General features: G+C 46.7%; 1 protein-coding gene across 3 annotated transcripts; it reads left to right on the forward strand.

Annotated features, from left to right (window-relative positions):
- The first annotated feature begins 2,798 nt into the window (after positions 1-2,798).
- CHAF1B (chromatin assembly factor 1 subunit B) lies at positions 2,799-29,556 on the forward strand. Of its 3 annotated transcripts, XM_055569920.1 has the most exons (15): positions 2,799-2,910; positions 3,547-3,761; positions 4,657-4,789; positions 5,487-5,604; positions 6,619-6,722; positions 10,952-11,048; positions 12,857-12,941; positions 14,242-14,335; positions 20,784-20,853; positions 20,956-21,080; positions 24,476-24,623; positions 25,366-25,511; positions 25,613-25,797; positions 26,384-26,478; positions 27,356-29,556. In XM_055569920.1, the coding sequence occupies exons 2-15, from the start codon at positions 3,636-3,638 to the stop codon at positions 27,417-27,419; spliced, it is 1,590 nt and encodes a 529-aa protein (XP_055425895.1). In that variant the 5' UTR covers positions 2,799-2,910; positions 3,547-3,635; the 3' UTR covers positions 27,420-29,556. The 3 variants fall into 3 exon arrangements, with proteins under 3 accessions (XP_055425895.1, XP_055425893.1, XP_055425894.1); XM_055569918.1 differs by having other exon boundaries at positions 25,366-25,797; XM_055569919.1 differs by having other exon boundaries at positions 20,956-21,047; positions 25,366-25,797.
- The last annotated feature ends 41,726 nt before the right edge of the window (positions 29,557-71,282 follow it).

Consider the following 71,282-nt stretch of genomic DNA (forward strand, 5'->3'; position numbering starts at 1 on the left):
TCACAGGTAAAATGTCACATTTGGAAAATTAACCCATTTCAAAAGGCCTTGCTACATCCATTTCTGCCTTCTGATTAACACCTCACTTTAAAATGTTAAATTCTATTTTTAGGAAGTGTTCATAAGCACATCTGTTAATTGAGGTATACTGTAAGCAGTCCAGGTACTGAACAATCACATAGTTTTGAATTCTCCAAAATGATCTAGAGACTATATAAATATATCAAAAATATTAAAAAACCAAAATCCCAATTTTTGTTTGCTAAAGGAGCAAGAGACCTGATTGAATTCAGGGCCAAGACATCCAGAGAGAGAAGAGGGGAGAGGTGGGGAGTGGGAGAGTCACGTGGGGGAGGCTGACAAGCTGTCTTCTGCAAGGTTGCACAGGGTAGGACTTGCTTTACAAAACCCCTTGGCTTTGAAGGCCCAGAAACCTGTCAGTCAGCACAAGGAGATTGTCTATTTATCTAGACCAATGTCATTTCAACCAAGCTCCCAGACTAATGTATGGAATCAGGATTCCAATTAATTTAGAAGGAGAAATGAAACCCCCTGAAGAGGGCATGGCCACCCACTCCAGTATTCTTGCCTGGAGAATCCCATGGACAGAAGAGCCTGGTGGGCTACAGTCCATAGGGTCACAAAGAGTCAGACACAACTGAAGCGACTGAGCACAAATGCTCGCACATGAAACACATGTCCACACAACCTGCTTGTTTATGTCCAGAGACTTCTGGGTCATTGATCCACCCATCCTTTCCCACGGCCAGGTCCCACTGCTTCTTTGTATCTCTGTTGTTGACAGTGAGTTTCTTTACTTTCAATTCTCATTTCCCAGAGCTGCTCATTCCAAAACTCTATCACTTGAAACCCACTTTAAGTGTCTCCTCTTCAAACTTTCTTTGCTCCTTCAAATCTAAAGTAAGCTCACATTCAGGACTGTAAAAGCACATTGTTCCTTTCATGTTCCTTTTCACTGTATTTTGCTGCTTTTGTTCAGTTGCTAAGTCATGTCTGACTCTGCAACCCCATTGACTGCTGCCTGCCAGGCTTCCCTGTCCTGCACTATCTCCCAGAGTTTGCTCAGACTCATGTCCATTGAGTTGTTGATGCCATCCAACCATTTCATCCTCTGTCACCCCCTTCTCCTTTTGCCATCAATCTATTCCAGCATCAGGGTCTTTTCCAATAAGTTGGCTCTGTGCATCAGGTGGTCAAAGTATTGAAACTTCAGTTTCAGCATCAGTCCTTCCAATGACTATTCAGGACTGAATAGTCCTAGGATGGACTGATTGGATCTCCTTGCAGTCTAAGGGACTCTCAAGAGTCGTATCCAACCACAATTCAAAAAATAAATTCTTCGATGCTCAGCCTTCTTTATGGTCCAACTCTCACATCCATAGACGACTAATGGAAAAACCATATCTTTGGCTATATGGACATTTGTTGGCAAAGTGATGTCTCTGCTTTTAAATATGCTGTCTAGGTTGTTCACAGCTTTTCTTCCAAGGAGCAAGCATCTTTTAATCATGCCTGCAGTCACTGTCCACAGTGATCTTGGAGACCAAGAAAATAAAATCTGTCACTGATTCCACTTTTTCCCCATCTATTTGCCATGAAGTGATGGGACCAGATGCCATAATCTTTGTTTTTTGAACGTTGAATTTTAAGCCAGCTTTTCCACTCTCCTCTTTCACGCTCATCAAGAGACTCGTTAGTTCCTCTTCTCTTTCTGCCATTTGAGTGGTATCATCTGCACATCTGAGGTTGCTGATATTTCTCCCAGCAATGTTGATTCCAGCTTGTGATTCCTCCAGCCCAGCATTTCACATGATGTACTCTGCATATAACTTAAATAAGCAGGGTGGCAATACCTGACACCTTGACATACTCCTTTTCGCTTATTTTTTAATTATAATTATTTGGATACATGACAGGAGGCCTGAAGACCATTTCTGTGGTTTATTTATGTTGAAACACTAGTGACCAAAACAGGTTATAGCTGTCAGATAGTCACTGCACTAGTGAATGTCGTGGTAGTCTTGGGTGAGTCTCAGAGTTACAGTGTCCCCACCTGCCCTACAGGAGGGCCCTCATTTTTCTTTTACCAGACTGCAAATTCTCCTGAGGGTGTCTTGCTTTTAAACTGTGGTGTTGGAGAAGACTCTTAAGAGTCCCTTGGACTGCAAGGAGATCCAACAAGTCCATCCTAAAGGAAATCAGTCCTGAATATTCATTGGAAGTACTGATGCTGAAGCTGAAACTCCAATACTTTGGCTACCTGATGCGAAGAACTGACTCATTGGAAAAGACCCTGATGCTGGGAAAGATTGAAGGCCGGAGGAGAGGGGACGACAGAGCATGAGATGTTTGGATGGCATCACCGACTCAATGGACATAAGTTTGAGTAAGCTCCGGGAGTTGGTGATGGACAGGGAGGCCTGGCGGTGCGGCCGGCCAAAGGGTCGCAAAGAGTCGGACACGACTGAGCGACTGAACTGAAGTCTGTGTCAGCTTCGCTCTCCACTGTGTATCCAGGTCCAGCATAGGGTCCAGCATATAGCAGATGCTCAGTAAATGTTTGCTAAGAATGTTTGCTAAATTAACAAGGGAAGAAGTTATTGGACTCCCTCATTCTTCCACCGATGCGTTGGTCCTCAGGGAAATAATAAACCGTAGGGAGCCAGCCCAGTGTCCGAGGGCGCCGGTCACGCCTCCGCGGCGGGGCAGGGCCTCTGTGGAGCCGCGCCCACGAGGAGGTGGACACTCAGTCTTTAGAGCCCCGCCCACGCGGAGGCGGGGAGTCCCGAGGGCCCCGCCCACAAGGAGGCAGGGCCTGCGGCGCGCGGGAAGCGGTGCGCGCGAGGCGGCGGGAGCTGGTGGCCCAGCGGTCTGAGCGCTTCCCTGCAGGTACTGGTTCTCCCGCGCGGACTCTCGCGTCCCCGCGCTTTCCCGGCAGGGCCTAGGTGAGGGGTGAGGGGCCGGGTGAGGGTGGCGAGCGGCCCTCGCTGAGGGCCAGCCGCGAGGACCCGGGAGAGCTTCGGAGAAGCGCGCGTGTGCTCAGCGGGCCCCCGGCCCGGCCCCAGTGCCCCCGGCGGCCTCCTCTCAGCCAGGTCTCAGTCAGGTCCGGTTCCGGCTTCCCCGGCTGCCCCCTCGTACCCGGCCTCGGTCGGCTCGCCGAACAGTCCTTCCCCCGCGGCCCCGGCCCTCCCTCATCCCCGGTAGCTGTCTCCCCGGGGCGCCCACCCCCTGATCCCTGGGCTCGCCCCCCTCTCAGCTAGGCCTGGCCCGGCCCGGGCCTTGCTTTCCCCTCCCTGGGTGTCCGTCCCTCGTTGCTTTCCGGACGTACCCGGAGAATAAACTGAAAACAGCCGCGGACTCCGCGAACCACTTAAGGTGGCGCTGCGAGGGTTGCGTCAGAGGGCCGCACTGACATCCTCTCCCAGAGCAGCGTCTTTAATGATAGGCAGGGCTCCTGGCTCAGGCTTGAGCGTTCAGTGCCTAGTCCCCGGCTCGAAGATTCATCTCATCACCAACCATTTGCAGCTCTCTCTCCTCCGTCTTTGGAGAACCAACGGGGGCACTCCCCACCACCCCCTGAGGAACTGTGTTTCGCTCCTTGAAGACCCCGGAGGATGAAAGTCATCACTTGCGAGATCGCCTGGCACAACAAGGAACCGGTGTACAGCCTGGACTTCCAGTATGGAGCCGCCGGGAGGATCCACCGGCTGGCCTCCGCTGGGGTGGACACGGCTGTCAGGGTAAGTGGGGCATGGGGAATGGGAAGGGCTCAGGAAGCAACGTTGAAGTGGCATTCTCCACTCTTCTGTTTTTATAATGACTGTTAAAGGCAGGGCTTCCCAGGTGGCCGGCTCGGCGGTAAAGAATCTGCCAATGCAGGAGACGCAGGTTCGATCCCTGAGTTTGGAAGATCCCCCTGGAGGAGGGAATGGCAGCCCACTGCAGTATTTTTTTCCCCTGGGAAATCCCATGGACACAGGAGTCAGGGGTTGCAAAGAGTCGGACAGGACTGAGCATGCACACTGCAGGCAATCATCACAAATTATTGTACTAAGTTACCTAGCCCAGGGGCTTCCCAGGTGGCACTAGCGGTAAAGAATCTGCTTGCTAAAGGCAGGAGGTGCCAGTTGGATCCCTGGGTGGGGAAGATCTCCTGGAAGAGGAAATGGCAAATCCACTCCAGTATTCTGGCCTGGAGAATCCCATGGACAGAGGAGCCTGGTGGACTACAGTCCATGGGGGTCTCAAAGAGTCGGACACAACTGAGCGACAAAGTGTATGTATATGTGTATCCAGCCCAGATGGATAAATTGTCAGGACCTTGAGTCAACAATGAGGCAATAGAGAGCAACTTTCTTCCTAGGGTCCTGTTACATAGACTGATGTCGCTGGATGTGGTGATGTTATTATTTCAGAACCCTGAGCCAGTTTCCTCTAGGGGAAGAGTTTGCACAAGGAAGAAGCGGGAGGCAGTGGCGCTGGAGGTTTATGTTTCAGATAGGAGTTACTTCCTCTTACGTTTCAAAACAGAAACTGAATTTTCTTTCTGAAAATCAGTACAGGGTTGTTTTAGTAGGTGCAGTATGAAGCCTGCTCACTACATGTTTCTCTGAATGAGTGTTTTTGTATCAACAGGTCTGGAAGGTAGAAAAAGGACCAGATGGAAAGGCCATCGTTGAATTTTTATCCAATCTTGCTCGCCATACCAAAGCGGTCAATGTCGTACGTTTTTCTCCAAATGGGGAAATTTTAGCATCGGGAGGGGATGGTGAGTATTTTACTTTGAATCTTTAGAAACCAGATATACACATGTCTCATAGTCAATACTGAGATTTGAGCTAGATATACTTTCTCATTTCAGAGGTTGCTTGACCCTCTGAATCTGTCATTTAGATAATTTAGGGGAGTTACGGGGATATGTTATGGGGAGTATTTCATTCTTTTTTTATAGCTAAATAATATCCCATTGGATTTATGTACCACGTCTTCTTTATCCATTCTTCTATTGATGGACATTTAGGTTGCTTCCATGTCCTCGCTATTGTAAACAGTGCTGCAGCGAACAGTTTCTGTACTTTTGTATACATTTGAAAATTCCCATTATAGAGGGAATTCCCTGGCGGTCCAGTGGTTAGGACCCTGTGCTTCCACTGCTGGGGGCCCTGGTTCCATTGCTGGTTAGGAAACTAAGATCCCATAAGCCACCCAGTATGCACCCCCCAAAAAACCCCCAAAATTTCCATTATAGAGCTTAAAATATCTGATACTGAAAAAAACAATGTAAGAACACAGTAAATTAGTAGAAAGTTTTGTTCAGAAGGGAAACTTGCTGTTCCTGCCCGAATTCTTAGAGGTAAATCCTCATGGCCATAGTGTCTGTAGATATTGTTTAATGTCCTAAAAATCCAGAAGTGAAGAGGCCACACAGGAAAGCGTGACTTGCGTTTAATCGACTCACTCTGCAGATGCTGTCATTCTGCTCTGGAAGGTGAATGATAACAAGGAGCCGGAACAGGTTGCTTTTCAGGACGAGGATGAGGCTCAGCTGAACAAGGAGAACTGGACTGTCGTAAAAACCCTGAGGTAACCTTGGGAGGGACCTGCGGAGGGGTTAGCTTTAGGACCTGAATGCATTCAGCTGATAGGCATTTAGACTTTCATATCTCACTTAAAACTTTTACTTGTGCAAGACAGTAATGTAGGCATAGTTTAAAACAGCAGCCCCCCAATATTTTTGGCACCAGGGACAGGTTTTGTGGAAGACAGTTTTTCCACAGACTGGGGGTGAGGGGTGATTTCGGGCTGATTCAAGTACATTATATTTTTTGTGCACTTTATTTCTGTTATTATTATTACATTATAATATATAATGAAATAATTATACAGTTGTCACTTGCTGCTCAGTGATAGAGTTTGCATATGAGTCTGCAGGCAGTTGATTCTTCATGGTCTCCCGCAGTCCTCCTCCCTGAGCAACTCCCCAGAGCTCACATCATGGCCTGAGCTCCACCTCAGATCATCAGGCATTAAATTCTCACAAGGAGCCTGCCACCTGGGTCCCTTTCAAGCACCGTCAGGGCTCGCGGCCCTGTGAGAATCCAGAGCCACCTCTGACCTGAGAGGAGGCGGAGCTCAGGCAGTAATACGATCGCCGGGGAGTGGCTGGAAATACGCACGAAGCTTCACTCAGCTCCTCCTGCCTCCTCCGGCCTCCTCCTAGCCTCCTGCCGGTCAGCTCAGTTCCTAACAGGCCACGGGCTGGTACCAGTCCAGGGGTTGGGGACCCCTGGCTTAAAAAGATAAAAATATGGATTAAAATGGATTTTCCATTAAAAGCCATTAAAATAGGTTTTCCTAGTTTCTCTTATAAAATTTTCTTTAGTAAACTTGAATCAATTTTAAAGATACAAGTATCCTTGAAGGTAGTAGTTTATAGCTACAGCTGATATAGCTATATAGCTAATGTAGCTCTAGTGCGAATTCTGCAATCCCAATGCGTGGGCCCTGAGTTTGCCTTTAAATTTTTGACATTTGTTTTTTTTCCTCTCCTCAAGACAAGAATTGCTTTTTCTTTTCTTTTTCCTCTTTGGATTCTAGGGGCCACTTAGAAGACGTGTATGATATTTGCTGGGCAACTGACGGGAATTTAATGGCTTCTGCCTCTGTGGACAACACGGCCATCATGTGGGACGTTAGTAAAGGTAGCTGATGTGTTTTTGCTATTGTCGGGGGAAAAGTGCAAGTGTTAGTCGTTCAGTCATGTCCGATTCTCTGCGACCCCGTGTACTACAGCCTGCCAGACTCCTCTGCCCATGGAATTTCCCAGGCAAGAGTACTAAAGTGGGTTGCCATTTCCTCCTCCAGGGGATCTTCCCAACCTAGGGTTGGAACCAGGTCTTCTGCATTGCAGGCAGGGTCTTTGCCGTCTGAGCCACTAGGAAAGCCCATTATTAGGGGAGCAATATTCCAAGTGGCTGAAAAGCTGAACCATGAAACGCTTCAGAAGAGTTTCTTTAGCAAACTGAAACAGAAGTTTAGCTGGACAGCTTAGGAATTATCCCCGTATGCCAGGGATGCAGTCGGAATGTATGAGGTTTAGCAGTGGTGTTATGAGTCATGAGTTGCTGATGCCAAAGCAAGGTAGACACCGCACGCCTGGGGGTGCAGACATGACGGGGGAGCAGGTGGGGAGGGACAGGGCTGATCCCGGCCTTCACGGACCTGAGGATCTTGGAAGGTTATCAAGTCATCATCATCAGTGGGGCATTGCCTGCTCAATATAACGGTAGGTGTGATCAGGTTTCCCTTGTAGCTCAGCTGGTAAAGAATTCACCTGCAATGTGGGAGACCTGGGTTCAGTCCCTGGATTGGGAAGACCCCCTGGAGAAGGGAAAGGCTACCCACCCCAGTATTCAGGCCTGGAGAATTCCACAGACCGTATAGTCTTTGGGGTCTCAAAGAGTTGGATACAACTGAGCGACTTTCACTTCACTTCGTGGTCAGGTTTACATTTCAGGACATCAAATAAAGCAAAGGACACCTCGCTGCTTTGAAAGAACCTGTTTTGGAGGGGTGTGGGAGGAGGTGGCAGGTAAACATGTGAGAAGTTAACTACAGTTTGAAAGTAGCCGTGGTGGCCAGTGCCTAACCACTTTTCCCTGCCGCAGTCCTGCAGTCAAGCTTGGTGTTTTCTCCCAAACCTCTTCCTCTCCTCTCCTTTATCTGGTCATTCTCCACCAGCCCAGATACCCAGGTCAGGGGTCAGGCTGTGGCTGTTGGCATCCCCTACAGTCTCAGCCCTGCATCCACCCGGTTTCCGTACATGCTGTAAAAGCCTCTTGTGTTAATAGTTCCATGCTGTCCACTGAAGCAGCTTCTCTTGCCTCCTCTGTGTCACACACACTCTTTCTAATCAGTCCGTGACATTTCTGCCAAGGGGAGGGCCAGCGTGACCAGCATCCTCATTTTCTTTTACCCAAACCTTGATATTTTGGTGTCTGCGGACACTCCATCCAGCACCTCTGAAACCAGCTGTAATGACCTTGAACACTGCCAGCACTCTGGGCACTCTTGCAGGTGCTGGAAAATACCCAAATATGATGGTCGCGTTCTAGCAGATTGTGAATAAGTACGCAAACGTCCATCCAACGTTAGGAAGTGATAGCACCCTGAGGGGGTCAGAGAGTGGTTGGGTGATCAAGAAGGCTTCTCTGAACACGTGGAGTTTGAAAAGAAACTGGAATGAAGTTGGGCAGTGAGCTGTGTGCATTGTTTCGGGGAACGGTGTTCCCGCCTGTGGAAACAGCAGGTGCGGAGGCCCTGTGGCTGGAACGGCTTGTTGTGTCCAGGCAACAGGAAATTGAGGGTGTGCAGGAGAGGAGGGGGAAGGAGGACCTGAGGCTGGAGGGTGGTGTGGGCCTGGCCACCCGGGTCAGGTCTCAGGTTATCCTAGGTGTGATCGTGAGCTGCCGAAGGGCTCTGAGCAATAGAGCAACCTGATTTTACTTATTAGCACGTGGCATGCTGATCCTGGGACAACAGAGAAGGGGGCAGGGGGAGGAACAGTTTTTAAGGAGTGTGGAAAGAGACGTTATTGTAAGCCTTTGTTTTAAATGTGTAACATGGGCAAGGTTATTCAAAGTCAGTAAGTTTTTATATTTGTGGATTTGCACGTGCTGTGATTCCATCTACTGCCCATCACCTTCAGTTCAGTTCAGTCGCTCAGTCCTGTCCTACTCTTTGTGACCCTACAGACTGCAGCAGGCTGGGCCTCCCTGTCCATCACCGACTCCCAGTTTACTCAGACTCATGTCCATTGAGCCAGTGAGGCCATCCAACTATCTCATCCTCTGTCATCCCCTTCTCCTCCCGCCTTCAACCTTTCCCAGCATCAGGGTCTTTTCAAATGAGTCAGTTCTTTGCATCAGGTGCCAAAGTTTTGGGGTTTCAGCTTCAGCATCAGTCCTTCCAATGAATATTCAGGACTGATCTCCTTTAGGATGGACTGGTTGGATCTCCTTGTAGTCCAAGGGACTCTCAAGAGTCTTCTCCAACACCACAACTCAAAAGCATCAATTCTTCGGGGCTTAGCTTTATTTACAGTCCAACTCTCACATCCATACATGACCACTGGAAAAACCATAGCTTTGACTAGATGGACCTTTGTTGGCAAAGTAATGTCTCTGCTTTTTAATATGCTGTCTAGGTTTGTCATAATTTTTCTTCCAAGGAGCAAGTGTCTTTTAATTTCATGGTTGCAGTCACCATCTGCAGTGATTTTGACTCCAGAGCTGAAATCATCTTCAAGATGGCCCTTGAAGAAGAATGCCCACTTGGTCCGCACTTGTCTTGTCTGCTGTCTGCTGTCCCAGAGCTGGGCATCTGTCTCTGAAGGCCTGTCCTCTGACAGCTCTGATAGGGACACCTCAGGCCAGGCGGCCTGCCCCCTACATCAGCACATCTGCGGCTGGTCCCTCAGCACCTCCACTTCTTGCTCGTCTCCTTCCAGGAGCCTCGCGGTCCACTGAGCCCTCTGCTTCCTGGTCTGTTGGCCCCTCCGGCCTCTTGTATTCTCCCTGTCCAACTTGTTTCCCAAGGGGATCATGTACGAACACGGACCGTCTTCGTCCACCTGCCCTACCAAGACAAACCCCAGCCCAGGATCGGCTGTGGTCCTGGTCCCGGGCTGAGCACAGCTGGTCACAGACCCACACGCTGCACCCCGAGCCCCTGCAAATGCGTCTCCAGCAGCCTTCGGGGGCGGGTGGGTGGTCCCAAGGTCCCTGCCCCTTTTGCTTGTGAGGTCCAGTCCCACCCCTGTTCCCCCAATAGCCTCCCCCACAAACCTCCGAAGATCTCCTGAAACTACTTCTTCACCCCCAGCCACCTTAATCTCAGCAGACTCCCAGAGAAGAGCCTCATGAAGGGGAGGGGGACGGACAGTTACTCTGACATCTGTGGTGTGCACACGAAGGTCCCTGGCGACCTCGAGGCCTGCGGTTTTAGGGGGCAGTGGTGGGTGTGGGGAGCGGGTGCCCCTGGCAGAAGATTGAGTAAGTGAGAGGCAAGGAAATCACCAGAATGAGTGGCCAGGTGTAGAGTGCTCCCCCTAAAAGAGGGTTTTGTTTCTCAAAGACCGGCCAAGGCTTCCTCACTCCCTCCTCGGTTCTTCCATGTTGTCTTTGTGTGCGACTGGTTTTATCCTCCACGTTTCTCCCCCAAAGCCCTTTCCCATCCCGGCCCGCCTTGCCCTGGGGCAGGCCCTTGGCTCTCACCCGGTCTCCTGTCCCCTCCCGACTAGTGACACTTCCTGTGTGTGCTGTCTTCAGCCCTCAGCTTCATCCTTGACATGCAGGCCACTTCCCAGCTCAGCGTTGCGCCGAGCCGCACTGTGAGCCCCCAGAACCTTTCTCCCGCACATGAGGGTGTTACACACACCAGCGGTCTCAGCTGCCTGTCATTTCCCCGAACGCCAAGCTGGCTTTCACCCCGTGGGTTTGCTTAGAATGCTGCCTTCTCTCCCCACTGGCCCCCTATGTCCTGCCTTACCTGGAGACCTGAACTCTGAGCTCACGCCTTCACCCTCGCCCCCTGCTTTCTTGGCTGCCCCTCGTCCTCCCCATGGTGTCTGTGTGTGCCCTGTAGTGGTCTGTTCCCCCCTCCCACTGACCCTGCCACTCGTATTCTTTCTCTCCAGCTTGCTCTCCAAGGGTATTGTGTGTGCATAGCTGCCACTGGGAGCTCTGAGCTCCCTGGGAGCGGGGACCATGTGAAGTTATCTTTGACCCCAGAACCTGACGTGGGATTTGGTACAGAGGCTCAATCACCTGGTGCTGAATGATGGAACAGCAAAGGAATAATACTTAAATTGTAGTTTATACCATTTGTGCATTAGCGGGTTTTAGTAATGTGTTGTATGCTTTATCCATAGGCCAGAAGATCTCAATTTTTAATGAACATAAAAGTTACGTACAAGGAGTAACCTGGGATCCTTTGGGTCAATATGTTGCTACCCTGAGCTGCGACAGGTAAGTTAGTATTTGACGAGTTGTCCTCATCTCTGTTAGCTTGAAATTTTCTTCAGAGGTATTTTTATTACAGCTTAACCAATATAAACCACAATCTAGCTTTGATTCTTTTGTTCCTGATTTCATAGAAAGCGTTTTATTTTACCATTATTCTTAAAACAGAGTACGAAATTGGAAGCTGATTAGGACAAAAGCCTTACACAAAGTTAGTACTTAAGTCTTTATTGAATGGGTGAGTGAGTGCAGAAATGGCTCTGAGTTAAATCTGAACTTTTTTAAAGAAAAAGTCTTTTATAAATATGACTTAGGAAAGAAGAGATACCTAGTGGTAAGGTTGGATATTTATTTTATTTTTTTGATTAGTGTTTACTGCTACAGTGATTTTAACAACTCCGTTTAAATTAATTTGAAAAGAAGATATTTTGTCTTGTTTTCCTCCTTGTTTCAAGGAGGTCCTGTTGCTGTATTTACTGGTGTAATTAAATACAGTAATTTAATTGTGTTCTTGGAACAAAGAATTTTTTAAAAAGCCAGGAGGATTTCCCTGGTGGCCCAGTAGTTAAGACTCTGTGCTCCCACTGCAGGGGACCTGGGTTCAATTCCTGATCAGGGAACTAGATCCTACATGCTGCAACAAGACCTGGTGTAGCCAAATTAATAAAAAAAAACAACAGAGGTACCTATCATATTCCTCACCAGTCATAATAGTCCTTTTTCATGTCTCTTCAGCTTTGCTTCTCAGATTTATAATGGTCCTGCTCTAGCCATTTGCAGATTTGTTTTAGATTGAAAATTATCACCAGAAAAAAAGTGCATAATGACATTTTTAATATAGAGCTTATAGAGCCAAATTATACTAAAGTCTTTTGTTAGGTTTATTACTGCCATAATTGAGAAGTGCCTCCCCTGTGACTCCAATGGTTAAGAATCTGCCTGCAGTACAGGAAACCCAGGCTCAATCTCTGCGTCGGGAAGATCCCCTGGGGTAGGAAATGGCAACCCACTCCAATGTTCTTGCCTGGAGAATTCCATGGACAGAGGAGCCTGGTGGGCTACAGTCCATGGGGTCTCAGAATCAGACACAACTGAGTGACTAAGCACATACAGCTACTTTTAAGTATAACAAACTGGATTTCAGATAACCCTGGAATGAAAACACTAAGGAAGAATTAGTGTTTATCTTTTGAAGAATGTCCTGTAACATTTCAGATGTCATTTATTTTCTGGTATATGTGGGGGAATTCTTTGGCTTTGCCCCAGTGACATGTGGGATCTTAGTTCCCCAACTGGGGATTGAACCCATGCCCTCTGCACTGGAAGGGCCGAGTTATAACCACTGGACTGCCAGGGTAATCACCTGGTGTATGTGTTTTATTCAACACTCAGGAGTGAAACAGTCTGATCGGCTTGGGGAATAATATATTACCAACAACCAGTTTACCTGCTAGCGTTTTCCTTACTCTTGCAAATCCCTGAGGCCAAGACCCTTCCACACAAAATCAACTTCACAACAGTCGTGCAGATGGCCATTGGGCCACACGTCCAAGACCCGAAGTTCATCTCCCTTGACAAGTTGAAACATTCCATAAAAAAGTGAAATTACAGCGTATTTCCCCCCTTCATTAGCGGTAGCCTTTCAATTGTTAATATTTGCCCGAGTCATTCAGTTAAGTGTGAAAGTCTTTGGTCAGTGGTTTTGCAGGCCGCAAGCTGTTGAAGCAGTCTTTAGTTCTGGTACTAGATTGTTTCTATGTGAAACGTAATTCACTTACTAGAAGAGATAGGTCAGACTTGTCTTCTTTGTTTAGGATCCTGAGGGTGTACAGCACGCAGAAGAAACGTGTGGCTTTTAACGTCTCAAAGATGCTGTCTGGAGTGGGGGCCGAAGGAGAGGTACAGGATTGACATTCATCCCACCTGTGCTTAAGTTGGGACCCAGGAAGCCGTGAGCGCCTCTGTATCCTGCGGCTAAGCCCCTGGCGGCCAGGCCCCCACACCTGAACTGCAGTGTGACTTCCTCTCAGACTGCCGAGTCTCAGTGTGGGGGTGCTGGGCTGACCTGAGTGGGAGTGGGGACCTCTGGAGGCCAGGGGAAGAGTAGGTGGTGAAGCTCAGTGGTTTCCAGTCCTGCATGAGCTATGGAGTCACCTGGGCAGCATGTAAAAGTACAGGTGCCTGGGCCTCACCCCCAGAGATGTGTTTCACGTGGCTGGAGGCAGCCAGGGCCCCGGGGTCTGAGGTGCAGTGAGGGCCAGGAACCACTGACCAGGAGCATCCCAGCCCTAGGCAACAGGAAGGCAGGTGGGTCCAGCACCTTCCAGGCAGGTAGAGGGGCGATGCAGGCCACTGGGCTGGTACCCAGGAATGGGAAGGGTTCTGATCTTTGGGGAGAAGTGGCAAATAAAGGTAGCACCCTGGTCCTTGAGATGTCAGATGACGGAGTACTAAGGCAGACAAGGAGCTGAAAGGGAGCGAGTTAGTTACTGGAGCAAAGGAGGGATGACTGCAAAGTAGTCCTGGGCAGCAGGTTAAGGCAGAGTGAGCTGCGGGCTGGGCTGGGTCTGGAGGATTAAAAGCTTAGTGTTTGTAAAGTGTTAGGTGCATGGCAGCAAAAACTGTTCCACATAGGTGTTCAAGCAGTGTTGTCTGAGAAGAAGATGGGGTTACTGTTTTCTTTTTAAAAAGGGTTCATTCAGTGGGAGATTCTAAATATATACACACAGATAACAAACAAAAGGGCTCCTAGTTACCTTCCTGCCTTTTCCCAGTCTCATTGCCCAGGCAAAGCACTGCTCACAGTGTGGTGTGTTCTTACAGAGGTATATGCATTTAATAATTGTTGAACCACACAAACACGTAGACCCACTTCAGTATTCTTGCCTGGGGAATCCCAGGGACAGAAGAGCCCGGCAGGTTGCAGAGTCAGACACAACTGAACAACTTTACACTTTCACTTTCAAACACGTAGATACACACACACACACACGGCTTTCCTTATCAACAGTGGGAGATGAGTTCAAGACTGATGGCCTTTGCAGTCCTGTGTGATTATTTGAGTTGTAATGTGTTTCAATTTCATACCTATTATTATGTCAAGTAATAGATGACAATATGTAGTGAAGAGATAGAAATTGGTAAGCCTTTATTGTGAATGCGAAGATTCGGGATAACATGTAAACTTCATGTGCTGCAGGCGAGAAGTTACCGGATGTTCCACGACGACAGCATGAAGTCGTTCTTCCGAAGACTGAGTTTCACTCCTGATGGATCTTTGCTCCTCACACCAGGTGTGTTTCACGAAGCTTTGGGTTTGAGGGCAGGAGGGCAGCAGTGCTGGGGTCTGTGCTCCTCATTCTGGGCTGCTTTTTGCAGCTCAGGGAATTCTGAGGAAAGCAGTGATCCCAGCTTGTCCACACACTGAACTCTGTTATGTCGCTTCAGTTGTGTCTGACTCTTTGCAACCCCATGTAGCCCGCCAGACCCCTCTGTCCACAGGATTCTCCAGGAAAGAATACTGGAGTGGGTTGCCATGCCCTCCAAGGGATCTTCCCGACCCAGGGATTGAACCCACGTCTCTTAGGTCTTCTCCATTGGCAGATGGGTTCTTTACCACTAGCGCCACCTGGGAAGCCCTTCCAAAACCTCCAGGGAGCTTCCGAAAGTCCTGGTACTTGGGTCCCACCCCCCTAGAGATTGTATTTTAACTGGTTTGGAGGGTGTGGTCTGGGTTTTGGAATTTCAAAAAGATCCCCAGTGGTATTAACACACAGACAAGTTTGGGAGCCACTAGACTAGAGTGATAAATGTATTCTCTTAGATAAATTCAATTAAAAAATTTTTTTAACAAATTCCTTTTCCCTAGACATGTATACCGAGGTCATAGTTCTAAAACTAATGAGAAAGTGCCCTTATCGTGTTTATTCTGAGTAATGAAGCATCCTGTTGTGACAGGGTCTAGACACAGACAAGTCAGGTCGGAATAACTTGTGGGAGTGTAGTGATCAAGTCTGACAGGTCAGCAGAATCAGCGAGGACGTATCAGGCTTGTTGTCTGCAGGAGGGCAAGAGGGTGAGCCTAGCAGAATCAGCCAGGACAGTGCTATGGCCAGCGTGGTCTCAGAGACCGACCCCTGCGCTCCACTGCTCAGGTACCATCCTGTGTGTGATTCAGTGACGTGAACCCGGGCTCAGCCAAACGGGAAGGCGCGGGTCAGGTTTGCCACTATGTGTCCCAGCCAGGCTGGGTGGGGGCCCCCAGGAGTTTGTGAATCACACAGACGTGCGGATCAGAGTGTAAAAGGACAGCAGAGAACATGTCGGAATGACATTGGCTTGGGGGTGGTCCCAGGACCAAGAGTAAATAGTTGCTTAAGTATATTAAAAGTTACTTACTAAACTCAGTATCAAATCCTTTTTCTAAATGGCAGCTCTAAACACATTTTCAGTTCAAATCGGATACCAGATGGGTTTCTACTGTCACTGTTAACGATTCTCAGTGGTGTTAATAAATGCAGGAAATGCAATGACAGAGATTGGAAAAGAAGAGAGAAAACGTTGTGATAGGATTATGTTTCTAGAAAATCCAAGAGATTAAAAAAAATACTATCGGAATCAAAAAAAGAATTTGATGAAGTGGCTAAATATTGTAAAAATACATAAATTCTGTATCTGCTACACTAGAATAAGTACTTAGAAATGTGAAAAGGACAGTTGTTCCATTCATAATAATGCAAAGTCCAGAAGACATGGGACTACATAGGAAAAAATTTAATAAGGCACAGAGCCTTGATGAAGAAGACTAGAAAGTCTTATTGATGGTTATAAAACAAGTTCTGAACAAATAGATATTTTGTGTTCTAAAAATTAACATACTCATTGTTTTCCATTTAGGATCCCATTTAAGGTTTTTTTGGTTGTTTCTTTTGGTTTTCTGTTCTTTTAATTGGATGACATCTCAGATTTGTTTAGTTGAGTAAATGCAAAGAATAATGCAACAGCTTCCCATGTGGCTCAGTGGTAAAGAATCTACCTGCAATGCAGGAGATGCAGGTTCAATCCTGGGAGTCCTCTCATCCAGGGAGTCCGGAAGATCCCCTGGAGAAGGAAATGGTAACCCACTCCAGTATTCTTGCCTGGAAAATTCCATGCACAAAGGAGCCTGGCAGGTTACAGTGTATGGGGTCACAAAGAGTCAAACATGACTGAGCAACTGAGAATGTAGCACATATGAAAGAAGAATAACACTTGAGCAGCATCTCCTTGTCTGAATGTCAGAGATTTTATAGTGCAAAAAAAGATGTGCTTTTCATCATAGGGGACTGGAATGCAAAAGTAGGAAGTCAAGAGACACCTGGGGACAGGCAAGTTTGATCTTGGGATACCAAATGAAGCAGGACAAAGGCTAACGGACTTTTGCCAAGAGAATGCACTGGTCATAGCAAACACTCTCTTGCCAGCAACACAAGAAAAGACTATAACCATGTGCATCACCAGATGGTTAATACTAAAATCAGATTGATTATATTCTTTGCAGCCGAAGATGGAGAAGCTCTATACAGTCAGCAAAAACAAGACCAGAAGCTGACTGTCGCTCAGATCATGAACTCCTTATTGCCAAAGTCAGACTTAAAATGAAAAAAGTAGGGAAAATCACTGGGCCATTCAGGTATGACCTAAATCCCAGCCCTTACGATTATACAGTGGAAGTAAGAAATAGATTCAAGGGATTAGATATGATAGAGTGCCTGAAGAACTATGGATGGAGGTTCGTAACATTGTACAAGAGGTGGTGATCAAAACCATCCCCAAGAAAAAGAAATGCAAAAAGGCAAAATGGTTGTCTGAGGAGGACTTACAAGTAGTTGAGAAAAGAAGAGAAGCGAAAGGCAAAGGAGAAAAGGAAAGATATATCCATTTGAATGCTGAAAGATATACGCATCTGAAGAGTTCTAAAGAATAGCAAGGAGAGATAAGAAAGCCTTCCTCCGCGAACAATGCAAAGAATTAGAGAAAACAATAGAATGGGGAAAACTAGAGATCTTTTCAAGAAAATTAGAGATACCAAGGCAGCATTTCACACAAACAAGGGTACAATAGACAGAAATGGTATGGACGTAACAGAAGCAGAAGATATTAAAAAGAAGTGGCAAGAATACACAGAAGAACCATACAAAAAAGATCTTCATGACCCAGATAACCACAGTGATGTGATCACTCACCTAGAGCCAGACATCCTGGAATGTGAAGTCAAGTGGGCCTTAGGAAGCATCCCTACTAACAAAGCTAGTGGAGGTGATGGAATTCCAGTTGAGCTCTTTCAAATCCTAAAAGATGATGCTGTGAAAGTGCTGCACTCAATATGCCAGCAAATTTGGAAAACTCAGCAGTGGCCACAGGACTGGAAAAGGTCAGTTTTCATTCCAATCCCAAAGGAAGACAATACCAAAGAATATTCAAACTGCCATACAGTTGCACTCATCTCACATGCTAGTAAAGTAACGCTCAAAATTATCCAAGCTAGGCTTCAACAATACATGAAACAAGAAATTCCAGATGTTCAAGTTGGATTTAGAAAAGGCAGAGGAACCAGAGATCAAATTGCCAACATCCATTGGATCATAGAAAAGGCAAAAGGATTCCAGAAAAACATCTGCTTCACTGACTACGCCAAAGCCTTTGACTGTATGGATCACAACAAACTGGAATATTCTTAAAGAGATGGGAATACCAGACCACCTTACCTGCCTCCTACCAAACCTGTTATGCAGGTCAAGAAGCAACAGTTAGAACCAGACAGAGAACAATGGACTGGTTTCCAAATTGGGAAAGGAGTACGTCAAGGCTGTATATTGTCACCTTGCTTATTTAACTTATATGCAGAGTACATCATGTGAAATGCTGGGCTGGATGAAGTTCAAGCTGGAATCAAGATTGCGAGGAGAAATATCAATAACCTCAGATACACAGATCACACCACCCTTATGGCAGAAAGCGAAGAGAAACTAAAGAGCCTCTTGATAAAGGTGAAAGAGAAGAATGAGAAAGCTGGCTTAAAACTCAACATTTAAAAAACGAAGATCATGGCATCCGATTCCATCACTTCATGGCAAATAGTTGGGGAAATAATGGAAACAGTGACAGACTTTATTTTTCTGGGCTCCAAAATCACTGTGAATGATCACTGCAGCCAGGAAATTAAAAGACACTTACTCCTTGGAAGAAAAGCTATGACCAACCTAGACAGCACGTTAAAAAGCAGAGAGATTATTTTGCTGGCAAAGGTCTGTCTAGTCAAAGCTATGGTTTTTTCCACTAGTCACATGGATGTGAGAGTTGGACCATAAAGAAAGCTGAGTGCTTAAGAATTGATGCTTTTGAACTGTGGTGTTGGAGAAGACTCTTGAGAGTCCCTTGGACTGCAAGGAGATCAAACCAGTCAATCCTAAAGGAAATCAATCCTGGATATTCATTGGAAGGACTGATGCTGAAGCTGAAGTTCCAATACTTTGGCCACCTGATGCAAAGAGCCGACTCATTGGAAGAGACCCTGATCTTGGGAAAGATTGAAGGCAGGAGGAGAAGGGGACGATAGAGAATGAGATGGTTGGGTGGCATCACCAACTCAATGGACATGAGTTTGAGCAAACTCAGGGAGATATTGAAGAACAACAGGGAATTCTGGTGTGCTGCTGTCCATGGGGTCACAAAGAGTTGGACAGAACTGAGTGACTGAACAACAATAACTGTTATCAAATCAGTATGGTATTGGTATGGGTGCTCAGTCATTTCAGTCACGTCCGACTCTGCCACCCTAGGGACTAGTTCACCAGGCTCCTCTGTACCTGTATTGGTATAGGAATAAGCATATAGATTAGTGGACCAGAGCAGAATCCAGAAATAGATCTTGGGACAAAAGGAAATTTAGTAGGTAACCTGAGGGTATTTCAGTGGGAAGAATGGGTTAGTGAGTGAAGAATGCTGGAATGTCTAGATGTATGGAAGAAAATGAAATTGGATTCCTAGTTTATGTATAAAAATAAATCTCATGTGAACTCCGTACTTAAATATAAAAAGTGAAAATGTAAAACTCTTAGAAGAAAATCTAGAAGGCCTTTCTAGGACTGGGAAAGACCAAGCAAAAGACTGGAGACCCAGAAGCTCTTAAATGACAGACCTACTTGGCTGTGGAATGTAGATGTTGCCTATAGGCAAGAGATGCAGTAGACAATATCAGTAGTCATATGATGGAGCTGGAAAATAATGTTCATGGAACAGGAAAGGAAGTGCTAAATGATATCGTATGTGAGCGCTCTTCCAATTGGCAAGAAGAACAAAAAAACAAAGGGAAAAAAATCTGGAAGAGAGAAATGAGAGCCGGATACAAAAGGCAGTTTGTAGAAAAGCAGATCTTCATGTGATATCAGCACACACAGGAGAATGTTCAGAAACCCAGCAACAGTCAAGGCAGTGCCAGTTACCTTGATATAAGTTAGGTATGGCTCTATTCATGTCACACTGAAAAACAGTGAAAATACCTACGGCTGAAGGGTGTGGGTGTGGCTATTGCTGGAGGGAGTATAGATTATCAGAGCCTTTCTGGAAAGCAGTCTGATAATCGTTCAGTGCATCTGCTTTGCTGAGTCGTCTGAGATTCACTTCGTTAAGAAATGAAAACAGTTCATAGGGTATATGTCCAAGTGTGTTTATTGCAAACATGGTTTGTAGTTGTTAAAAAAAAACCAAAAAGCAGTACTCACTTAGAGAGGATGAATTACGGTATTTTCATACCAGTGCACAGCAGGCAGCTACTAAAGAAAGGATCCATTGGTGCCATGCAGGTAATGAGCACAAGTGTGAATAACATCCCATTTTGTAAAATAGATTTTAAAAAGCCACTGTATAATATACCTGCAGTTGAGTTATAACTGGTTGTGATGATTATGTGAGCATGGAGGAAATTAGCAGTGACCAATGATTTGTTAAGATCGATTATTTAGGGATGGAAGGATGGGTGAGCAGGAGAGGGTAGGGAGACACTGGGTCTGTCTGCTGCCCTCCCCTGGGGGTATGGAATGGTCATGTGGAAGACTGTGTGGTTGTATAGGTGTGTGGAAATGTTAGTATAAAACAGGGAGATGTTCCCAAGAGTAGCTGTGTGTGACTGGCATTCTCCAACAAGGTCTGACCTGGTTTTGAGTATAGCCTGAGGTGAGTTCTCAGATGTGGACTGCTCCCCAGGGCAAAGGCAGCTTCTGCAGGGGCTGGAGATGTCAGCAGAGGGCTGGTCTCCTGGCAGCCTCAGGGTGCCATCAGGCAGATTGAAGAAACCCAAGTCTCAGGCTTTGCGTGGCAGCTGGTGTCAGAATTAAGAGGGACAGCAAGCTGAGGGTCTGATCTCAGCGCTTCACCACAGGGATTGGCTGGATTCCCAGGCAGAGGTCCGCTGAGGCCAGGGTCCCTGCTTTCTGTTCTTCCTGCCCAGGCCTGGTAGGGGCTCCCAGGCGGCTGAGCCCCTTGGGAGGTGACACTTAGTGGGGTGACAGGTGGCTAGAACTGCAGTAAGGGCTGAGCCCAGACAGGGACGAGATGTTTGCATTTATCCTCAGACATCAAACATTGTACAGGAAATAATCTTTCTGGGGAATCTTATATAAACCAGAACTGATGCTCTTGCGTCTCTGCTGGTGAACAGTCTGATAATAACACAGGCCTCACCTTCCTCTCCTGTTTCTTCAGCTGGGTGCGTGGAATCCGGTGAAAATGTAACGAACACGACTTACGTTTTCTCCAGGAAAAATCTTAAAAGGTAGGCAATTAAAGAAATATATGAAACGTTTACCCATTCTTTTTTTTTTTTGCTTTTGTTAAGTGACAGTGCCTTTTTGCAAAACCGCAATTCATCTTCCAGGCCCATCGCCCACCTTCCGTGTCCTGCGAAGGCGACGCTCGCTGTCCGCTGCTGCCCCGTCTACTTTGAGCTCAGGCCTGCGGCAGAAGCAGGTGTGTTAAGTGACCAGGGCGGGGAGGGAAGAGGTGAGTATGGGGTTTAGTTCCATTTGACCAATCTTAGGAGCAAAGATGGAGAAGGCAATGGCACCCCACTCCAGCACTCTTGCCTGGAAAATCCCATGGACGGAGGAGCCTCGTAGGCTGCAGTCCGTGAGGTCGCTAAGAGTCAGACACGACTGAGCGACTTCACTTTGACTTTTCACTTTCATGCATTGGAGAAGGAAATGGCAACCCACTCCAGTGTTCTTGCCTGGAGAATCCCAGGAACAGGGGAGCCTGGTGGGCTGCCATCTATGGGGTCACAGAGTCAGACACGACTGAAGGGACTTAGCAGCAGCAGCAGGAGCAAAGATTGACGTTATCAAAATACATGTCAGCCTATGCATTGTCTAGAATACACTCTTTTTCTTTTGCTACAAGCAACTGTAAAGGAATGAAAGTAGGAGCTTTGTCTCTCTGCTGCTTGGCTGACTGTCATTCATCATCAGTTCCCTGTGCAGTAAAACTGATACATGAACTGGATTTCTGTGTAACTGTTTTCCCTCCACTGGCTGCTTTTAAGATTTTTCTGTTTGTTGGTGGCTGTAAGTAGTCCTATCCCAGTGTGCCTGCCGCAGTTTTCTTTGTGTTTCCTGTGCTTGGGGTTCATTGACTGGCTTAGATCTACAAGTTTATAGTTTCCATCAAATTAGAGGAGCTTCTAAAAAGAATATATTTATTTATTTGGTTGTACCCGATCAGCGGCTTCCCTGGTGACTCAGATGGTAAAGCATCTGCCTGCAGTGCAGGAGACCTGGGTTTGATCCCTGGGTCGGGAAGATCCCCTGGGGAAGGAAATGGCAACCCACTCCAGTGTTCTTGCCTGGAGAATCCCATGGACGGAGGAGCCTGGTAGGCTACCATCCATGGGGTCGCAAAGAGTCAGACACGACTGAGCAACTTCACCCAGTCTTAGCTGTGGGCACGGGATCTTTAGTTGCGGCATGAGGGAACTAGTTCCCTGACCAGGGATTGAACCCCAGGCCCCCGGTGTTGGGAACACAGAATCTTAGGCACTAGACCTCCAGGAAAGTCCCGGATGTGGGGAACTTCGCCAGTTACTTCTTCAGAGACTTTCTGCTGTCATCCTCTCTCCCCTCTTCTTCAGGGACTCCAGCCACACGTGTATCCGGCTGCTTGAAGCACCCACGGCTCACTGATGCTCTGTTACTGGACTCCCCCACCTCCGCCCCCCGCCTGCCAGCGTTTTATTTTGGATAGTTTCTACAGCCGTGTTTTGAGTTCACGCACCTTTTCTTCTCTGTCACCTGCCCTTGGTGCCATCCAGTGTATTCCTGTGACAGTGTGGTTTTCATCTCCAGAGTTCAAGTTGGTTCTTCCTTACGCATATCTGCTTTCTTTTTGCTTCTAGAACACGTGGACTACAGTTTTTAAAAACAACTCTTTTAATGGCTTTGTGTACAAAGGGTTGGTTTCGATTGACTTTTTTCTCCTCATTATGGATGTTTTTCTGCTTCTTGGCGTGCCTGGTAATTTTTTATTAGACATTGTGGGGATTTTACCTTAGTGGATACAGATGTATTTTCATTCTTTTTTTTTTTTTTCTTTCTAAATTTTGGCTGTGCTCCCTGGCTTCAGCATTTGTTGTCTGTAGACTTTTTAACAATTGCCACTCTGACCAGTGTGAGGTGGTAGTTTAGATTTGCATTTCTCTATTAATTAGTGATGTTGAGCAGCTTTTCATCTGGGCCATCTGGATGTCTTCTTTGCAGAAATGCCTATTCAGGTCTCCTGGCCGTTTCTGATAGGGTTGTTTTGTTGTTGTTGTTGAGTTGCATGAGCTGTTTGTGTATTTGGGAAATCAAGCCCTTGTCCGTAGCATCAGTTGCAGATACTTCCTCCCATCCTGTGGATTGTTTGTCTGTCTGATTGCTGGCCTCCTTAGGGATGACTCTTTCTTTCCCATAGTTTTCTCACATGCGTTTACTGCCAGCGTCGGCTGAAGACTTGGGAGGCCCCCGCAGCTCTCTCTCTGCCTCGCCACCGCATGCTCCACCAGGCCTCTTGGCTCCCAGCTTGGGGCGTCTGCTGGGCGCCGCCTGGGTCTTCTCCACCTTTGCGGGGCCTGGAACCTCCAGGCAGAAAGCGGGGGCGGTGGCGGGGCTTGGGTCTCTTGCTTCCCATCTCTGTGAGATCGCTGTCCTTCATGGGCTCGTGGACAGAGTCCCTTGGCCCCTGGTTTCAGTGTTCTGCCAGGTATTTTAATTCTTTCAGGGGAAGTGTCAGTTGGTCCCTGTTCCTCCAAGGCTAGATGCAGAAGCTGTTTTCAGCTTTCTAAACCTTTACGTGAATGGCTTTCCTGCTAGTTCAGCGGGTAAAAGAATCCGCTTGCAACGCAGGATATCTTGGTTTGATTCCTGGGTGGGAAAGATCCTCTGGAGAAGGGATAGGCCACCCACTCCTGTACTCCTGGGCTTCCCTGGTGGCTCAGCTGGTAAAGAATCCGCCTGCAATGCAGGAGACCTGAGTTCAATCCCTGGGTTGGGAAGATAGCCTGGAATAGGAAATGGGAACCCACTCCAGTATTCTTGCCTGGAGAATCCCCACGGACAGAGCAGTCTGGTGGGCTACAGTCCATGGGGTCGCAAAAAGTCGGCCATGACTGAGCAACTTAGCACAGTGCAGACAGCATGAAAACATCCCTTGATAAGGTGTTTCTATGTGACCCTGATTTTTCCTCGTCAGGCACTGACCCTGGGGTGACTTGCCTCATCCACACACCTTCCTTCCCTTCTTTTCGGATCTCAGGTACCCGTGAGTCTCAGATCAGAACGTGGTGTCCTCATTGGTTCATGCGTGGTTCTCCTTGATTCTTAGGTGTGTGTTAGTCGCTCAGTCACACCCAACTCTTTGTGACCCCATGGACTGTAGCCCACCGGGCTCCACTGTCCATGGGATTCTCCAGGCAAGAGTGCTGGAGTGGGGTGCCACTGTCCTCTCCAGATGTTGTTATCGTAGTCTGCTGCTGCTAAGTCGCTTCAGTCGTGTCCGACTCTGTGACCCCATAGATGGCAGCCCACCAGGCTCCCCTGTCCCTGGGATTCTCCAGGCAAGAATACTGGAGTAGGTTGCCACTTCCTTCTCCAGGGGATCTTCCCAACCAGAGATCAAATCCTGGTCTCCCACACTGCAGGCAGATTCTTTACTATCTGAGCCATCTCGGAAGCCCTGGATTCTGATATTCATATATAAAGTAAGACAAAAGTGAATTCTGTAAGGCATACAGCAAACTAGTCTTTTATGAAATTATGTCACTTATGTCCCCAGGGGCGGGGCTTTGTAGGGGTGGGGTGGAGTGTGTTTGCTCTGAGAGCTTGGCTTGTTTGACCTTCTCTGCCCCTGTGTTCGCCCGTCATCAGAACCGGGCATGGAGCTGGTAAGCCTGCCGTACCGCCTGGTGTTCGCCGTGGCTTCCGAGGACTCGGTGCTTCTGTACGACACCCAGCAGCTGTTCCCGTTCGGCTACGTGTCCAACATCCATTACCACACCCTGAGTGATATTTCCTGGTGAGTGGACAGTGAGGACACGTACCCTCCCCTGGGGGAGCCCTGCAGTTGGCTTGGTTGGCTCTTATTTACCAGCTTTTTTTTTTTTTTGAAAAAAAGTATTAACAAGGAAAGTTGTGTCTCACTTGCTACAGTACTGCTTCTGGTGGTCATCTCGGTGGTGCTGATGCCACACGGATCACCCTGTGGATTCTTCTCATTCTCATAAACCGAGGGGAAGACGCCTGGGCTCCCTGGTCGCCCAGAGGCCCCCGGGAGGAAGGAATCCCAGACACAGAGGGGGCCCCGGAAGCGGGCCCGTCCTGGGGGGTCGCCGCCCTGGCCTTCCTGCTTGGGGTTCTCAGCACCCCGGGCGCCTTCCTCCGTCTCTCGCCCGCTGGGGCCCAGCCTGGGCCTGGGCACCCCACCACCTGGTTCTTGCTCTTTGTAACTCTTGATCTTTTAGTCCTCTTTTGATCTTGGTAGGCGAGAGGAAGCCGTCTCACCTAGATTCCCCGGTGAAGTTCATGATGAGGCAGAGATGCTGGGGCCCTGAGAAGCTCGAGGCGGGTGGAGCGGGGGGCGGGGAAGGGGTCACACGAGCCCTTTCTCAGCCGGGCCCCCTCCCCACAAGGACTCTTGTCTTTAAACAAAGCTGGGGACGGTGCTCGCACTTCCATTTTCTGCCTGGTGATGAGCGTGCCCAGAGTGGCCAACAGCGTTCGGTAAACTTCCTCACTTCTGCTTCTTTTTGGGAATGAAGGTCCAGCGATGGGGCCTTCCTGGCCATCTCTTCCACGGACGGTTATTGCTCCTTCGTGACGTTCGAGAAAGATGAGCTTGGAATCCCCCTGAAAGAGAAGCCGGTTCTGAGCATGCGAACTCCTGATACAGCGAAGAAAACCAAGGGTCAGACCCCCTCTGGGTCTTCGCCAGGACCCAGGCCGGGGGAGGGGACCCCCACCGGCAGAGTGCAGGACCCCAGCAGCCCCTCCGCCACCCCCCCACAGGCAAAACAGTCTCAGGCCCCCCCGGCAGCCAAGGACACCCCCGCGGCCGCTCTTGGTGCCAGAGGCTCCCCAGCAGGGCCTCCCAAGGAGAAGCCCCTGCAGCCCAGCGGTCAGAACGCCAAGGCCCAGCCGTCCCGGAGGGTCACCCTGAACACCCTGCAGGCCTGGAGCAAGCCCACACCCCGGTAAGCACTTAGATGCAGGAAGAACGCGTCCTTGCGGTTGGAAAAACAGCACGAGCTGAAAGCCCCCCGCCTTGTACTGTGTAAGCTCCCACACGGCGGCCAGAGAAACGTTTCCTGACGTCTGAGGGGCCCTGTCCTTGCTCAGACCTCCATCCACCTCGCTTCTGGTGGTGGAGGGGAGTGGGACGGTGTTTGAAGTCTTTTTGATATTAAAGTCCCCCCCTTAATTTCCTGTGAGCTTCTTGCAGTTAGAATTTTAAAAAAGTAACTGTTGAGAATTGAGACTGTGGGTTTTTTTAAAAGAACCATCCGTGTCTTAGAGCTTTCATGCTGGAAGCCACGTCCGATAGGCTTTATATGAAGCACCTAGCAGGGTGGTTAGTGTGTCATTGGAAATTAACAAAGCATGGATTTTGAAGCTTTTAGATGACTGGTTGACTATTATTTATGTGACGATTTAACTGAGTACATGATCCTTAGTTACTAAGTAAGGAGGCCTTGGTTTCCTTGTTTCCTCGGAACCTTGGAACCATATACGGTCAACCTCTGTGACGCTCACGACCTTTTACTTCTCTTTTTAATCCAGGAGAATAAACTTAATACCCTTAAAGACAGATTCTCCACTGAACTCCATATCAACCCCTATAACTTCCCGCCCTTCCACAGAGGAAATTCAATCAGGTGAGTGATGCTGTGGGCTTCCCTGGTGGCTCAGCTGGTAAAGAATCTGCCTGCAATGTGGGAGACCCAGGTTTGATCCCTGGGTAGGGAAGATCCCCTGGAGAAGGGAATGGCCACCCACTCCAGTATTGTTGCCTGGAAAATCCCGTGGACAGAGGAGCCTGGTGGGCTGCAGTCCATGGGGTCACAAAGAGTCAGACATGACTGAGTGACTTAACACTTTCACTTTCAAGTGACACTGTTACTGGTCTAATATAATTAATGAGAATATTGTCTCTTTTGGAAATGAACACTGCGTGACTTTAAGTCACTTCTGAGAAAGCAAGGATGCATCTTGGGATTTCCCTGGTGGTCCAGTGGCTAAGACTCCACTCTCCCAGTGCACGGGGTCTGGGTTCAATCCCTGGTTGGGGAACTAGATCCTGTGTGTCTCCACTGAGACCCCACACAGCCATATAAATAAAAATAAATAAAACCTGGCTTTAAAAAAGGATGCATCTTACCAGGCTTGTCGTTTAAACCTGAGGCGGGGAGATGGCATAGAGCTGGTTCTCAGTTCAGCCCTGTTGGCGCTATGGGCGTCAGTCCTCGCTGTGGGGCTGTCCTGTGGATGCAGGTGGCGTAGCAGCACCCCTGGGCACTCTCATCCTCCCCCTCCTCGTGACATTCTGCAGTGTCACCAGACTCTGCCCACTGTCCCTCAAGGGGCACAGCCACCCCTGGCTGCAAATCGCTGGGTCAGATCTCCCCCTCAGATCCACGAAGGACCAGGCCAGGCAGTCCAGTTCCTTTGTCTGGACACGAAATTTATCTCGTAAACTTCAGCTCTTAACTTAGAGACATCTTCACTCACCTGCCAACCTTGTGTGTGTTTAAGCCTCAGAGACGCCTGCAGACCCTCAGGTCAGCCCCCCGGAGCTGAAGCGGCCCCGACTCAGTGAGCATGGAGAAGGACCTCGAGTCATGGACCCTCAATGAGACCTGTCCTGTGCCTGAAGGCGGCTAGCTCTGGGGCCCCCGGGTGCCAGGGAGAGACGGGCCTGAAGGCAGCTGAGAGCAGCGCCGTCCGTCGGAAATGGATTTCTGTAACGGAAGATACACATGGACTGGTCTTCTCCAGAGATATGTTGCCTCTTGTATTTAGGATACGTTTTTCCCTCGGAGATGTGAACATCTTACTAGATTATATTCTCTTTTTCTTGAGTTTCTGAGATGGGAGCCCTGTATCATCCTTAGGGTCGCAAAGACTTGGATACGACGGACCGCCTTTCACTTTCAGTGTTAGCTGATGTGAAAACGAGCGACTCCTGCCTTGGAATATTTGTATGAAAACGCAGACACTTGACGGTGGCCTCTCCTACAGCCGGAATTAGCGGAGACAGTACTTTGAGGTTTATTCCACTGGGTTTTAGTGTGTTGGATTATTTGATCAACTTAGCTTCTAAATAGTTGATTAACTTTTGGAAGTTTGTTATGTTTGCTTTCAGATTTTAAAGGTAATAATGCTCTTTTTAGAAAGATAGTAAACTAGAGTGAATTAGGGGGAAAAAACAGGGTTGGAGGTGGAAATCATCCATCTCACCACCAGAAGGAAACCCTTGCTACTGTTTCAGCATATTTCCTTTTTAAAATCTTTTTTTTTCTGTTATTTTTGGGAAGAGGAAGGGTTGCGATTTTACTTTATATGCAGTTTGGTTAACACATAGGTTACCTTCTTGATTTTTCAAAGCAAAAGAAGTACCTATCCTCGGTGGCCTGTGCTTCTGCTCACTCAGCACCTGGGCTGCTGGTGTGGTCCTTTTCCTCCTGGGGGTAAGTGGGCCTTGCGGGCTGAGATGTGTGATGTGCCGTCCCTGCAGCGGGCATCACACATTTGGAGGCTCCTCTTAGCACAAGAGATGCTGGCTACGTAACTGAGAGGTGGCGACGGGCACGGCCCCAGGCGCCAGTGCGGCTGCCTCATGCTGAGCGGAGCTAACAGCTGCTTCCACGACGCCTGATGCCGGCACCCCGGCATAATGAAGCCCCCGGGTGAGGCTGCACCAGCGCCCCCTGCCCTGTCTGAGCCAGACCAGAGGGCGAGTTCAGGACCCGTACATCCCGCCTCTGGCAGGGAGCCCCTGAGGGTGGGAGAACGACCCTCCTCAGCTCAGGCCAGCAGCAAGCAAGAGAGTTGGAAAGAATTTAGTTCTTTGTTGCCTCATCCACAGCCTGTGCACGTGTGTGCACTCAGTTGTGCCCGACTCTCTGCAACCCCATGGACTGTAGCCCCCGACAGCCTCCTCAGGCCATGGGATGCTCCAGGCAAGAATACTGGAGCGGGTTGCGTGTCCTGCTCCAGGGGATCTTCCCGAACCCGCCTCTCCTGCATCGTCAGGCAGATTCTTCACCGCTGAGTCACCTGGGAACCTCCGTCCACAACCCAGTTATCAGGAAAAAGAGCCCGCCTCCCTCTCCACGGGAAAGAGGCAAAGGGGGTGATTTACAACGTGGAGAGCTTGCAGGTGAATCGACGCAGAGTTATAGTAACACAGGTGTGGGTTTCGTCCAATACGAAGACGTTTTTAGAGGTCGAAGAGCAGCTGTTTTGACCAGGGTTCCACCTTGAGGTCCCCCAAAGAGCTGTCAGACGTCGATGGCCGGGTCCTGCGGCCTAAGTCTGGCCTTCTTGGTCTGGGGTGCTAGCTGAACCTCAGGATTCTTGAAGGCTCCTCTGGCGATCTGAGGCGCAGCCAGGATTGAGAAGTCAAGAGAGGGAAGCTTCCCCTGGAGGCAGTCTCTGCCGGTTAAATGCATCTGCACAGAAAGCTTTCTCTTGTTTCTCTGGTCCATCACTGAGGGACAGCAGTGCGTCTGTCCAAACCGAAAGGATAACAATGTGTGGGAGATGCCATCAGCTCTTCAGAGGAAAAATGACCTTAAATTTCCTGCAGCTCAGGACTTCTTGGCGGTCCGATGGCTAAGACTCCGGTGTGCTTCCAATGCAGGGGCAGGGCACAGGTTCGACCTCTATTCAGGGAACTAAGATCACATGTGATAGGCAGCTCAGCCAAAAAATAAAAATATCCTGCAGCTGGAGCGACGTATCTTTTGTAGGGGTTGGTCCCATGCAAACAGGAGTCACTGTGGGTCCTGCGTGCCTCCGTGAGCAGGTCTGCTTCTCTGACCACCCCCAGCAGAGGGGCGACAACAGGAATGGGGAGGCAGGGTGCGTGTTTATAGGCACAGTTATTACCCGTTTGCCACCCTGACTAAATGACACACTCGGCAATAAGAGCCCCAGCAGCAGCACCCCCACGTCCTGATCCAAAGCCTCCTGCTTCCACCCAGGTGGTGGGGGGGAGCTGCTGCGGTATCCCTGCTGCGTGCAGCGACCTGCTCGCCATTCTGATCTGTAGGCAGGTGGGGTTTGTGTCTGAATCCCGGCTGCCTGCTGGGTGGAGAGAGGCCTGGGAGAACTTGATAACAAGTTTCCTGGAGTCTGGGGAGGAGTGGCCTGTAGGCCCTCGGGGCAGCCGGCAGCAGAGATGATGGCTTCATCACACCAGGCCTGGGTGACCAGGCCTGTCAGGGCGCCCACCAGGGCCAGGGCCCCCCGTGGGGAAGAGGCAGGAAGGGAGCAGGAGGGGGAGTCAATGTCTAGTCCTCTGACTCATTTCTGCCTCCTGCCAGCCACTGTCGTCCTTGCTGAAAGCACCTGTGTCTGCATCATCATGATGCTATGGGCCTTTCTTACCAAAATGATTTGTCAGTGTCCATTTAAGTAACGAAGGTCTTGAGTCCTGGGGGTGAGTGAGGGGTGCAGGATGAACAGGTCTGGCCCCCCGTCCCAGCTAGACTCTCCCAGCACTCCTGCATCTCCCCTTTTGGGTTATTTTTGCTGTATTGCAGTCTCAGCTCCCTCTCCCCTGATGTGTGTGTGTCTGTCTTTCGGTCTGTGTGGGAGAGGCAGGACCTCGGACAAGCCGCTTCATCTGAGGGAGTTTCTTCACAGCTCTAAAGACTATGCGTCCTTTGGTAGGGGAGAAGTGTAAGAGAAAAGGCAGGAGGGCAGAAAGGAGAAACAGAATTAAAGGGCTGAAGGTAAACCAGATCCAGTCTTCTTTTTTATGGGGGTCATAGGCACAAGTGCAGAAGGCAATGGCACCCCACTCCAGTACTCTTGCCTGGAAAATCCCATGGACAGAGGGGCCTGGTAGGCTGCAGTCCATGGGGTCGCTAAGAGTCGGACATGAATGAGCGACTTCACTTTCACTTTTCACTTTCATGCATTGGAGAAGGAAATGGTAACCCACTCCAGTGTTCTTGCCTGGAGAATCCCAGGGACGGGGGAGCCTGGTGGGCTGCTGTCTATGGGGTCGCACAGAGTCGGACATGACTGAAGCGACTTAGCAGCAGCAGCAGCATAGGCACAAGGGCTTCCCTGGTGGCTCAGCTGGTAAAGAATCCGCCTGCAATGCGGGAGACCTGGGTTCAGTCCCTGGATTGGGAAGATCCCCTGGAGAAGGGAAAGGCTGCCCACTCCAGTGTTCTGGCCTGGAGAATCCCATGGACAGTCCATGGGGTTGCAAAGAGTCTGCACGACTGAGTGACTTTCAATAATAGACACCTGGTCTCACCTAAGTATGAACTCTCATGCGCACTAGAGGGTGCTGTCCACCCTGACCCGGCCTGGTACTCGAGTCTGGGCTGGTACTGGAGTCTGGTACTGCCTGGCTCGGAGTCTCTGCTGCCCACTTAGTTCCACCTCTCCCGGAGGGGTCCACGTCCCTGTCAGGCTTGACATGAGTGTCCTTGGATGCCAACTTCAGCCCCTGCTGGCCAGACAGAGCAACAGATGGAGGAGGGAGAGGATTATGGAAGTAATCCATGTGTCCTCATCTGCTCACTTGGTTCATCTATTCATTGGACACCTAGATACCCTGATAGCTCAGCTGGTGAAGAATCCGCCTGCCATGTGGGAGATGTGGGTTCGAGCCCCGGGTTGGGAAGATCCCCTGGAGAAGGGCATGGCAACCCACTCCAGTATTCTTGCCTGGAGAATCCCTGTGGACAGAGGAGCCTGGTAGGCTACAGTCTATGGGGTCACAAAGAGTTGGACACAACTGAGCAACTAAGCACAGCACAGCACGCAGACACCAGTGGATACACGGGCACAAAACAGACAAAGCTCTGCCCTCCCTCCCGCAGCTTACGTTCTGCCTGGGGGAGACCAACCATAAAACTAGCGCATATAAGAAGATGACTTATGGAAAAAAGAGAAAGGTGAGGGGCGTTATGGGAGCTGAGTAGAGGGTGGGTTGCAGCTTTCAGTGGGGAAGGCCTCTCGGGAAGGTGGGAAAAACAACAAAGGAGGGGGCGAGGAAGGAAGGAGGCAGATCAGGCTTTCTAGGCATTCCCAAGAGCAAGACACCCTTCTCAGCTCATCTCTGATGCATCCAGTGGGCATCCCCCAGGCTCAGGCTGCTCCTGAGTGATGGGAGTGAGGACAGATGCAGTCCCCTGCCGGTGAGGAGCCCACCACCAGCTCCTCGGCCTCCCTTGGCGCCTCAAGCTCACTTGGCATCGAGAATGGGATCAGTTCAGTTCAGTTCAGTCGCTCAGTCGTGTCTGACTCTTTTTGACCCCATGGACTGCAGCACACCAGGCCTCCCTGTCCATCACCAACTCCCGGAGTTTACTCAAACTCATGTGCATTGAGTTGGTGATGCCATCCAGCCATCTCATCCTTTGTTGTCCCCTTCTCCCACCTTCAGTCTTTCCCAGCATCAGGGTCTTCAAATGAGTCAGCTCTTCGCATCAGGTGGCCAAAGTATTGGAGTTTCAGCTTCAACATCAGTCCTTTCAGTGAACACTCAGGACTGATCTCCTTTAGGATGGACTGGTTGGATCTCCCTGTGGTCCAAGGGAATGGGTAGGAGTTGTGAAATTCGGATGATATGCCAGTGATTGGCGTTAAAATTCTTTGGACTCACTGATTTCATAAAGAACCTCCATATTAAACTACTCAAGAAGAAGCCGAATCTTGAAGAAAACTTTGCTCTTCCCCCGCGCCCCAGTGTCACTCTGCTTCTAACCCGGAAGTTCCAGGAATGAGTTAATGCTCTGCTGTTGGAGCCGCCCCCCAAAGCGAGAACCAACTCTCGGTTACGCGTGGGACGAGTGCTCCAACAAGCCGCTAGGGGGCGATATTGCCAGGCTTTAGCTCCACTGTCAAATTTATTAACTCATTTCAAATATTCACTGAAAGGGTTTCTAATCCCGTTGTTATGGAAGTAGTATATTATCTATTAGTTTTCACGTTTATTACTTTCTAGATAATTAAATGCTATTTTGTCTTCTCAAAGAGCTCTATAAATCCAAGTCACATGCTGACTCAGAGCACACCAGGAGAACTTCACATACATGTAAGTTAGGTTGAAAAGGCACTTATAGTCAGCGTACCAAAAGTATAATGAGCTTGAAGACACTAACTTCAGAAGGGTTTTAAAATTTTTAAACCAAAAAATACAGCCTTAATAATGGCATTTCTCTACATTAGCAGCAAAGGTAATAGCCACTACACCTTCCAACTGTACAAAGACATGCACAAAGATTCGTCGCAATGTTTGGAAATGGAAAACAAGACTGGAAATCACCAAAGTGTCTGCCAAAAGATCAAGTCACAGTGTAGCTATATGTGATGCATATATGTGATGCAGCTGTTAGCTGGACCTTGTCGCTGCTGTGGAAAAATGTTAATACTGACCATAGTAATGTGCTTTTTGTTACCCATACGTTACTGACCAGAGATGCTTCGGTATTCACCTACATAATAAATCATTGGCCACAGTCTTTAGTTTCTGCAAAAATCCCCTGTTCAATAATATGGCAAGTGCAGAAACAAAGATGAGATTCAATTTATCACGTTCCCTGCAAGCTGACAGGGGACTGACCTGAAAGGCTCAGGGGTAAGCAGGCACCATGCTGGGATCGGAGGAGCGTTTGGCTCTCAACCTTTTCCTCAGGAGCCGAGTGAGAGGGTAGCTTCTGCTTAGGACACTCGAGACCCTTCCAGTTTTATTTTTTAAATTTTTCCAGGCTCCTCTGTCCACGGGATTCTCCAGGCAAGAATACTGGAGTGGGTTGCCATCTTCTTCTCCAGGAGATCTTCCCAATCCAGGGATCAAACCCGGGTCTCCTGCATTGCAGGCACGTTCTTTATCTTCTGAGTCACCAGGGAAGCCCCTTTTTAATTTAAATTTATTTATTTTTAATTGAGGGATAATTGCTTTACATTACCGTGTTGGTTTCTGCCGTACATCAACATGAACCCTTCCGGCTTTAGACTTCAAGCCAGCACCTAACAATCTTAGCCCTCGTTCCACTTGCTGGCGAGGGCGTGGCCCTAGATGGTGGCGGGAGAGCTTAGGCCAGCAAGCCAAGTGACTGTGGGGTTCTCACCACAAATGGGGCTGCCAGAGTGTATGAGGCGGTGTGAAGACGGTCCAGGGGAGCATAACCAGGCATGGACTTTGGGTCTAGAAAGGGTGGGGTTTCCATTCTGGCTCAACTGCTAAACTGCTGTATGACTTGGCACGTTTTACGTCATCTCCCTAGGCCTCAGTTTTCCCATCTGTAAAACAGGAATCCAGCCTTTGCCTCATATGGTGGTCGAAAGGATTGAGTGGGACATGTACTTTCCTCTTAAACTGAGACTTCCATTTTCTCAGGGGAGAAATTTTGTGATCCCTGGGGACATATTTAATCACTATACTAGGGTTCTCCAGACAAGTACGCGATAGGATACGTGTGTATATATAAATATGCACATATCTATATATATGTACATATAAATACACACACACTTCCCACGTGGCACTAGTGCTAGAGGATCCACCTACCAATGCAGGAGACTCAGTAGATGCAGGTTCGATTCCTGGGTCGGGAAGATCTCCCGGAGAAGGAAATGGCAACCCACTCTAGTATTCTTGCCTGAAAAATGCTATGGACAGAGGATCCTGGTGGGCTACGCGTAGTCCATGGGGTCGCAAAGAGTTGGAAATGACTTAGTTGACTGAGCATGCATTCACGTAAATATACACACATATTTATATATATGTATACAAGTATACACACATGTATGTATATAACTATACACACGTATGTGTATATAAATATACAAATATGTGAATTTATACATACGTATAAATACACAAGTGAGAGGGAGAGAGATTCACTATAAGAATTGGCTCACACGATTATGGAGGCTGGCAAGTACCGAATCTGCAGTGTGGGCCAGCCGCCTAGAGACCCAGGAAAGCTGATGCTGAAGTTCCAGTCCAAAAGCTGGCAAGTGGAAACCCGGGAGAGCTCCCTCTTGCTTAGTGAGGTTGGACTTTTTGTTCTACTCAGCTCTTCAACTGATTGGACGAGCCCCACCCCCAGGTTAGGGAGAACAATCCACTTACTCAGAGTTCACAAATTTAAATGTTACTCTCACCCCAAAAGACTCTCTAAATGCACACTTAAAATTAGCCATCATGTAAATGACAAGGGCCTACTGTATAGCTCAGGGAACTATATTTGATATCTATATATTAGGGATCAAACCTGGGTCTCCTGCACTGCAGGCAGATTCTTATCTGAGCCACAGGGGAAGCTCCATATAATGAAAAGAATCTGGAAAAAAAAAAAAAAATGACAACGGAATCAACTCTCTGTAGACCTGAGGCCAACACAACATTACAAGTCAACTCCACTTCCCTAAAAAATTCGCATAAAAAATATTCACCACCACAACCACCAGTTTTGGCTAACCTTGGAAATTGAGAATGCTCATGGTCTGGCGAGCAGACCAGCAGACTGGACTCTGGAGAGTAGGAGATCTGGGTCCCTAATTCATGGTTAGTTCAATATCTCTTAGATATTTAGGTAGAATGCCCTCTCTCCACCCAAATAACTCTAATCTATGAGACTACACGATATTCTGACAGCTCCTCAGAGAGCAATTCAGGAACTATTAAAATAGCATGGAACTGGTTTCCTATGAGAAGGTACAAGCGGAAGCACCTGTGAGTTAACCTGTGGCAGCTGGACCTAGCAGAACCCAGGTTCTCAGCAATCGCAGGGTTTGAAGGTCATGGGCTCTGGGGCCAGCCAGCCTGTCTGGGCTTGAACCCTGACTCTGCCACTTGCTGTGTGGCCAAGGGTTTGTTGCTCAGCCTTGCTGAGCCTTGCCTGTCTTGCTCACCTGTAACATGAGATGACAGAGTGCCCCTTCCTCACGGACTTGCAATGCCGATTCAGTGAGAAGCATGGAGTAGGTGCCCCCCACCCGCCGAGCCTCAAACACATCAGCCTTTCCTGCTCCAGTAACACCTCCATCGCCTCCACCACTGAGCGTGACGCCTCCTCGTGGGTGCACGCTACAGGGCTTTAGGATGGGGTAGGGCAAGGACTCGGAGAAGGCAATGGCACCCCACTCCAATACTCTTGCCTGGAAAATCTCATGGACGGAGGAGCCTGGTAGGCTGCAGTCCATGGGGTTGCTGGGAGTCAGACACGACTGAGCGACTTCGCTTTCACTTTTCACTTTCATGCATTGGAGAAGGCAATGGCAACCCACTCCAGTGTTCTTGCCTGGAGAATCCCAGGGACGGGGGAGCCTGGTGGGCTGCCGTCTATGGGGTCGCACAGAGTCGGACACGACTGAAGCGACTTAGCAGCATCAGCAGCAGGGCAAGGACTGACTTGAAGATATTTAAGCCGAGGCTTGAAATATGAGGAGGTACGGGTAGAAGAAACAGCCAGAAAGGTCCCAAGGTGGGAAGGCCTGACCTTTCAGGAATGGACAGATAGACTGATCTTCATGTGGATGGAGCTTTGTGAACCAGCCAGTAGATGGTGTGTGATGAGTTCAGAGATGGGGGCAGGTTAAGCATGGAGAGGAGCCTGAATATATTCAAAGTACAAAGGGGAAGCCCTCGTAGGCACCCACTCCCCGCTGTGTTTTAGAGCCCTCTGCATGCACACTGAGAATGGTACAGAGAACCCCTCAGGAGGCGACTGCAATGGTCCGCGCAGTGGTGATGGGCCTGGGCCAGAATGTTGGCCTGCTGTGGGAATGGTGGGTGCCCACAATTGAGGAGCATTCTGGAAACAAGATGGCAGTCCCTGTAGTTACTCTGACTCTGATGACTGTGGTCATTCACTCGTCACATGAAATTCCAAGACTGCACACCAGGAGGGCCTTCGAGATTGGAGTTACAGAGCTGGAAGCCATCAGCGTGGTGGGATTCCCACACGTTTGGCCAATTGCCCTTCTTACAGGAAGAGGAGGGTCCGAGGCCCAGGAGGGGTAGGTGCCCACACTGGGCTGTATGAGGGGCAGAGGCCGAACTGGCTTCCAGGAAAACAGAGCTCCAGGGCCAGGCCCTTGACCACCACCAGCAGTCCTGCTCAGGTAAATCCCCCCCTGCTCCCAAGTGCGGTTGCTGTGTGTTGAGGCTTCATCTCACCCAGCCTCAACCTGGACCCTCCCAGTGACGGGGAGCTCACCACCCTGTGCTCCATCCCTGCTCAGCCTAGGTGGACGCATCTCCCACCTATGGAATCAAACCCGGGTCTGCTTACGTCCACACAGAGCAGCGCACACCCTTGTTCCAATGTGTCATGGAATTCCACCGCCTCATTCAGGGGGCTCTCTTTTCCAGGCTAAACACGCTCCAGGAAGAACAGGGTCTCTGAACATACAGCTGCCAAACTGCTGGCCCGCCCCGGTGGTGGAAACCACGCCAGCGGCAGCAGCGGCAGAAATGACAGCGTCGCGGAGCAGCCTGGCCCGAAAACAAACCCGGGTCTGTTCGGTCCCCGCTTGGCTGTGAGTCACTGGCCATTTTTACTTCGAAGGCCAGACCTTCAGCTTCATCGGGGTCTCCTGTCTCCTGGCTGACGCAGCAGATGGAGACACCATCTGGCCATCCAGATGCTATGGCTGCTAAGTCACTTCAGTCGTGTCCAACTCTGTGCGACCCCATAGATGGTAGCCCACCAGGCTGCCCCGTCCCTGGGATTCTCCAGGCAAGAACACTGGAGTGGGTTGCCATTTCCTTCTCCAATGCATGAAAGTGAAAAGTGAAAGTGAAGTCGCTCAGTCGTGTCTGACCCTCAGCGACACCATGGACTGCAGCCCACCAGGCTCCTCTGTCCATGGGATTTTCCAGGCAAGAGTACTGGAGTGGGGTGCCATTGCCTTCTCCAGAGGCCTCCGCAAAAGGTGTGAGACCCACAGGGTGTTTGGGGGGTTGCGGCCGGCGAGGTGGGTGGACACCAGGTCCGTTCCCCCGACGGCCTGGCCTTCACCTGCAGCTTCGGGTTGGCTTCTTGCGCTTATCTGCTCAGCAGTGCAGCCAATTGTGCAACCAGAGCTCTCTTCTGTGTGACATGGGGGTGCCATGCTGTGCTTCACTAAACGAGAGAGTTGAAAGAAGGGCCTTAGGACTTCGTGGGGTGGTCCAGTGGCAAAGACTCTGCACTCCCAATGCGGTGGAGCGGGGGGTCCAGGTTTGATTCCTGGTCAGGGAACTAGATGGCATGTGCCACAAACACAATGAAGATCCTGTGTGCGACAGCTAAGACCCAGGGCAGCCAAGTAAACAAATATTAATATTTAAAAAGAAAGCAAGAAAGAGGGCCTCGGTGGGGACACATACCTACCAGCCACCTTGGGGAGGGAAGTTGGTTTCTCTGGGCACGAGCCATACAAGGCTCAGTTGAGATGCTGGAGGAATCAGGGCTGGTCCGTGTCCTGGGGTCTTTTTTTTCTGTCCCTACATGTGCCCGCTCGAGCCCTGAGTGCTGGCGGAATATGCAGTGGAGGGCCTGGGGCTGCCAACACACTCAGGGGGACCCCAAAGGGGACACCAAGCTTGTGGCTGCCTGCCTGGCCCGGCCCAGGACCCCTTCCTGGCAGCTAGGATGGATCTGCTGGGCTCTCCTTGGCAGAAAGGGGGCGGCCCTGGGCCCAGAGAACTGGCCTGGAGGCCCGTCCCCACCGATTAATGCCTGTGGCCGTCGGCAAGTCACGTGGCCTCGCTGCACCTCGGGTTCCCTGAGGAAGGCCAGGATGCCGACCGCTCTTATCTCCTTGGTTCTGTGAGAAGGAAATGAGATGGTGAAGGGCCTTCTGCATAGTAGACGCTCACTGAGCATCGGGGATGGTGAAATAAAATTCATATTTTTGGCAAGACAAGAAAGTTTAGACGTAACGTTTTCTTGGCTCCTTTGGGCCTCCTCCCTCCCCTTCCGTGTGTCTTATGCTGCATTAACCAGACTTCCTTAACAGATAACCTTCCTGCTTAATTTCATAAAGGGTCACAACTCCTTAGGAGATAACCTTCCTTTTTAATTGTTAAGGGACCACAGCGAGCCATAAGCCACTACTTGCTTTGTACATGTAGCTCTAGATTGTATAAACTGTCAGTGTGTATAATGACATATAATGCTTTGTCTTAAAAATGTACATAACTGTGCTTTAACAGGCAGAACGGTCCTCAGAGATTTCTGAAAGATTGTCTCCCAGGTTGTAACCCTCAGGTTGGTGCAAATAAAGTTTTACATGCCTATCTTGCTGCTGCTGCTGCTGCTAAGTTGCTTCAGTCGTGTCCGGCTCTGTGTGAACCCATAGACGGCAGCCAGCCAGGCTCCCCCGTCCCTGGGATTCTCCAGGCAAGAACACTGGAGTGGGTACCTATCTTGCTAAGTTGCTTCAATTCTCTCCAACTCTTTGCGACCCCGTCGACTGTAGCCCGCCAGGGTCCTCTGTCCATGGGATTCTCCTGGCAAGAATAGTGGAGTGGGTTGCCATGCCCTCCTCCAGGGGGGATCTTCCTAACCCAGAGATCAAATTAGAGTCTTTTAAGTCTCCTGTGTCGGCAGGCAGGCTCTTTACCACTAGTGCCGCCTGGGAAGCCCATTTCTTTCTTTCTTGTTAGCAGCTCAGTCGTGTCTGACTCTTTGTGACCCCCGTGGATGGTAGCCAGCCAGGCTCTTCTATCCATGGGATTTCCCAGGCAAGGATATTGGAGTGGGTTGCCATTCCCTTCTCCAGGGGGTCTTCCTGACCTGAATCCAGCTCTCCTGCATTACAGGCAGATTCTTTATCTTCTGAGCTACCAGGGAAGCCCGTTTCTTTCTTAAATTGATTGATGTTTTTCCTTTAACAGTGTTTTGCTTTTAGATTTGAAAACCATTGACAAGAAGTCACCTTGGTCTCTCTTGGACTAGCCCTTGCACGGCCTGGGGTTCCCACCCATCACCACCACCAGAACCTCCAGAGTGCCTGGGAGCCACTCCTTCTGGCCCTTGTCCAGGGTGATGCTGCCCCCAAGTCTGCTCCCAAGGGGGATTTCTGGAGCAGAACCAGCTCTCTCTCCAGCTCCATCTCTATGCCACTCCCACCCCACCACCCATCTGAGAGCCCATAGAAAGCAGGGACTGGATCTTCTCTTTTAAAGTTATGAAAGAAAGTGAAAGTGAAAGTTGCTCAGTTGTGTCTGACTCTGCGACCCCATGGACTATGCAGTCCATGGAATTCTCCAGGCCAGAATACTGGAGTGGGTAGCCTTTCCCTTCTCCAGGGGATCTTCCCAACCCAGGAATCGAACCCAGGTCTTCTGCATTGCAAGCGGATTCTTTACCAGCTGAGCCAGAAGGGAAGCCCAAGAAAACTGGAGTGGGTAGCTTATCCCTTCTCCAGGGGATCTTCCCAACCCAGGAGTCAAAGCGGGGTTTCCTGCATTGCAGGCAGATTCTTTACCAACTGAGCTATCAGGGAAGCCCAAAGTTATCATAACATATATAAAATATAAGATTTGTCGTTTTAGCCATTTTAACATATTATTGTCAAAGATGTACCAGCGTTTTTTGTTACCAGAACTTTATTCACCAGAGATGCTTCAATAGTCACTTACGTAACAAATCACCACAGACATTAATTTCTGCAAAAATCCCCCTGATCAACAATGTGTTAAAGTATACAACTCAGTGGCATTAATTACATTCATTATATTGTTACCACCACCGCCATCTCCAGATCTTTTCCATCACCCCAAACAGAAGCTCTGTACTCATTCAAGAGCAACTCCCCATTCCTCTCACCCCACAGCCTGTGGCAACCTCTGTTCTACTTTGTCTGTATGAATTTGCCTATTCTGTATGTTTTGTATAACTGGAATCATACACTATCTGTCCTTCTGTGACTGGCTGACCTTGCTTGGCATAATATTTTTGAGGTTCATCCATGTTGCAGCATGTACTAGAACTTAACTTCTTATGACCAAATAATATTCCAGTGTCTAGGTATAACACACTGTGTTTATTCATTCATTTGCTTATGAACACTTGGACTGTCTCCACTTTGGGGCTAGTATGAATGATGTTGCTATGAACCCTAGTATACAAGTATCCATCTAAGTCTGTCATCAGTTCAATTTTCTTGGGCTCCAATATCACTGTGGATGGTGACTGCAGCCACAAAATTAAAAGATGGTTGCTCCTTGGAAGAAAAGCTATGACAAACCTAGACAGCATATTAAAAAGCAGAGACATCACGTTGCGGACAAAGGTCCGTATAGTCAACTACGGCTTTTCCAGTAGTCATGTACAGAGGGGAGGGTTGGACTATAAGAAGGCTGAGCGCTGAAGAATTGGTGCTTTTGAATTGTGGTGCTAGAAAAGACTCTTGAGAGTCACTTGGGCAGCAAGGATATCAAATCAGTCAATCCTAAAGGAAATCAACCTTGAATATTCACTGGAAGGACTGATGCTAAAGCTCTAATACTTTGGCTGCCGGATGTGAAGAGTCGACTCATTGGAAAAGACCCTGATGCTGGGAATGATTGAAGGCAAGAGGAGAAGCAGACAACAGAGGATGAGATGGTTGGATGGCATCACTGACTCAACGGACATGAATTTGAGCAAACTCCAGGAGATAGTGAAGGACAAGGAAGCCTGGTGTGCTGCAGTCCATGGGGTTGCAAACAGCTGAACATGACTGAGTGACTGAACAACAACAACAATAGCAGAATAGGTTGAATTGTGTCCCCCAAAAAGATACGTTGGAATCCTAACCCCAGCACCTCAGAATGTAATTTTATTTAGAGATAGGATCTTTATTTAGAAATAGGATCTTTACAGAGACAATCGAGTTAAAATGAGGTCATTAGTGTGGGCCTTTATCCAACACGCCTGTGTTCTTATGAAAATGGGAAATCTGGACACAGGGGTGGAGATGCACAAAGGGCAGACAACATGAAGACCCAGGGAAAGATGACCGCGGAGAAGACCACGAGAAAGGCCTCAGGGGCCCGCACAGCCGCAGAGGGAACCAACCCTGCCCCCACCCATGGTCTTGGACTTCCAACCTCAGAACTGGGAGACCAGACCTTTCTGTTGTCTAAGCTGCCCAATTCGTGGTTCTTTGTTACAGCAGCCCTAAGAAACGAATACAGGAACTTCCCTTGTGGTCCAGTGGTTAAGACTTCCCCTTCCAATGCATGGGGTCCATCAGTGAGTTTGATTCCTGGTTGGGGAGCTTAGATCCCACATGCCTCGTGGCCAAAAAACAAACAAAAAGCCCCCACCAAGACATAAAACAGGAGCAATATTGTAACAAATTCAGGAAAGACTTTAAAAATGGTCCCTATCAAAAAAAAAAAAAATCTTAAACCAGAACGTACGGTGATTATCACTGTGGTCTTGATTCACATTTCACTGATGACTAAGGGAGCTGCCACCGGCGCACTAAACCTCCGGTCGCAGCCAGAAAATTAGAGACACCAAGGGAACATTTCATGCAAAGATGGGCTCGATAAAGGACAGAAATGGTATGGACCTAACAGAAGCAGAAGATATTAAGAAGAGGTGGCAAGAATACACAGAAGAACTGTACAAAAAAGATCTTCACAACCCAGATAATCATGATGGTGTGGTCACTGACCTAGAGCCAGACATCCTGGAATGTGAAGTCAAGTGGGCCTTAGAAAGCATCACTACGAACAAAGCTAGTGGAGGTGATGGAATTCCAGTTGAGCTATTTCAAGTCCTAAAAGATGATGCTGTGAAAGTGCTGCACTCAATATGCCAGCAAATTTGGAAAACTCAGCAGTGGCCACAGGACTGGAAAAAGTCAGTTTTCATTCCAGTCCCAAAGAAAGGCAATGCCAAAGAATGCTCAAACTACCGCACAATTGCACTCATCTCACACGCTAGTAAAGTAATGCTCAAAATTCCCCAAGCCAGGCTTCAGCAATATGTGAACCGTGAACTTCCTGATGTTCAAGCTGGTTTTAGAAAAGGCAGAGGAACCAGAGATCAAATTGCCAACATCTGCTGGATCATGGAAAAAGCAAGAGAGTTCCAGAAAAACATCTATTTCTGCTTTATTGACTATGCCAAAGCCTTTGACTGTGTGGATCACAATAAACTGTGGAAAATTCTGAAAGAGATGGGAATACCAGACCACCTGACCTGCCTCTTGAGAAATTTGTATGCAGGTCAGGAAGCAACAGTTAGAACTGGACATGGAACAACAGACTGGTTCCAAATAGGAAAAGGAGTACGTCAAGGCTGTATATTGTCACCCTGCTTATTTAACTTCTATGCAGAGTACATCATGAGAAATGCTGGACTGGAAGAAACACAAGCTGGAATCAAGATTGCCGGGAGAAATATCAATAACCTCAGATATGCAGATGACACCACCCTTATGGCAGAAACAGAATAGGAACTCAAAAGCCTCTTGATGAAAGTGAAAGTGGAGAGTGAAAAAGTTGGCTTAAAAAAAAAAACCGAAGATCATGGCATCTGGTCCCATCACTTCATGGGAAATAGATGGGGAAACAGTGGAAATAGTGTCAGACTTTATATTTTGGGGCTCCCAAATCACTGCAGATGGTGACTGCAGCAATGAAATTAAAAGATGCTTACTCCTTGGAAGGAAAGTTATGACCAACCTAGATAGCATATTGAAAAGCAGAGACATTACTTTGCCAACAAAGGTTCGTCTAGTCAAGGCTATGATTTTTCCTGTGGTCATGTATGGATGTGAGAGTTGGACTGTGAAGAAGGCTGAGCGCCCAAGAATTGATGCTTTTGAATTGTGCTGTTGGAGAAGACTCTTGAGAGTCCCTTGGACTGCAAGGAGATCCAACCAGTCCATTCTGAAGGAGATGGGTGTTCTTTGGAAGGACTGATGTTAAAGCTGAAACTCCAGTACTTTGGCCACCTCATGCGAAGAGTTGACTCATTGGAAAAGACTCTGATGCTGGGAGGGATTGGGGGCAGGAGGAGAAGGGGACGACAGAGGATGAGATGGCTGGATGCCATCACCGACTCAATGGACGTGAGTCTGGGTGAACTCTGGGAGTTGGTGATGGACAGGGAGGCCTGGCGTGCTGCGATTCATGGGGTCGCAAAGAGTCGGACACGACTGAGCGACTGCACTGAACTGATGACTAAGGATGCTGAGCATCTTTTCATGTGCTTATTAGCCATTTGTTTGTCTTCTCTTTTTCATTTTTAAAATCTCCAGTGCATAGCATAGTGTCTGATATGCTCAGGAAAGATATTTTGACTCATGGATGGAGAGAAATTTCTGGTCTTGAATCTCCCAGCTGCCTTTACGTGTACATGGTACCTGAGAATGTTACAGGAGCCCTATCCAGTGGTTTCTCAGTGAGCAGAGACAGAATTCCTCATGCAGCCAGCACGCTTGGCTCCCAAACTCCCCTCTAATATGTTTATCACTTGCCTCTTATCCTCAGGGTGACCCTGAAATAGATTGCCCCAGGGCACTTTGGGTAGATACATTAGGGTAACGGATGACCCTGGGATGGTACCAACACACCATATATGAGGTCAGCCCGGACAGCACACTGGGGCCATCTTGGCCGTCCATCTAACCTGAACACCGAGTTATCTGCCTGCACAGGGCCTTTGCATATACCACATCTTCTGCCTGGAGGCCCCTTTGCTGCTGTACTCCCACCTGGCTCTTTGCTGACCCTCAGGTCTTGGCTTCAACCTCTTCTTTTCAAGAGGTCCTCACTGACCTCTTCCTGGATGAGACCCACCTGTCATTCTCATGATTTCATGGCACTGATCACAGTGTATGATTATAAATTAATTTACTTGTATGCTTTTTGTCTGCCTAGACTGTCAGGATTTCCCTTTTATTTGGAGAGGAAAAAAATAGAACAAACGTATTGCATGGTGCCTGTCAAAAGTGAGACAATGAATAAATAGCTGTTGAAAGCTCCTGCTGCTGCTGCTGCTAAGTTGCTTCAGTCGTGTCCAACTCTGTGCGACCTCATAGATGGCAGCCCACCAGGCTCCCCCGTCCCTGGGATTCTCCAGGCAAGAACACTGGAATAGGTTGCCATTGCCTTCTCCAATGCGTTAAAGTGAAAAGTGAAAGTGAAGTTGCTCAGTCCTGTTGGACTCTTCGAGACCCCATGGACTGTAGCCTACCAGGCTCCTCCGTCCATGGGATTGTCCAGGCATGAGTATTGGAGTGGGGTGCCATTGCCTTCTCCAGCTGTTGAATGAATGATCCATTAAGGTACAAAAGGCTCTGTCATGAGGCTCTACAAAGGACAGCTTGGAAATAATAAAAACTTTGCTGAAAGAGACAAGTTCTGTGAAGAGCAAACTCACAAGGTGGAAAACATTAAACCAATGAGGGACATTTGTCTCTTAACCTGCTCTTTAGCCAGAGGATTTTCTGGAATCATTGTGAACACTGATCGTTTCTCTCTAACAGCTATTACGAAGCGACTTCCCTGGTGGTCCAGTGGTTAAGGCTCTGCATTTCCACTGCAGGGGGAGGAGTTCTGTCCCTGGTCAGGGAGCTTAAGATTCTGCATGCCGCTCCCAATGTGGCCAAAAAAAGCTAGTATGAAAACGGTCTCTTTCCTGTAGACACACACTCACCCATCCACCTATCCACCTGCCATGACCCAGCCATCATTCCAACCAACATCCATCCATCCATCCATGCACCTTTTCCCTGCCATATAACCATACCCCTGTCCCTTTCATCTACCTCTCACCTTCCATCACGTGTTCCCTTCCTACCAACCTACCCAGGTCCCTGTCCCTGTTACTTGGGCTTGGACATGTAGTCCTGTTGGCTCTGAACAAATCACTCCAGCACGAGCAGTAGTTGGCTTAGCCTGGTGCCCATTCGAGTCATCTGAAGATGAAGGTTACCTGCATTCAAAACAATGAAGAGAGGGACTTCCCTGGAGGTCCAGTGGTTTAGAATCCGCCTTCCAATGCAGGGGACGTGGGTTTGATCCCTGGTCAGGGAACAAGATCCTGCAAGCCGTGGAGCAGCTAAGCCCACACACCACAACTAGAGAGAAGCTCTTGAGCTACAACTGGAGGAAACTGCACCACAGTGAAGAGCCCACACGTTACAAAGGAAGATGCCACATGCAATAGCTAAGACTCGACGCGGCCAAAAATAAAAAAATCGTATATTAACGCATGTGTGTGGAATCGAGAAAAATAATACTGATGAACCTATTTACAGGGAAGCAATGGAGATGCAGACGTAGAGAAGGGACTTGTGGACAGAGAAGGGGAAGGAGAGGGTCGGAGGGACTGAGAAAGTTATGTTGACACATATAGATGAGCACGTGTGAAATAGACAGCTAGTGGGGAGCTGCTGTATCACACGGGGAGCCCAGCCTGTGTCTCTGTGATGACTTGGGCTGGGGGGGACAAGGGTGGAGGCTCAAGAGGGAAGGCATATATGATTATGAGAGATTCACCCTGTTGCACAGTAGAAACCAACACAGCGTTGTAAAGGAATTCCATTAGTTCTGTTCAGTCGCTCAGTCGTGTCCAACTCTTTGAGACCCCATGGGCTGCAGCACGCCAGGCCTCCCTGTCCATCACCAACTCCCGGAGTTTGCTCAAATTCATGTCCATTGAGTCAGTGATGCCATCCAACCATCTCATCCTTTGTTGTCCCCTTCTCCTCCCTCCTTCCATCTTTCCTAGCATCAGGGTCTTTTCTAATGAGTCAGTAAAGCAATTATCCTCCAGTTAGAAAAAAGAACAAGCCCATGAGTTGACTCCTGGGGTTTCTCCCCAGACCGCACCAGTTGGGGATACAGATAGCAACCGGTTTGGGTATTCTGAAGGTCAGCCTGCGTGTCTGTCTGGACCCAGTGATTTCGTGCTTGCCCTTCTCCCACTAGAGGAAGAGATGCCACGAGTCTTAGGGGCCCTTGGAGGGGCTCCCTGCATGCCCACCACTCTCCCTTTTCCCCCTGCCTCCTGAGACTGCAGAAAGTGTTGGCAGCCAGAGAACACAGAGTGGGCTGGGACTTCGGGGCTGCTCTGTCGGCGCCCTCCGTTACAGAGGAGGAAACCTGGGCCCGAGCATATCAAGGTCCCCTGAGCAGGGACCTGCTGTTACCAGCATCCAGCCTGAGACTTGGGGCAGGGGGCCTGCCAGGCAGAAGCAGAAGCTCAAAGGAGGCCCAGTTCTCTTGCCTGTGGGGGCTTCCCTTTGCCTGACGCGACATCCAAGCCAGAGACAGCACCTGCCAATGTGCCCTGCAGCTGGGAGCAAACAGACTTATTATTATTATTATTTTTCTGTAACTTTAACACCAGGAGGACAGCGTCTGTTAAATAAATCACATGGATGCTATCTGGGGTTTTAACTTGCACGGCCATACCTTATCCCTAAGATAGCCCCTTCTGTAAGCATCCAGATAAAACGGAAGCCAAAGCCTTGGTTCAGGAGAGAGAGGTTTCCAAGAATTAGGCAGGTGGTGGGAGGCCCCACAAGCCCCCATCATCGGGAGTCATATATAACCGGGAACTCCCCTCCCTGCGGGCTCTCAGCGTATCACTAACACCTTCTAGGCTGTTCTGCTGAGACCTGCGTCCACGTCTGAGCGTCCTGCTGAGCCCGGGGCTGCTGAATGCTATTCCTCTTGCCAGACAGACTCAGGCTGTTTCCCGGATTCCAAAACACACCTCCAAAGAGAGATGCTTTATCGACTCCCTGGAAAGTACATTTCCTGCTCGGAGAGCTCAACATGTCCCCCATATCCTGCTACGAAGTCAACCTTTCACAGACTTATTTATTTAGTCCATTTAGAAATAAGAAAATGTACCTTTGGAGATAAAAAGTGGAGTAAAGAGAGGAAATTACTGTGGAAATGTAAAAACCAAAAGGCGGTGACCAGCGTGTGTTAAAAAGTCAATAAAACGCCTGGTTGAAAGGTTCTTCTTTTTTTGTTCCCTTGTAATGAGTCCAGCGGATTGATCCCCCTCTCGGTGGTGCTAATGCTCAGTGGAAAAAGTGTTTTTACAAGTGGGCCCCATTTGCAATGACATTCTGAAACACGAAACACTGTGGCCACCTCCCGGGGTGCCTGGAGGTGCATATTTATGAGCTTCATAACCAGTTACGGTTGCGATTTCTCCTGTGTACCTCGGTTACTGGCTCCCCATTTTCCAGGCTGAGGATCAGAGAAGGTGTCAACTGCTGGATGCTCAGACAGCTCTCAGATTTATTAGTTTTCCTTTTTTCCTTTAAAAATCACTCTGCAGCAGGCCAGCATTCAAGATGAAGGGAACAGGAGGGGATCCTAGGGTTTGCTGAGTCTTGAGGACATTGATTAGTCTGTTTGTAGCTAATTTTGTTTTTTTTGGCTGCACCAGGCAGCTTGTGGGACGTTAGTTCCCTGACCAAGGATCAAACCTGGGCCCCCTGCAGTACAAGTGCAGAGTGCTAACCACTGAACTGCCAGGAAATTCCCTAATTTCCAGTGTAGGAGAACAAAGAAGCTGGACCTGGAAAGCAAAAACACAAGGATGGCTAATATCAATTTTCTGGACAAATGGTACCTAATCAATTAAACTTAAATTGTCACTTTTAAAAAGGCACCTTACTGTATATACTTGGTATAGGATGGTCGAAAGATTTAAACACAAAAAACAACTACGTCATGTGTGCCGCTTTGTGGTCATAAAGCGGCTGCATGCCTCCAGTGTCCCATCTGTGTCCCAGGGGTGGATAAAAAAGATGCTAACGATGGCTTTCCAGAAGCCTTAGCAACTTCCACTTATATTTAATTGGCCCAGGTCTAGATATAAGAGGCTTGGAAATATAAATGTGTTTTTCTGGGTACATTGCTCATTGTCACGTTAGTCACTCAGTCGTGTCCAACTCTTTGTGACCCCATGGACTATAGGCCGCCAGGCTCCTCTGTTCATGCAATTCTCCAGGCAAGAATACTGGAGTGGGTTGCCATTTCCTTCTCCAGGGGATCTCCCCAACCCAGGGATTGAACCTGGGTTTCCAGCATTGCAGGCGGATTCTTTACCGTCTGGGCCACCAGGGAAGCCCAGGGCTACCTCCAAACAAAACTGGAATCCTGTTGGTACGAAGAAATGGAAGAAAGGATAACAGGCACACAACTAGTAGCATCTCTCCAGTGTCTCACGGCCTAATTGTCGCAAGATGAAAACACGAACGACATTAGGGTTAGGACTAAAAGGCCAATGACTCCATGGATCGAGATGGGGGAACCTTTCGGTTTGGGAAGAAAGCCTGGTTTCTCTTTCAGCTGTGTTGCTGGAGATGCTAGGAGACTTGTGAGTAGGGAAATGGAGGAGGCTGTGGAGTAGTCAGGCCTGGCACTCTGGAAGAGCAGCATGTGAATGAAATTTTAAAATCAGGGACTGAACAAACTCACCAGTCAAGGAAGAGAAAAATGCCAAGGACAGAGATCTGGGTCTGGAGGGGAAGAAGAGCAAAGAGACTGCAGTAGAGCAGGCGGCGAGCGGGAGGAGGGCCTGGCGACCACGTGTCCTCGGGTCTAAGGAAGAGACTTCCGGAAAGGATGGGGTGGTTCCCATTCGACCGTAACGACCAAGGTAAAGAGAGGAAAACTGGCCAGTGATTTTTGCAAAGTAAAGGCCATTTGTGACCTTGGGAAGAGTTTGGTTTTTTATTTATTTTTGGCTATGCTGGGTCTTCTTTGTGGCTCAGAGGGTAAGGAGTCTGCCAGCAATGCGGGAGACCCGGATTCAATCCCTGGGTCGGGAAGATTCCCTGGAGAAGGAAATGGCAACCCACTCCAGTATTCTTGCCTGGAGAATCCCATGGACGGAGGAGCCTCACAGGCTACAGTCTATGGGGTCTTCACTGCTGGGCACGGGCTCTCCCTAGCTATGGTGAGCAGGGGCTACTCTCGAGTTGGGGTGCTCGGGCGTCTCTTGTTGTGGAGCACCAGCTCTAGGGTGCGTGGCCTTCAGTAGCTGCAACATGTGGACTCAGTCGTTGCAGCGCATGGCCCATGGAGCACAGGCTCAGCACTTGCGCACAGGCTTAGCTGCTGCGCAACATGTGGGATTGAACCCATGTCCCCTGCGTTGGTAGGTGGATTCCTGAACACTGAGCCACCAGGGAAGCCTGGGAAGAGTTTTTAATAGGTGCTTAGTGGTCTTAGCATGGTTTCCTTAATCATTTCCCCCATTAGGTGCCCCTGAGCCATCTTTTCACTTTTTTCCTTTTCTTTTTTGGTAGAGAAGAAGACAAGAGCTTCCCAGATGGCTCAGAGGTAAAAGAATTTGCCTGCCAATGCAGGAGACACACGTTCAATCCCTGGGTCGATCCTCTGGAGTAGGAAATGGCAACCCACTCCAGCCATTCTTGCATGCAAAATTCCACAGACATTGGAGCCTGCTGTCCATTGGGTCACAAAGAGTCAGACACGACTGATAACACACACACACACGAGTGAAGACACATGCCACAAGGGATATCTTGTGCAGCTACTTTTGCTTCCATGTGAAAGTATTCCTTCTGGATAAGGCCTAGAAACCACCAAGTCAAAAGATAACGCATCTGTCAAAGGGTGATCTGTATTTTCAAATGCCTACGAAGTGGTCAAAGCGGTCCACACTCCCACGAACCATGTGTGTGTCAGTTTAACACACAGTGAAATCTTTGGTAGTTCAGTTCAGTTCAGTCCCTCAGTCGTGTCCGACTCTTTGTGACCCTATGAATTGCAGCACGCCAGGCCTCCCTGTCCATCACCAACTCCCAGAGTTCACCCAGACTCATGTCCATCGAGTCAGTGATGCCATCCAGCCATCTCATCCTCTGTCGTCCCCTTCTCCTCCTGCCCCCAATCCCTCCCAGCATCAGAGTCTTTTCCAATGAGTCAACTCTTCGCATGAGGTGGCCAAAGTACTGGAGTTTCAGCTTTAGCATCAGTCCTTCCATAGAAATCCCAGGGCCGATCTCCTTCAGAATGGACTGGTTGGATCTCCTTGCAGTCCAAGGGACTCTCAAGAGTCTTCTCCAACACCACAGTTCAAAAGCATCAATTCTTGGGTGCTCAGCCTTCTTCACAGTCCAACTCTCACATCCATACATAACCACAGGAAAAACCATAGCCTTGACTAGACGGACCTTTGTTGGCAAAGTAATGTCTCTGCTTTTCAATATGCTATCTAGGTTGGTCATAACTTTCCTTCCAAGGAGTAAGCATCTTTTAATTTCATGGCTGCAGTCACCATCTGCAGTGATTTTGGAGCCCCAAAATATAAAGTCTGACACTGTTTCCACTGTTTCCCCATCTATTTCCCATGAAGTGATGGGACCAGATGCCATGATCTTCATTTTCTGAATGTTGAGCTTGAAGCCAACTTTTTCACTCTCCACTTTCACTTTCATCAAGAGGCTTCTGAGTTCCTATTCTGTTTCTGCCATAAGGGTGGTGTCATCTGCATATCTGAGGTTATTGATATTTCTCCCGGCAATCTTGATTCTAGCTTGTGTTTCTTCCAGTCCAGCATTTCTCATGATGTACTCTGCATAGAAGTTAAATAAGCAGGGTAACAATATAAAGCCTTGACGTACTCCTTTTCCTATTTGGAACCAGTCTGTTGTTCCATGTCCAGTTCTAACTGTTGCTTCCTGACCTGCATACAAATTTCTCAAGAGGCAGGTCAGGTGGTCTGGTATTCCCATCTCTTTCAGAATTTTCCACAGTTTATTGTGATCCACACAGTCAAAGGCTTTGGCATAGTCAATAAAGCAGAAATAGATGTTTTTCTGGGACTCTCTTGCTTTTTCCATGATCCAGCAGATGTTGGCAATTTGATCTCTGGTTCCTCTGCCTTTTCTAAAACCAGCTTGAACATTAGGAAGTTCACGGTTCACATATTGCTGAAGCCTGGCTTGGAGAATTTTGAGCATTACTTTCCTAGCATGTGAGATGAGTGCAATTGTGTGGTAGTTTGAGCATTCTTTGGCATTGCCTTTCTTTGGGATTGGAATGAAAACTGACCTTTTCCAGTCCTGTGGCCACTGCTGAGTTTTCCAGATTTGCTGGCATATTGAGTGCAGCACTTTCACAGCATCATCTTTTAGGATTTGAAAGAGCTCAACTGGAATTCCATCACCTCCACTGGCTTTGTTCATAGTGATGCTTTCTAAGGCCCACTTGACTTCACATTCCAGGATGTCTGGCTCTTGGTGAGTGATCACACCATCGTGATTATCTGGGTCATGAAGATCTTTTTTGTACAGTTCTTCTGTGTATTCTTGTCATCTCTTCTTAATATCTTCTGCTTCTCTTAGGTCCATACCATTTCTGTCCTTATCGAGCCCATCTTTGCATGAAATGTTCCCTTGGCATCTCTAATTTTCTTGAAGAGATCTCTAGTCTTTCCCATTCTCTTGTTTTCCTCTATTTCTTTGCATTGATCACTGAGGAAGGCTTTCTTATCTCTTCTTGCTATTCTTTGGAACTCTGCATTCAGATGCTTATATCTTTCCTTTGCTTTTCGCTTCTCTTCTTTTCACAGCTATTTGTAAGGCCTCCCAGACAGCCATTTTGCTTTTTTGCATTTATTTTCCACAGGGATGGTCGTGATCCCTGTCTCCTGTACAATGTCACGAACCTCATTCTATAGTTCATCAGGCACTCTATCTATCAGATCTAGGCCCTTAAATCTATTTCTCACTTCCACTGTATAATCATAAAGGATTTGATTTAGGTCATACCTGAATGGTCTAGTGGTTTTCCCTACTTTCTTCAATTTCAGTCTGAATTTGGCAATAAGGAGTTCATGATCTGAGCCACAGTCAGCTCCTGGTCTTGTTTTTGCTGACTGTATAGAGCTTCTCCATCTTTGGCTGCAAAGAATATGATCAATCTGATTTCGGTGTTGACCATCTGGTGATGTCCATGTGTAGAGTCTTCTCTTGTGTTGTTGCAAGAGGGTGTTTGTTATGATCAGTGCATTTTCTAGGCAAAACTCTATTAGTCTTTGCCCTGCTTCATTCCATATTCCAAGGCCAAATTTGCCTGTTACTCCAGGTGTTTCTTGACTTCCTACTTTTGCATTCCAGTCCCCTATAATGAAAAGGACATCTTTTTTGGGTGTTCATTCTAAAAGGTCTTGTAAGTCTTCATAGAACCGTTCAACTTCAGCTTCTTCAGTGTTACTGGTTGGGGCATAGACTTGAATTACTGTGATATTGAATGGTTTGCCTTGGAAACGAACAGAGATCATTCTGTGGTTTTTGAGATTGCATCCAAGTACTGCATTTCAGACTCTTTTGTTGACCATGATGGCTACTCCATTTCTTCTGAGGGATTCCTGCCCGCAGTAGTAGATATAATGGTCATCTGAGTTAAATTCACCCATTCCAGTCCATTTGAGTTCACTGATTCCTAGAATGTCGACATTCACTCTTGCCATCTCTTGTTTGACCACTTCCAATTTGCCTTGATTCATGGACCTGACATTCCAGGTTCCTATGCAATATTGCTCTTTACAGCATTGGACCTTGCTTCTATCACCAGTCACATCCACAGCTGGGTATTCTTTTTGCTTTGGCTCCATCCCTTCATTCTTTCTGGAGTTATTTCTCCTCTGATCTCCAGTAGCATATTGGGCACCTACTGACCTGGGGAGTTCCTCTTTCAGTATCCTATCATTTTGCCTTTTCTTACTGTTCATGGGGTTCTCAAGGCAAGAATACTGAAGTGGTTTGCCATTCCCTTCTCCAGTGGACCACATTCTGTCAGATCTCTCCACCATGACCTGCCCATCTTGGGTTGCCTCATGGGCATGGCTTAGTTTCATTGAGTTAGAAAAGGCTGTGGCCCTAGGGTGAGTAGATTGACTAGTTTTCTGTGAGTATGATTTCAGTGTGTCTGCCCTCTGATGTCCTCTTGCAGCACCTATCGTCTTACTTGGGTTTCTCTTACCTTGGGCGTGGGGTATCTCTTCACGGCCACTCCAGCAAAGCGCAGCCGCTGCTCCTTACCTTGGACGAGGGGTATCTCCTCACCACCGCCCTTCCTGACCTTCAACGTGGGATAGCTCCTCTAGGCCCTCCTGTGCCCACGCAGCCACGGCTCCTTGGAGGCGGGGTTGCGGCTGCGACGACCGACAACCGGCGCACTAAGTGCGGCCGAGAGGAGCTACCCCGAGTCCCGAAATCTTTGGTATCAGATCAGATCAGATCAGTCGCTTTTGCTTTCATTTGGAATTTCCATTAAGTTTTTTAAAGTTTTTTTTTTTTGATGATGACCATTTTTAAAGATTTTATTAAATTTGTTACAATATTGTTTCTGTTTTATGTTTTGGTTTTTTAGCCATGAGGCATGTGGGATTTTAGCTCCCTGACCAGGGATCAAACTGGCACCCTCTGCATTGGAAGGCAAACTCTTAACCACTAGACCACGAGGGAAGTCACCCATTAATTTTTTTTTTAATTGGCCATTTTTATGCCCATCTTTCCTCCATTTTTCTTTTTTAGCTTTTTTCTTATCAGTTTATCAGAGTGCCTTTGTATATGTATTATTATTTTTTTCCCTAGTTTGTCTTGATTTTTTATGTGTAATTTTTGCTAGCTTTAAATTCTACATTGTATATAGTTAAGTTTGTTTTTTCTCTTTCTGCTTAGAAAGGCCTTTGTCACCCCAAAACTATAAAAATATTCACTCTTTCTCTTCTGGTTTATCATTTATTTTTAAGAGTGAATCTTTAATCTCTATGAGATTGATTTTATTGCAGTGTCAGAAGTGAAGTTGAAAGTTAAGCTTTATTTTCCAAAGTTGGCCAGGCACTTCAACACCTTTCATCGAGTAATTTATCTTTCCCCAATTAGTTTGAAGTCACCTTTTTTTTATTTCATACATTTCCTTATGTCCATAAATCTCTTTCTCTATTCTTTTTTGTCCCATAAATCTACCTAGGGATATGTCTACTGATACTGTTTTAAATAACTGCAACTTTATGTATCAGTTAGGGTGTGTTTCTGTTGCCAGCGATGGAAAGATCCATCTCAAACTGATTTTTGCACGTTGATTTTGTATCCTGCAACTTTACTAAAATCATTGATTACTTTCAATGGCTTTTTTTTTTTTTTTGGCTGACTCTTGGGATTTTCTGTATACAGAATCTGATCATCTGCAAACCACAATTTTATTTCTTCCTTCCTGATTTTTTTTGGCCTTGTCTAATTGCTCTAGGTAGGCCTTCCAACACTGTGTCAAGTGAGAGTGTTGAGACCAAATGAGCAGAGATTAAACCAGAAACCAAAAATCTCCCAACACAGAGAACCTCAGGCCCAGATGGTTTCACAGACATATTTTATCAAACATCAAAGAAGAATTAACGCAGGTCCTTCTTAAACACTTCCAAAAAATTGAGGAGGAGTACTTTCAAACTTTTTCCACAAGGCCAGCACTGCCCTGATAAGCCAGATAAGGACATCCCAAGAGAAAAACTATAGACCAATATTCATGATGGATGTAGATACAAAAATTCTCAACAAAATATTAGCAAACCGAATTCAGGAACACATAGAAAAGATTATACACCATGACCCAAGGGGATTCATCCCTGGGGTGCCATGGATGCAAATCAATAAGCATAACACCTCACACTAAGAAAATGAAAGATAAAAATCACACAACTATCTCAGCAGATGCAGAAAAAGCATTTGACAAAATACCTCTTTTCATATATAAACCTTCAATAGACTGGCTACAGAAGCAACGTAACGTTAACATAATAAAGGCTACATACAACAAATCCACAAGGAACATTATACTCAGTGGAGAAAAACGGAAAGCTACAATTAGGAACGAGACAGGGATGCTCGTACTTGCATTTCTCTTTTTTTGTGTGTTTTTTTTGGCTGCACCACAAGGCTTGTGGGATCTTAGTTCCTCCACCAGGGATCGAACTTGGGCTTCCTCTTCCCACCCCCCACAGGGAGTGTGCCAAGTCCTAACCACTGGACCGCCAGGGGATTCCCATGACATTTCTCCCTTGGAAGCTGACTGTGCATTTGTTTCTGTTAGCAGCAGCTCAGAGGGAGACCACAAGGCTAGAGAAGGTGAGCTCACATCTTCCTTTCTTGCCATCCTGTTGGTATCACCTTGCAGGACCCTCAAGGGCCCTGGTGTTGGTGCCAGTCTGCACCCCCTGAGCCAGCCTCCCGCAACCTTCAGTGGTCCTAGCCCTGCAGACCTGTGCTTTGAGCTTCCAGATCTCTCAGCTCTTCCCCTGCTTCCAAGCACCGCAGAGCTCAGCTGCTTCCTGCTGTTTCTTTCTTTGTATTAACTCACTGTCCCCACGCTGGTTTCCTGTGACTCTGGTAACAAATGGTCACACAGTGGCTTAAAACAACGCAAAATAGGGACTTCCCAGGGAGTCCAGTGGTTTAGGTTCCATGCTTTCAATGCAGGGGGTACAGGTTTGATCCTTGGGCAGAGAAAGGAGGACATCAAGGCAGTATATTGTCACCCAGCTTAATTAACTTATATACAGAGTACATTATGAGAAATGCTGGGCTGAATGAATCACAAACTGGAATCAAGATTGCAGGGAGAAATACCAACAACCTCAGATATGCAGATGATACCACTTTAATGGCAGAAATTGAAGAGGAATTAAAAAGCCTCTTGATGAGGGTGAAAGGGGAGAGTGAAAAAGCTGGCTTAAAGCTCAACATTCAGAAAACTAAGATCATGGCATTCGGTCCCATCACTTCATGGCAAATAGATGGGGAAAAAACAGAAAAGGTGACCAGCTTTTATTTTCTTGGGCTCTAAAATCACTGCAGATGGTGACTGCAGCCATGAAATTGAAAGGAAAGCTGTGACACACTAGACAGCATATAAAAAGCAGGGTCATCATTTTGCTGACAAAGGTCTGTCTAGTCAAAGCTATGGTTTTTCCAGTAGTCACATATGGATCTGAGAGTTGGACCATAATGAAGGTTGAGCACCAAAGAATTGATGCTTTCAAATCATGGTGCTGAAGAAGACTCCTGCGACTCCCATGGACAGCAAGAAGATCAAACCAGTCAATCCTAAAAGAAATCAATCCTGAATACTCATTGGAAAGACTGGTGCTGATGCTCCAATACTTGACCACCTAATGCAAACAGCCGACTCATTGGAAAAAACACTGATGCTGGGAAAGATTGAGGGCAGGAGGAGAAGGGGACAACAGAGGATGAGATGGTTGGATGGCATCACCGACTCAATGGACGTGAGTTTGAGCAAGCGATAGTGGAGGACAGAGGAGCCTGGCATGTTACAGATCGTGGGGTCACAAAGAGTCGGACGGGACTCAGCGATTGAATGACAACAAAAGAGAACTAAGATCCCACGTGCCGCAGGGCATGGCCACAACATAAAACAAAACGCCAAGTTATCATTTTACGGTCGTGGGGGTTAGGCGTCCAGTGCTGCTCTCCCTGGGCTGAAATCAAGGTGTTGGCAGAGCTGGTCCCTCCTGGAGGCTTTTGAGGAGAATCCTTGCCTTTTCCAGATGCCTCATTCCTGGGCTCATTCCCCTTGTCCACCTTCAAAGCCAGCAGCAACACTGGGCTAAGTCCTTCTCAGGCTGCCAGCTCTCTGCTGGTGCCTCCTCCCCACATCCCCTCCCCACCCCGTCCCCCTATAAAGACCCTTGATAGTAAACTGGGCCCACCTGAAGAATCCAGGCCACTCTCCCTATTCAGTTCAGTTGCTGAGTCGTGTCCGACTCTTTGCAACCCCATGAATTGCAGCACGCCAGACCTCCCTGTCCATCAGAAACTCCTGGAGTCCACCCAAACTCATGTCCATCGAGTCAGTGATGCCATCCAGCCTTCTCATCCTCTGTCATCCCTTCTCCTCCTGCCCTCAATCCCTCCCAGCATCAGGGTCTTTTAGAGTCCCCTGATTAAAACCTTAACTCCACCTGTAACCTCAGTTGCTCTTGCCTTGTCACCCTCCATGTTTACAGGTTCTGGGTGTTACGATGTGCACATCTTTGGGGGGACATTATTCTTCCTACTACAATCACCTTCTCCTTTTCTCCATCCTCCAATACCTGTTTAACTAATTCCTCGTGTTAACTACTCTCTCTTACAACAACCGCTGCAGTTTCTGTATCCTTAAACAGATCCTCCCTTGATCTGAATGCAATGCCTATTGCTTGTTATATAAAAGTTTTACATCTCTCTCTCTCCCTATCATCTATCTATTTACTTGTTTTTTATATATTTATGTGACTTCACCAGGTCTCAGTTGCAGTATGTGGGCTCTTTAGTTGCGGCATGTGGGTTCTAGTGTCCTCAGAATCAAACCCAGGCCCCCTGCACTGGGAGTGCAGAGTCTTAGCCCTGGACCACCTGGGAAATCTGTTTGTTTTTAACCAACCATCTTATTGAACTAGATTTTCTAGGCTTTCAACCATATTATCAGGAAATAAGTATAACTTTCCCTCTGATTTTCAGTGATTTATTTCTCTTCTTGATTCTATTGTTCAATAGTCTAGTTCAACATTTTCATAATAATGTTGAACCATGAAGCAAGTCCCCTCTTTTCATATCTAAAGAAGTGCTTTTTTTCCTGACTTTGTTTTCTGCTTCTTTCTGTAACTAGAAAAGGCAGTGGAAAGGGAGAGAGAGGGATAAATTAGGGATTTGGGATTAACAGATACTACTACATATAAAATAAATAGCAATGTTCTATTGTACAACACAGGAAACTATATTCAATATTATATTTAATGGAAAAGAATCTGAAAAAGAGGATATATATATATATATATATATATATATATATGAATCATTTGGGGCTGGATGAAGCACAAGCTGGAATCAAGACCTCAATAACCTCAGATATGCAGATGACACCACCCTTATGGCAGAAAGCGAAGAGGAACTAAAGAGCCTCTTGATGAAAGTAAAAGAGGAGAGTGAAAAAGCTGGCTTAAAGCTCAACATTCAGAAAACTAAGATCATGGCATCCGGTCCCATCACTTCATGGCAAATAGATGGGGAAACAGTGGAAACGGTGGCTGACTTTATTTTTCTGGGCTCCAAAATCACTGCAGATGGTGACTGCAGCCATGAAATTAAAAGACGCTTACTCCTTGGAAGGAAAATTATGACCAACCTAGACAGCATATTAAAAAGCAGAGACAGTACTTTGCCAACATAGGTCCATCTAGTCAAAGCTATGGTTTTTCAGTAGTCATGTATGGATGGGAGAGTTGGACTATAAAGAAAGCTGAGCACTAAAGAATTGATGCTTTTGAACTGTGGTGTTGGAGAAGACTCTTGAGAGTCCCTTGGACTTCAAGGAGATCCAACCAGTCCATCCTAAAGGAGATCAGCCCTGGGTGTTCACTGGAATGACTGATGTTGAAGCTGAAACTCCAATACTTTGGCCACCTGATGCAAAGAGCTGACTCATTTGAAAAGACCCTGATGCTGGGAAAGATTGAGGGCAGGAGGAGAAGGGGACAACAGAGGATGAGATGGCTGGATGGCATCACTGACTCAATGGACATGAGTTTGAGTAAACTCTGGGAGTTGGTGATGGACAGTGAGGCCTGGCGTGCTTCAGTCCATGGGGTCGCAAAGAGTTGGACATGACTGAGCGACTGAACTGAACTGAACTGAAAGTCTATCTGTCTTAATGATCCTTGTGGTGGTCTTAATTTTTTTCTTTTTTGACCTACTGAGGCCTCTGAGATCTATTTAGAATAAATCATTTCATTTACGGTGTAAATTTATGTAATCTGTTTGCTAATATTTTACTAAGGAACTGTATCAGTGTTTATAACTGAGATACTGAGCTTGGCCTGGTGTGTGTGTATATTATATATTTTGCTGTCTTTGCTATCCTGCAGGTGTGGTCAGTCACTCAGTCCTGTCTGATTCTTTGTGACCCCGTGAACTGTAGCCCGCCAGGCTCCTCTGTCCATGGGATTCTCCAGGCAAGAATACTGGAGCGGGTTGACATTTCCTTCTCCAGGGGATCTTCCCAACCCAGGGATCGAACCCGAATCTCCTGCATCGCAGGCAGATTCTTTACCCCTGAACCACCAGGGAAGCCCCAGCTTTTGCCCTTGGGGCAGGAGAAATGAGAGGGTACAGGTTGGGCCTGCTCTGAGTCAGAGCTTAGGTCTGAGGAGAATCTACTTGGCTGCCATGTCACTCTGAAGAGGTGCAGCGAGGCTTGTCCAAGGCAAGCCAAGGGTCCCGGAGTCAGAACCGGGGGCAGTTACTGGCCTGGCTCCCTCTGGAACCTCCTGCTGGAGTCTGAATGGCAAAGGGGTCCCAGCCCTTGGGTCTAGCTGAGCACAGAAGGGTGCTTTAGACTTGAGAAATGGGCTCCCCTGGTGGCTCAGACGGTAAAGAATCCGCCTGCAATGGGGGAGACCTGGGTTCGATTTGATCCCTGGGTTGGGAAGATCCCCTGGAGGAGGGCATGGCAACCCATTCCAGTGCTCTTGGCCTGGAGAATCCCATGGACAGAGGAGCCTGGAGGCCTACAGTCCACGGGGTCACCAAGAGTTGGACACTGAGCCCAGAACAAAGAATCCAGGGGCTTTCCCTCTTTCCCTGGCCCTTCAATTTTTAATTGATGAATAAACTGTTTTTCTTTACTCATGTTAAGGGACATAAAATTTACACCTTTTTTTTCTATGCCTGGTCTCCCACAGGTGCTCAGTAACTGTGAAAGGAATGCTTTCCATGTAGGGCTTGTTGACTGTGTTCTTACCATCACCCCAACCTCCCTACTGAATGGCCCACATCAAGTTCATGCCCTTGGTCACTTCTCCTGGGTCTGTGTTTCAGTGACTTGAGCGTCAAGCCACACTGGATCTAAATTTCTGCTTAGTCCTCCTAGATTTCTTTCTTGGGCTGTTTTTCTTCCATCCATCCTTCTGTGTTGATGTTTCTCTTCCTTTTTTTGAAAAATGATTTTATTTATTTTAGTTTGAGCTGTGCTGGGTCTTTGTTGCCTTGAGGGCTGTTTTCTGGTGGTGGTGGTGATGGGGTCACTCTCCAGTTGCCGTGCTCGGACCTCTCGTCACGTCAGCTTCTCTTATTGCCAAGCACACGCTCTGGGAGGGAGGGCTTCGATAGTTGCGGCACGTGGGCTCAGGAATTGCAGCTAATTTGAGCTCTTGAGCCCAGGCTCAACAGCTGTGGCCCCTGGCTTCGTGGCTCAGAGGCAAGTGGGAATCATCCCAGATCAGGGATGGAACCCATGTCTCCTGCATCGGTAGGTAGATTCTTATGCACTGTGCCGCCAGAGAAGAACCCCCTCTTGCCTTTTCCTCCTGTGAGTTTCTCAGGGGTGAGCTAGTAGATCACCTACCTAAGGCATCAGCTACCACTTGTGAGCTCACATTTCCCAGGCTGTGTCATTGGCTGGTTATACGGTTCTTCTGCGATCGGAACCTGTGATGGGGAAGGCCGTTCCAAATTCAAACGTGCTGATAAGTTTCAGCGGGAACTCTGCCTCCCTTTATCCTCCACACTTACAACTGTCTTGAGTGGGAGGAACCACCATCCATTGAAAAGTTTAAACAGCCTGGAAAGTGCTTGTTTTTTCAAAGTTTGAAAGACTTGCCATCAGCCTATCTGAGCATGAGGCTTTTGTGGGGGAACAGTTCACTCCCAGCCTTTACTATTTTTACCTAAATTACTGATTTAGCTTTCCCATTTTTTCTTCAGTCCAGGTTTATGTAAAATGCACTTTCTCAGAAGACCATTAACTGGCAAGCGTTGCCAAAAGCATTGTTTAATAATTGCTTCCCCTGCTTAATTTCGATTTTATGTATTTGTGTTCTCTCATCTTTATCTTTTTTTTTTTTTCAAAAAGTGATCAAGCTGGTTTGTGGTCTTTGTGTTTTGTTTTGCAAAACCCTAAATCTTGAATTCATTATCAATTCTTCTGTGTTTTTTTTTCTCTATGTTTTCATTAAGTTTTGTATTAATTTTTCTAGTCCACCCCCCCGCCACCCACCCAAGTTCGTGGTTCATTTTTGCAAGAAGTGTTTAAGGATATGATTATTACTTTGCCTTCAACTTTGACCCTATCCCCTGGGGTTTGGTATTTAATACCCTCATTATTGTAATTTCCTAGATAGGCTGCAGTTCTAGTTTGATTTCCTTTTTGAAACAAGGAAAAACAGACTTTTTTTTTCAACATTTCCGATAGCTTGGGTATTAATTTTTTTTTTGCTTCAACTTTATTATTTTTAGTTTTATTATAGCTTTAGAATGTGGTTTCTATTTCACTTCTTGGAAATTATTGAGGTTTTCTTTGTGATCTAATATATTGTAAAATTTTATAAGACTCCATTGTTTTTGAAAAGACAGAGTACTGTATTTTCTCTTTCTTTTCAGGATGCAGAATTAGACATATATGCATAAGATCAACCTTCTCCATCCTATTATTCAGGTCATTTATATCTGAGGGTTGTTTTTTTTTTCCACTTTGTTTTATTTGGCCTTACTTGATAATAGTGACTTAAAATGTTTGGCTACGAATGTGTTTCTGCCAGTTTTTTCTAGTTCATGAGAGAGACTTTTTCATTATGGATTATAAAATTGACCATGATGAAGTGACCCTTATGTATAACCTAGTTTTCCTTCAAAAAATTCAAGTTTCTTTAGTTTTAATATTATATGTCTTCCCTTGCTTTATTTTTATTTGCCATGATTATACTCACCATTTATCTATCATTTTGCTTGTAATTTTGCTTTCAGCTTGTCTAAGTTATTTTGTTTTAATATTAATACATGGGCATATACTTAGATTTTTAAAAATCCAGTATGAAAATTCTTACCTTTTAGTAAGTTTACCTGATTGTTTTTTAAATGATCACATCTAATTGAAAACATATTTGTGTGTGTGTATTTAATATTGCCTTTCTGTTTTTTCTATTTCTAATCATTTGCTATGTTAACTTTTTTTCTCCTTTGAATTTAGAAGGCATATAGTCTGTTTGGATTCCAAATTAACCTTTATAATTTAAACAATATACTTAAGCCTATTTTCTCACAATATATCAGTTTCAATAACACAGTTATCTCTTTTTTATTTTCTCTTACGAAAGATGAAAAACAGAGCATCTGTCCTCCTCTTTCCCAATTTTATTTGCTTGTTCTGGAGTTTTCGTCCTACTTTATACTATTGTCAATTAAAAATAGTTTCTTCTTTTCCAGGAATTAAAACAATTATATTCTTGCAATTAGAATGTCTGCCTTATTTAGAGGTAATTTATATTTAACAGATTAAAGACTCAAAGCTGATATTTCATCCTATGACTTCCTCATTTCTAGTTACTTATATTTATTTTAACTCTCAAACAGCTTACATTTTAAGTAATTTTTTTTCAATTTTATTGAGGTATAATTAAAGTATACCAAACTTCACATATACGAAGCATGCCATTTGATCCGTCTATGTACACAAACACACACTTCTGTGAAGCTGTCACTGTGATCATGATAACAACCCTTTCCATCTGAAGAAAGCAGGGCTCAATGTGGAGGACTGACAACCCAAATATCCAACGTACAGTTAATTTTGTAGACCTAAAAAATATAATAGAACAAGCTGAGTAGAAAAAAAACTAAAAGGTATAATAAAACCCAGAATTTCCTGAAATGAAGGAAAACACACACACATTTATACATTGAGTCTTTCATTATTTAGGACAAAAATAATAAAGAACTATAAAGTCTGAGCGAAATTACTGAAAGGGCGAGGTTAAAGGGCATATAGCAAAAATAGTTATATACTAAAAGAAAATGATCTAACTTCAGATTTATCCTTAGCAGTTTTAAAAGAAAGAAAGAAAATGGAACAGTGTCTAATGAGGGTTTTGTTTGAGGAGTTCTGTGTGACCCAATTTTCCATACCCAGTCAAGTTATCATTCCTATGACAAGGCAACAGAAATAGGTTATCAAACAGTCATGAATTCATGAACTATAAGGTGGGAGAAGGGGATGACAGAGGATGAGATGGTTGGATGGCATCACCGACTCAATGGACATGAGTTTGAGTAAGCTCCGGGAGTTGGTGATGGACAGGGAGGCCTGGCGTGCTGCAGTCCACCGAGTTGCAAAGAGTCGGACACGACTGAGCGACTGAACTGAACTGAACTGATTCATTCATATCAGGCCTTGAGAACCCCATAAACAGTATTAAAAGGCAAAATGATAGGATACTGAAAGAGGAACTCCCCAGGTCAGTAGGTGCCCAATATGTTACAGGAGATCAGTGGAGAAATAACTCCAGAAAGAAGGAAGGGATGCAGCCAAAGCAAAAACAGCACCCAGTTGTGGATGTGACTGGTGATAGAAGCAAGGTCCGATGCTGTAAAGAGCAATATTGCATAGGAACCTAGAATGTCAGGTCCATGAATCAAGGCAAATTGGAAGCAGTCAAACAGGAGATGGCAAGAGTGAATGTTGACATTCTAGGAATCAGCGAACTGAAATGGACTGGAATGGGTGAATTTAACTCAGATGACCATTATATCTACTACTTCGGGCAAGAATCCCTCAGAAGAAATGGAGTAGCCATCATGGTCAACAAAAGAATCCGAAATGCAGTACTTGGATGCAATCTCAAAAATGACAGAATGATCTCTGTTTGTTTCCATGGCAAACCATTAAACAGTAATCCAAGTCTATGCCCCAGCCAGTAACGCTGAAGAAGCTGAAGTTGAATGGTTCTATGAAGACCTACAAGACCTTTTAGAACTAACACCCAAAAAAAAGATGTCCTGTTCATTATAGGGGACTGGAATGCAAAAGTAGGAAGTCAAGAAACACCTGGAGTAACAGGCAAATTTGGCCTTGGAATATGGAATGAAGCAGGGCAAAGACTAATAGAGTTTTGCCAAGAGAATGCACTGGTCATAGCAAACACCCTCTTGCAACAACACAAGAGAAGACTCTACACATGGACATCACCAGATGGTCAACACCGAAATCAGATTGATCATATTCTTTGCAGCCAAAGATGGAGAAGCTCTATACAGTCAGCAAAAACAAGACCAGGAGCTGACTGTGGCTCAGATCATGAACTCCTTATTGCCAAATTCAGACTGAAATTGAAGAAAGTAGGGAAAACCACTAGACCATTCAGGTATGACCTAAATCAAATCCCTTATGATTATACAGTGGAAGTGAGAAATAGATTTAAGGGCCTAGATCTGATAGATAGATTGCCTGATGAACTATGGACTGAGGTTCGTGACATTGTACAGGAGACAGGGATCAAGACCATCCCCATGGAAAATAAATGCAAAGAAGCAAAATGGCTGTCTGGGGAGGCCTTACAAATTCATTCATATAGTCTTCTCTAAAATATACTTGACCAAAGCTAGTGTGTTAGTTGCTCCATCGTGTCTAACTCTTTGTGACCCCTTGGACTGTAGCCCACCAGGCTCCTCTGTCCATAGAATTCTCCAGGCAAGAATACTGGAGCGGGTAGCCATTTACTTCTCCAGGGGATCTTCCCGACCCAGGGATCAAGCATGGGTCTCCTGCATTGTAGACAGATTCTTTACTATCTGAGCTACCAGGGAAGACCAAACTAATATTGTATCCAATGGTGAAAGACAGTTGTTTTCTCTGAGATTGGGAATAAGGCAAGGATTCTCACTTTCAACACTTCTATTCAACATTGTTCTGGAGGTTACAAATATTGCAGTAAGGCAAAAAAAAAAAAAAGGACATAAAAGTCATAATGATAAGAAATGACAAAGTGTAATTATCCCTGTTCCTGTTTTTTAGAGTTTCTTTTTCAAAGTTGAGATATAATTTATGTACAACATTGTATACGTTTAAGGTGTGCAGCATGTTGATTTGATACATTTATATGCTGCAATATGTTTACTATCTAGCTTTAGCTCATACCTTCATCATATCACTTAATTATCTTTCTGGGTGTGATGAGAACATTAAGATCTGTCTGGAGTTTTCTATAAAGAGCACCATTTGGTAGTTACCTGTGGGTGAAGGTGGAGAGATGGATAGGCTGCAAAGAGGCATGATGAAACTTTTGGACATGTTTATTACCTGAGTTGTTCAAAAGTAATATTCGAGGAATTTGTCTTTTTGTGTTCCTGAGCACTATTTGCACCATCCCCTTAGTATTTATTCTGGCATGTGGCATGCTGATAGTTCCTATTCTCTGTTTAGATCTTCAATTGTTTGGGGGTTTGGAAGGGGGAGCAAGGCTATGGACAGCAGTGTCTGGAAACTCTCACCCTGTGTTTTCATTCTGAACTTGTTGACTGCACTGGAAATTGGGTTGATGTCTTATGTCGTTCTCTGCATGAGGGGGTTACCCTTGGATTTCAGTTTATTCCTCTGCATTGGTTGAGTTGGAGAGGTTGAGCTGGAGCAGCCTGGTTTGCAAGATTTTTCTTCTATTAGCACTTATTTTAGCCACCAGTTGCCACTGGTCAGCAGCTTCCAGATCTTCCTAGAGAGGAAATGAGAGCATCTTTGAGGAGTTGACATTTGAGAAGGAGCGTGAGTGAAGGAAAGTAATAAGCCATTTGACAATTTAGGGGAGAGAGCATTCCAGGTAGAAGAAACAACAGATAAAGAGTTCCTGAACTGTGAGAAAGCTTGATGCTGAGTTAGCTGAGAGCCTTTTCTCTAAGCGTTGATGCAGCTGCAGTGGAGGAACTGCTCTCAGCAGTTCCCTCCTTGTTCTTCTCCCCCACAAACCCTGGGAACCTCCGATCTGGTTGGGCTGGTCCAGCAGGGAACATACCCAGCACGTCTAGTCTAGCTATACAGTGGAATATTATTCAGCCTTAAAAAAGAATGAAGTTATGGTACATGCCCATGTGGATAAATCCTGAGGACATCATTCAAGTTCATATAATTGCAATCATACAGTAGGTGACCCTGGTGTTTGGTCCCTTTTACTTAGCATGTTTTCTTTGAGGTTCATTAACATTAAAGCTCCCCAGGTGGCGCTAGTGTTCAAGAATCTGCCTGCAATGCGGGAAACGCAAAGAGAGGAGGGTTCTATCCCTGGGTCGGGAAGATCCTCTGGAGGAGGAAATGGCAACGCACTCCAGTATTCTTGCCCGGAAAATCCCATGGACAGAGGAGCCTGGCGGGCTACAGTCTGTAGGGTCGCCAAGAATCAGACACGACTAAAACAACCGAGCACGCACACACGCGTGCACATTAAGGCATGCATTTGTGCCTTCTTCCTTTTTGTGGCTGGGTAATACTCCACTGTGTGGATATACTGGGCGGGAGAAAAAGTTGGTTAGGGTTTTAAACCTGAACAAACTTTTTGGCCAACCCAATACCATATTTTGTTAATTATCCACCTGTTAATGGACATTTGGATTTTTTCCACATTTTGGAAAATGTGAGTGATGCTGCTATGAACATTCTTGTACAAGGGTTTGTTTAAGTATCTGTTTTCTTTTCTTTTTTTTTAAGCTTTTTACAATTAGTTTGGGTATTTGCCTAGGGGTGAAATTACTGGGTCATTATTACATTTTAATTAAAAGGATTCTCTTGTTTTCAAAATGTGTTGCTTGCAATTTTCTGTGGCTTCCTATAGTATTACCATACATCATTTAACACTTTCTCAATTTCTCAATCCTCCAGTCTCACCTACTTGAAATGTTCCCGTGGAACCCATGGTGTGTGCTGGTAGAGTTTCTTAATCCTGTAAGACCTGGGCCCTCATACACTGTTTGGGCTTTGCAGTTTGGTGTTTCAGGAGTGGAAAAAAGTAGGTGGCTGAAATGGAAGGAGTGCTTCAAAAGGGAGCATTTCTATGCCAATGTGGCCTGGCCAGTGTGGAAGAGGCAGGCAAGGGGCTGAATTTAACTCAAGCTCCAAAGGCAGCTTTTGGGCTGAGACCTCTTCCAAAAAAGTTCTTTCATTGGATAGGCTGCCATGTGGTATAAGGACCCAAGTAAATCTTGGTGCCCCTTTCCCTCCACCCTCAGGCACTTGAACTTGCTGAGGTAGCAGTCATTTACACCATAGTATGAGTCAGTGCTGGTCTGCTAATTTTCCAGGGAGGGGCTCATGCCTCCTGCCTTCTCTGCTTCCCTCCAATTCAAACACAGACTTATTTGCAGCCTAGGCCTTTGCCAGGTCTCACACATACAACAGAGAATAAGATGGACAAAATTTCTGCCTTGAAGGACCTGGAATCTAATGGAGGATCCAGAAAAAAAAAAATATGTGTGAATTAATAAAAACAGTCACACAGTCTAAGAAGGCCTATAGGGGAGTGGACAGTATGCTGAGATAGAGACTAATGAGAATGTAGGGCTGCTTTGAATGAGAAAAGGCCAGTTATTCTTTCTATATGATCTGGAGATTTTTTTTCTCTCTAGGGTTTTTAAAAGTCTTTTCTTCTTTTACTCTGATGTTCTGAAATTTCATGGGGCTGTATCTTATTAGTGTAAAATGTTGATTATTCATTCCATTTCACACATGCTAAGCCCTTTCCAATTTGGAAAATTCAAGTCTCCCTTCTGTTTTGGGAAATTTTCTTCATTTTTTCCACTGGTCCTTTTCCTTTATTGCTTTCAGGAACTTCTAGTTGTCAGATATTTCACCTCTTAAAATGATGCTTTGTGTCTTTCGTATGTTTTATATGATGTTTTCTAGTTTCTGGTTCCCTTTTATTTGTACTTTAATCTTTGTTATGTTCTGGAACATTTTCTCTAATTTATGTTCCAATCCCTCTATTTAACTCTTAAAAATATATTCTATTAGAAAGGCTTTAGCTTAAGAGCCTTTTCCATTTTCTTACCTTTTTCATGGCATTCTGTTGTTACGAATGGAATAAGATCTTGAATTTCTCCGAGAATATAGAATAGAGATTTTAAAACCTTCTCTTCTCTGAACTATCTGTTTCCTCTGGTGTCAGTTTTTTCTCTTTTCTCTCTCTCTCATGTTGCAGGCTCTCCTCAAATGTCTGATGCTTCTTTGAAATGTAAAGCAATACAGAAGCTGGAAAGGAGTGTTATTTACAGAAGCAGGGCTTGGCAAAAGGAAGCCTTTCCTTACGCCAGAGGGAGCAGGAAGCTGGTTTTACCCCCAAGGACTTCTCAAATGCCCAAAGTAGAAGCACCTACACTGCCTGCCTCTTCTCAGGTAATGATTCTCTCCCCGGTTTGTCCACTTGCTTTCATGTTCTGTGTATGTGTGGTGGGGCTGGGGGGAGGCAATAAACAAGGAATCCCCTGACATTTTGCATTCTCACCTCCTCTCTCGTCTTCTGCAAGCCTTCATTTTGAATATCCCTAGGGTCTGCCATAGATTGAGTCCCTCTTCTTAACTGCAGACTTCTCACTGGTACTCTCAGCTGTGTCTCTCACCATCCTGAGTCAATAATTAGCTTTCTATCCTCATGAATTAAAAAAACCCTGATGTCCCTTCTCCCATTCTCTTTGTTGTTATATTTTGTCCTTTTTTTAATTATTATTTTGATGGGGTCTTGGGAGGGCTAGGCACTTAAACACATGAATTTAGTCTGCTGTCCTGAACTCAGTTCAGTTCAATCACTCAGTCGTGTTCGACTCTTTGCGACCCCATGAACTGCAGCATGCCAGGGCCCCCATCCATCACCAACTCCCGGAGTTTACACAAACTCATGTCCATTGAGTCGGTGATGCCATCCAACCATCTCATCCTCTGTCATCCCCTTCTCCTCCTACCCTCAGTCTTTCCCAGCATCAGGGTCTTTTCAATGAGTCAGCTCTTTGCATCAGGTGGCCAAAGTATTGGAGTTTCAGCTTCAGCATCAGTCCAACCAATGAGTATTCAGGACTGATCTCCTTTAGGATGGACTGGTTGGATCTCCTTGAAGTCCAAGGGACTCTCAAGAGTCTTCTCCAACACCACAGTTCAAAAGCATCAATTCTTCAGTGCTAAGCTTTCTTTATAGTCCAATTCTCACATCCATACATGACTACTGGGAAAACCATAGCCTTGACTAGATGGACCTTCGTTGACAAAGCAAAGTTTCTGCTTTTTAATATGCTGTCTAGGTTGGTCATAACTTTCCTTCCAAGGAGTAAGTGTCTTTTAATTTCATGGCTGCAGTCACCATCTGCTGGCAGCTCCCAATTTAAAAGATTACTTTTGCTGTCTTACGAGAAGGAGCTGGAAGAGTGAATAGTATCCAGAAGAGTTCAGAATTGTTATGACTCCTTCATCATCATTTTAACCTTTTAACATCCATGTTAATTTTTTCTGGTCTGAAACCTATTTTGTCTGATATTAATATAGCCACTCTATCTTTTTTTAAAAAATTAGTGTTAACAATGTGTATCTTCCCGTTATTTTGCCTTTAACTTACTTTGTCTTTTGAAAAAATTTTTATTTTTAATTGGAGGACAATTGCTTTACAATGTTATATTGGTTTCTGCTGTAAAGCAACATGAACAAGCCATCAGTATACACACATCCACTCCCTCTTGAACCTCCCTCCCATCCCCTTATCCCACCTCTCTAGGTCATCACGGAGCTCCCTGTGCTATATAGCAACTTCCCACTAGCTATCTGTTTTACACATTGCAAGGCGTATATTTCAATGCTACTTTCTCTCTCAATTTATTCTACCCTCTTCTAGAGACACAGACATAGAGAATGGACTTGTCTTTATTTTTAAAGTGGATTTCTACATTAGGCATCTTATAGTTGGGTCTTTCATTTTTATCCACTTTGACAACCTCTGTTTTTTAATTGAAATATTTGGACCATTTACATTTAAGGTGACTATTGATATGGTTAAGTTTAGATCAATAGGACATAATTCTTAGTTTATGCAGCTGATAACAGAGCTTCAAAATACATGAAGTAAAAACTTAAGAACTGTAAGGAGAAATAGACAGATCCTCAATTTACAGTCAGAGATTTCAATATTCCTACCTCAACTTTACATGACTCCCTGGACTGTAGCTCACCAGGCTCCTCTGTCCATGGAATTCTCCAGGCAAGAATACTGGAGTGGGTTGCCATGCCCTTCTCGAGGGGATCTTCCTGACCCAGGGATCGAACCTGAGTGCCCTGCATTGGCAGGCGGACTCTACCATCTGAGCCACCCATGAAGCCGCATCTCAATAACTGATAGAACAAATAGAAAATCAGGAAAGATATGAAAGAATTGAACAGCACAGGACAGAGAGAGATAGTCAAGGAGGCAGTCTAGAGAAACCTGGAGGGCTGGGGACCCCAGTTCGTGTGAAGACGGCTTTTGAGAAGGGGAGAGAGGAACACAAAGGAAGCAGGAGATGGGAGTAGCCGGATTTAGGTCGAAGATTTGGAGATGATCAAATGGGGGAAGCTTAAAGCCTTTTCTTTACATATGAATGGAAAGCCTTTGCTTTCATGAAAAGAATTTTGTGTAAAGGCATCTGTGTGCAGGTATTTTCGAGC

Source organism: Bubalus kerabau, chromosome 2 (assembly GCF_029407905.1).
Source record: "Bubalus kerabau isolate K-KA32 ecotype Philippines breed swamp buffalo chromosome 2, PCC_UOA_SB_1v2, whole genome shotgun sequence".
Lineage (NCBI taxonomy): Eukaryota > Metazoa > Chordata > Mammalia > Artiodactyla > Bovidae > Bubalus > Bubalus kerabau.

Coding starts and splice junctions, on each gene's coding strand:
- CHAF1B (XM_055569918.1), top strand. CDS start 3,636: ATGAAAGTCATCACTTGCGAGATCGCCTGGCACAACAAGGAACCGGTG. Junction 20,854..20,955: donor TCCAGGAAAAATCTTAAAAG/GTAGGCAATTAA, acceptor TTCATCTTCCAG/GCCCATCGCCCACCTTCCGT. Junction 21,081..24,475: donor CCAGGGCGGGGAGGGAAGAG/GTGAGTATGGGG, acceptor GCCCGTCATCAG/AACCGGGCATGGAGCTGGTA.